The 57,908-nt window shown below is 39.9% G+C and overlaps 4 protein-coding genes across 8 annotated transcripts; 2 read left to right on the forward strand and 2 right to left on the reverse strand.

The window, feature by feature from the left end:
* Positions 1–9,484: 9,484 nt before the first annotated feature.
* mrpl42 (mitochondrial ribosomal protein L42) lies at positions 9,485–12,268 on the reverse strand. 2 transcript variants are annotated; one of them, XM_058416611.1, is made up of 6 exons: positions 12,109–12,256; positions 11,826–11,918; positions 10,719–10,779; positions 10,412–10,496; positions 10,133–10,296; positions 9,485–9,645 (listed from the first exon to the last, which is right to left on the reverse strand). In XM_058416611.1, exons 2-6 carry the CDS (start codon positions 11,887–11,889, stop codon positions 9,600–9,602), a joined length of 420 nt encoding a protein of 139 aa, XP_058272594.1. In that variant the 5' UTR covers positions 11,890–11,918; positions 12,109–12,256; the 3' UTR covers positions 9,485–9,599. The 2 variants fall into 2 exon arrangements, with proteins under 2 accessions (XP_058272594.1, XP_058272593.1); XM_058416610.1 differs by lacking the exon at positions 11,826–11,918 and having other exon boundaries at positions 12,109–12,268.
* A 2,171-nt stretch (positions 12,269–14,439) lies between these two features.
* On the forward strand, positions 14,440–17,360 carry LOC131370251 (retina and anterior neural fold homeobox protein 2). Its single transcript, XM_058417476.1, has 4 exons — positions 14,440–15,256; positions 15,695–15,846; positions 16,093–16,218; positions 16,939–17,360. The coding sequence occupies exons 1-4, from the start codon at positions 15,034–15,036 to the stop codon at positions 17,131–17,133; spliced, it is 696 nt and encodes a 231-aa protein (XP_058273459.1). The 5' UTR covers positions 14,440–15,033; the 3' UTR covers positions 17,134–17,360.
* A 3,328-nt stretch (positions 17,361–20,688) lies between these two features.
* On the forward strand, positions 20,689–39,943 carry LOC131369994 (protein bicaudal D homolog 1-like). 3 transcript variants are annotated; one of them, XM_058416952.1, is made up of 9 exons: positions 20,689–21,226; positions 28,855–29,067; positions 29,389–29,541; positions 29,626–30,102; positions 31,492–32,634; positions 33,031–33,182; positions 33,431–33,644; positions 38,491–38,566; positions 38,802–39,943. In XM_058416952.1, the coding sequence occupies exons 1-8, from the start codon at positions 21,008–21,010 to the stop codon at positions 38,536–38,538; spliced, it is 2,619 nt and encodes an 872-aa protein (XP_058272935.1). In that variant the 5' UTR covers positions 20,689–21,007; the 3' UTR covers positions 38,539–38,566; positions 38,802–39,943. The 3 variants fall into 3 exon arrangements, with proteins under 3 accessions (XP_058272935.1, XP_058272934.1, XP_058272933.1); XM_058416951.1 differs by lacking the exons at positions 38,491–38,566; positions 38,802–39,943 and adding an exon at positions 33,754–38,477; XM_058416950.1 differs by lacking the exons at positions 38,491–38,566; positions 38,802–39,943 and having other exon boundaries at positions 33,431–38,477.
* Positions 39,944–47,468: 7,525 nt separating this feature from the next.
* pik3cg (phosphatidylinositol-4,5-bisphosphate 3-kinase, catalytic subunit gamma) lies at positions 47,469–54,999 on the reverse strand. Of its 2 annotated transcripts, XM_058416947.1 has the most exons (11): positions 54,816–54,998; positions 52,126–54,131; positions 51,872–51,937; positions 51,554–51,779; positions 51,369–51,472; positions 51,023–51,169; positions 50,849–50,939; positions 50,632–50,762; positions 50,252–50,363; positions 48,854–49,011; positions 47,469–48,295 (listed from the first exon to the last, which is right to left on the reverse strand). In XM_058416947.1, exons 2-11 carry the CDS (start codon positions 54,121–54,123, stop codon positions 48,014–48,016), a joined length of 3,315 nt encoding a protein of 1,104 aa, XP_058272930.1. In that variant the 5' UTR covers positions 54,124–54,131; positions 54,816–54,998; the 3' UTR covers positions 47,469–48,013. The 2 variants fall into 2 exon arrangements, with proteins under 2 accessions (XP_058272930.1, XP_058272932.1); XM_058416949.1 differs by lacking the exon at positions 51,872–51,937 and having other exon boundaries at positions 54,816–54,999.
* Positions 55,000–57,908: the final 2,909 nt, after the last annotated feature.

A 57,908-nucleotide genomic window follows, 5' to 3' on the forward strand; every position in this document is an offset into this window, starting at 1 on the left:
AGATGCAGGAAGAGTGAGCTGTAGACATTTCTTATTAGTGTTTCAGAGTAAATTACAGTTTCATATTTCCCATTGCAAATGGATATGAATACTATACAAATGTAATTTTATTCATTTTAATTTTATGTAATCAAATAAAGTCCAATAAAACTTCAGGTCTCTGTTTTCAAAATGAATATTACCTTCAATATCAAAGGCGTTCCTTTTTTTTTTTTTTTACAAGTAGAGACTTTTTCAGTCTTGCTCAGGACATCAGGGTCCTGTCAGGGCTCAGGACATCAGGGTCCTGTCAGGGCTCAGGACATCAGGGTCCTGTCAGGGCTCAGGACATCAGGGTCCTGTCAGGGCTCAGGACATCAGGGTCCTGTCAGGGCTCAGGACATCAGGGTCCTGTCAGAGCTCAGGACGTCAGGGTCCTGTCAGGGCTCAGGACATCAGGGTCCTGTCAGGGCTCAGGACATCAGGGTCCTGTCAGAGCTCAGGACGTCAGGGTCCTGTCAGGGCTCAGGACGTCAGGGTCCTGTCAGGGCTCAGGACGTCAGGGTCCTGTCAGGGCTCAGGACATCAGGGTCCTGTCAGGGCTCAGGACATCAGGGTCCTGTCAGGGCTCAGGACGTCAGGGTCCTGTCAGGGCTCAGGACATCAGGGTCCTGTCAGGGCTCAGGACATCAGGGTCCTGTCAGTAACAATTTCATGATAAATAACAGAATCCATGTGAATGAACCAAATCTGACAATAATAAGTAAGGGGGAAAAAAGCATTCTGGTATAATGAAAACAGACCACAAGAAAATTTGAATATAAACGGCAGCAAACTAAATTAGTAGTATTCAAATCAATTCAATTCAATTTAATTTATTTGTATAGCCCCTTTTACAATGAACATTGTCTCAAAGCAGCTTTACAAATGAAGAGAAACGGAGAAAAGGGAAGGGGGAAAAATGAAAAAAAAAAACCCTAAATAACTAGAAATAAGAATAAATTATTAAATTAAATTATTAAACTATTTTATTTTATCCCTAATGAGAAGCCTGGTGGTGAGGAAAAACTCCCTGAGATGATATGAGGAAGAAACCTTGAGAGGAACCAGGCTCAGAAGGGAACCTCATCCTCATTTGGGTGACACTGGACAGAAAATAATGTAACTGTAACTGATTAATGTCCTTTCTATAACAGCAATCAATGGCCCATGAGGAACTATTAGGTCAGTGTAGTTTCTAAGGTCATTATAGACACTAATTCCTTGCTGTCACAAGCTGACAGATGAAATGGCAGATCTGTGACGGTGTGAAAGTCCCCAAGTGGCTCTGTCCATGGCTGTCTCCTGGTCCACACAGATCCATCCCCAGCATCAGTGGGCACCACCAAGTAATGAGACTCTGACCAGGGGTAGGGCAGAGGTCACAATGGAAACTGGCAAACACTGGGAGCTCAGGAGTGGGGTGTATAGCTCAACAGAGAAAGACAGAGAGAGAAAGAGAAAGATATTAAGAATGATTCTAATCATGTGATGTTTAAAGACACTGTAGATTATGTATAAAGTGCAGGCAGGGACTCCGGCAAGACTAGCTATGACTAGAAGGGAGAGCCAGAAGGTCACAGACATGAAGGCTTCCAGGGACAAGCGTCCAACCACTTCACAGTCAGCAAACCTGATGGTGGTAAGATGACAGCATCCAAATATCCCAGTACACCAAACACTCTATGCCCATGAACCTTCCAGATCTGCTCCTTTACCTAAGAAAACTATACATTAAAAGCTTGACTAAACAAATGTGTCTTCAGCCTAGACTTAAACACTGAGACTGTGTCTGAATCCCCAACACTAATTGGAAGGCTGTTCCATAACTGTGGGGCTTTGAAAGAGAAAGCTCCGCCCCCTGCTGTAGTCTTTGCTACTTGAGGTACTACCAAGTAACCTGCACCCTTTGATCGGAGTAGGCGTGGCGGATCATAAAAGACTAAAAGATCGCTCAAGTACTGCGGCACGAGACCATTTAGCGCTTTATAGGTCATTAACAGAATTTTATAATCAATGCGAAATTTGACTGGGAGCCAATGCAGTGTGGATAAGATAGGAGTGATGTGTTCATATCTTCTGCTTCTAGTTAGGACTCTAGCTGCTGCATTCTGGACTAACTGGAGCTTATTCATGCTCCTACTGGAACATCCAGACAGTAAGGCTTTACAATAATCCAACCTAGAGCTAACAAAAGCATGAACTATTTTTTCTGCATCATGAAGTGACATCATATTTCTTATCTTAGCGATATTTCTGAGATGGAAGAAGGCTACCCGAGTGATATTACCTACATGAGCTTCAAACGAAAGACCAGAGTCAATAATCACACCAAGATCTTTTATTGCTGGACAAGATGAAACAGAAAGACATCTACAGTTACTTTGTAATCAGAAAGCTCACTTCTAGCTGCATGTGGTCCTAGTACTAGCACCTCTGTCTTGTCCGAGTTAAGCAGGAGGAAGTTAGTGACCATCCAGTGTCTAATGTCCTTTACATATTCTTTAATCTTAATAAGCTGGTGTCTCTCATCTGACTTCGCTGAAACATATAGCTGTGTGTCGTTGGCATAACAGTGGAAGCTAATACCATGTTTATGAATAATTGCACCAAGGGGTAGTATATATATGGGAAAAGCAGTGGGCCTAAGACAGAACCTTGTTTAACACTGAACATAACCTTGGTATGCATAGAGAAGTCACCATCTACATCTACAAACTGATAACGGTCAGTCAAATAAGACCTGAGCCAGGAGAGTAGTATTACAAATGGAAGCAAGGAAGGAAAGCCTCATAAGCTACAGAACATCTCTTAGTTCTGCTAGATGATAACCAAAAACAATCCTAGATTCTAATTTTATTCTGTAACAAAACAGAAATATGTCGTAGTGATGACAGAAAAAATCAGGCAAATTCAAAGTATTAATTGAAAACCGGCCAATTATTTTAGATAACAATTTCACTCTATAATATCAGTGAATTGAATGTTTTACTCATAACAGCCCAAACTAAATTCACTCATTTCCATATCCAAATCCTCAACCTCTATACTGTCATTTCAGGCACGTTTGGAGGGAATTAAAGTATTTTTTTAGCAGTTATGTTTAATGATGTTTAGCATGATGTGTTTTACAGTCATGTTAAGTCTTCAATTTTATGGCCACTGTTTTGTAAACACTTTTTCAGTCTAAGGCTTACTGAAGCATGTTAGGAGAGGTTGATTGTCCACCTCTAACAGCTGAATAACAACATTGAATCAAGTATGTCTCTAAAATGTGATCTTACAGCCAGCTCTATTCCTCATAACTTACTCTTTTTTGTTAGAAATATGTGGCTTTAGAGTAAGAGATGTAAACTGACATTTTATTTGGTGCTTATTAAAATTTAACTGTAGAATACACACCACATCTTTAAGTATTAGTGGCTGGTTGATCTCTCGTATATCAACAAGCTTAAGCTTTTGTTAGGATTTTATGGAATAACAGTTATAGTCTTTTCACTGCCAATCAAAGCAACACTAGCCCATCAGGAGCTTGTGTATGTGCAGCTACTATTATACTAGAGTCTTACATTGTTCTCTCTAATGAGTTATCTTTTAAAACATGCTATATCTTGATCTTGAGTGCAGCAGAACATCAGTCACATTACTGAGTTTAATCAGTCCTAACATTATAACACTGGGAGATTTCTGTACAATACAGATAATATGCTATATTTGAGGCAGTAGAGTGGCATGTTTTATGAACAAGACACATTTCATATGAGTTACCGGAGATACAGTATGTGTGTATGTGAGTGCTATTATTTTCTCCCTTACTCTGATCTCTGGGGATTTTGTCTATTATTAAATGAATATTCCCCTGGAGGTCTGTTAATATTAATTAGTAGAAACAGTTGACTAGACTTATTTCAGTATTCTTACTTACACTAGATGCTTTAGATAGCAGATCTCAGGGATGTCACCCATTCACTGGGTCACAGAGGCTCTGCCTAAGACTTTCTCCTTCCAAAACTCTACAGCTCTTGTTTAACTCTCATCAGTTTCATTTTGCCCTGTTTCCATACAGGTGCACTATCTACAAAGGATGTTAAAGCTTGACATTCTGGTGTGATAAACTAATTGTGACCTCTGGTGTTGAATCAGTGCTATTACATTAAACTTAGAATTAAGAAAAACACACTGTTAAATTTAAACAGGCAGGTTATAGTGATATCTGCACCTAAACTTATTGGGGGTTTATTTTAAGTTTTTAGACAAACTTATGATTAAAAAATAATGTAATTCTGTTCTGCAGTTGTTGTCCTACAAATTTCTATAAATTATATATCTATATATATCTATATATATACACTATATTGCCAAAAGTATTCGCTCACCCATCCAAATAATCAGAATCAGGTGTTCCAATCACTTCCATGGCCACAGGTGTATAAAATCAAGCACCTAGGCATGCAGACTGTTTTTACAAACATTTGTGAAAGAATGGGTCGCTCTCAGGAGCTCAGTGAATTCCAGCGTGGAACTGTGATAGGATGCCACCTGTGCAACAAATCCAGTCGTGAAATTTCCTCGCTCCTAAATATTCCACAGTCAACTGTCAGCTGTATTATAAGAACGTGGAAGTGTTTGGGAATGACAGCAACTCAACCACGAAGTGGTAGGCCACGTAAACTGACGGAGCGGGGTCAGCGGATGCTGAGGCGCATAGTGCGAAGAGGTCGCCAACTTTCTGCAGAGTCAATCGCTACAGACCTCCAAACTTCATGTGGCCTTCAGATTAGCTCAAGAACAGTGCGCAGAGAGCTTCATGGAATGGGTTTCCATGGCCGAGCAGCTGCATCCAAGCCATACATCACCAAGTGCAATGCAAAGCGTCGGATGCAGTGGTGTAAAGCACGCCGCCACTGGACTCTAGAGCAGCGGAGACGTGTTCTCTGGAGTGACGAATCGCGCTTCTCCATCTGGCAATCTGATGGACGAGTCTGAGTTTGGCGGTTGCCAGGAGAAGGGTACTTGTCTGACTGCATTGTGCCAAGTGTAAAGTTTGGTGGAGGGGGGATTATGGTGTGGGGTTGTTTTTCAGGAGCTGGGCTTGGCCCCTTAGTTCCAGTGAAAGGAACTCTGAATGCTTCAGCATACCAAGACATTTTGGACAATTCCATGCTCCCAACTTTGTGGGAACAGTTTGGAGCTGGCCCCTTCCTCTTCCAACATGACTGTGCACCAGTGACCAAAGCAAGGTCCATAAAGACATGGATGACAGGCAGGTGAGCGAATACTTTTGGCAATATAGTGTATATAGATATAGATATAGATATACACTATATTGCCAAAAGTATTCGCTCACCTGCCTTGACTCGCATATGAACTTAAGTGACATCCCATTCCTAATCCATAGGGTTCAATATGACGTCGGTCCACCCTTTGCAGCTATAACAGCTTCGACTCTTCTGGGAAGGCTGTCCACAAGGTTTAGGAGTGTGTTTATGGGAATGTTTGACCATTCTTCCAGAAGCGCATTTGTGAGGTCACACACTGATGTTGGACGAGAAGGCCTGGCTCTCAGTCTCCGCTCTAATTCATCCCAAAGGTGTTCTATTGGGTTGAGGTCAGGACTCTGTGCAGGCCAGTCAAGTTCATCCACACCAGACTCTGTCATCCATGTCTTTATGGACCTTGCTTTGTGCACTGGTGCACAGTCATGTTGGAAGAGGAAGGGGCCAGCTCCAAACTGTTCCCACAAAGTTGGGAGCATGGAATTGTCCAAAATGTCTTGGTATGCTGGAGCATTCAGAGTTCCTTTCACTGGAACTAAGGGGCCAAGCACAGCTCCTGAAAAACAACCCCACACCATAATCCCCCCTCCACCAAACTTTACACTTGGCACAATGCAGTCAGACAAGTACCGTTCTCCTGGCAACCGCCAAACCCAGGCTCGTCCATCAGATTGCCAGATGGAGAAGCGCGATTCGTCACTCCAGAGAACGCGTCTCCACTGCTCTAGAGTCCAGTGGCGGCGTGCTTTACACCACTGCATCCGACGCTTTGCATTGCACTTGGTGATGTATGGCTTGGATGCAGCTGCTCGGCCATGGAAACCCATTCCATGAAGCTCTCTGCGCACTGTTCTTGAGCTAATCTGAAGGCCACATGAAGTTTGGAGGTCTGTAGCAATTGACTCTGCAGAAAGTTGGCGACCTCTTCGCACTATGCGCCTCAGCATCCGCTGACCCCGCTCCGTCAGTTTACGTGGCCTACCACTCCGTGGCTGAGTTGCTGTCATTCCCAAACACTTCCACGTTCTTATAATACAGCTGACAGTTGACTGTGGAATATTTAGGAGCGAGGAAATTTCACGACTGGATTTGTTGCACAGGTGGCATCCTATCACAGTTCCACGCTGGAATTCACTGAGCTCCTGAGAGCGACCCATTCTTTCACAAATGTTTGTAAAAACAGTCTGCATGCCTAGGTGCTTGATTTTATACACCTGTGGCCATGGAAGTGATTGGAACACCTGATTCTGATTATTTGGATGGGTGAGCGAATACTTTTGGCAATATAGTGTATATGTCTCTCTCTCTCTCTCTCTCTCTCTCTCTCTCTCTATATATATATATATATATATATATATATATACATACACAGGGGTTGGACAATGAAACTGAAACGCCTGGTTTTAGGCCACAATAATTCATTAGTATGGTGTAGGACCTCCTTTTGCGGCCAATACAGCATCAATTCGTCTTGGGAATGACAGATACAAGTCCTGCACAGTGGCCAGAGGGATTTTGAGCCATTCTTCTTGCAGAATAGTGGCCAGGTCACTACGTGATGCTGGTGGAGGAAAACGTTTCCTGACTCGCTCCTCCAAAACACCCCAAAGTGGCTCAATAATATTTAGATCTGGTGACTGTGCAGGCCATGGGAGATGTTCAACTTCACTTTCATGTTCATCAAACCACTCTGTCACCAGTCTTGCTGTGTGTATTGGTGCATTATCATCCTGATACACGGCACCGCCTTCAGGATACAATGTTTGAACCATTGGGTGCACATGGTCCTCCAGAATGGTTCGGTAGTCCTTGGCAGTGACGCGCCCATCTAGCACAAGTATTGGGCCTAGGGAATGCCATGAGATTGCAGCCCAAACCATCACTGATCCACCCCCATGCTTCACTCTGGGCATGCAACAGTCTGGGTGGTACGCTTCTTTGGGGCTTCTCCACACCGTAACTCTCCCAGATGTGGGAAAGACAGTGAAGGTGGACTCATCAGAGAACAATACATGTTTCACATTGTCCACAGCCCAAGATTTTCGCTGCTGGCACCATTGAAACCGATGTTTGGCATTGGCACGAGTGACCAAAGGTTTGGCTATAGCAGCCCGGCCATGTACATTGACCCTGTGGAGCTCCTGACGGACAGTTTTGGTGGAAACAGGAGAGTTGAGGTGCACATTTAATTCTGCAGTGAGTTGGGCAGCTGTGGTTTTATGTTTTTTGGATACAATCCGGGTTAGCACCTGGACATCCCTGTCAGACAGCTTCCTCTTGCGTCCACAGTTACTCCTGTTGGATGTGGTTCGTCCTTCTTGGTGGTATGCTGACATTACCCTGGATACCGTGGCTCTTGATACATCACAAAGACTTGCTGTCTTAGTCACAGATGCGCCAGCGAGACGTGCACCAACAATTTGTCCTCTTTTGAACTCTGATATGTCTCCCATAATGTTGTGTGCATTGCAATATTTTAAGCAAAACTGTGCTATTACTCTGCTAATTAAACCTTCACACTCTGCTCTTACTGGTGGAATGTGCAATCAATGAAGATTGGCCACCAGGCTGGTCAAATTTAGCCATGAAACCTCCAACACTAAATTGGCCAGTGTTTCAGTTTGATTGTCCAACCCCTGTAAATATATATATATATATTATCAATAATATACAGATGAGAATCAGAATCAGGAGTAGAACAATCATTTTATTTTTACAGTGAAGAGTGAAGTACATACAAAACTACTGAATCTAAGGCTTTATTAACATCTATGACTTCAACATTTTAGTTTTCAAGCAATTTTGCATACATGATAAGTTTTGCCCCTCAAATGGTTGATCAAATATTACAAATTAAGATTTTCTGCACATAAATGCCTCATTCACTGTAGACAATCCCCCACACCACCAGTCACAGAAGCAGAAGCAGCAGCTCCAAATGTTGTGGCCCGTCCAATCCCAGTTCCTCCACCGGTTTGATCCCAGGCTTAATCTCCTATTCCAGTTCAACCATTCCAAGACAAGCACGAAAACCACTCTCTCATACAGACATGGGCATGACTGGCAGCAAAGACACACCTAAGACTGCAAACATGGATTAGATTCAATAACAGATTTCTTAAAAAAATAAATAAAAGTGCTTAAGGAACTTACATCCTTGGGATTACAGGGCTCTTCTTTGGACAGTCTCCACTGAATAAGTTTATATTGATGGCAAATATTGATGAGTTAAGAGCTGTGCAAATGCCCAAATAATCCATCCTTTTGAAATGCCATTGATGGATAACATGGCAAAAGTGTGAGGGACATTCTTCTCAGGATTTGCTGACAGATTTAGTAAATTATGTGTATTTTGTATATAGCACGATATAAGTAAGACACCACAGGCAGAACATGGGATCGTTGTGGATAGTAGCACTTAGAGATCACAGAGATGGACTGCAATTAACACGATCAGTGCATGCTTCACACTGCAGGAAGATTGAGCCATCTTGTGAAACCAACAGCACTGGGAAGCTGTTATACTGTATTATAGCCTCAAACAGAAGAGTCTGAATAACTAAATAAGGGACAGAAAAATAGAGCTTTCACTGCACCTTCATATCTGGGTAATTTTTTTGTTCCTTGGTACTAAGTGTTCTGTCCTAAATGCTGTTATTTCCATCAAACTTTGTTTTTGTGAGCAGAGCACTGGTATTTTGAAATGTACCTTTCAATGTGAATTTGTGTGTTTTCATTCATATATACTGTGAGAAAAAAATGGTACATGTCAAACAATGTTTTCTGCTTCTGCTACAAGGTGACCAGTCTGTTTAAGAATCACCTCAATAGCCCAAACAATTGGCTCCTCTTCATTGACAGGAGCCTCATGAAGTGGCAGCTGAAACTGTGTACTTCAATGAGGATTTACATCAGCATCAGGACATTGCTGGATGCCTGTACAATTATTATTATTTTTATTAATTAAAATTTAGATTCTCAAAATTCTAGATTTTTGAGGTACCAGTAATTAGAAAATAAAACCTTCTACACAGCAACAAAAATCGTGTTACATAGTTCATTGAGTTATTACAAAACAAGTTTAATGTAATGTAGCTCTTTTCATGCTGGTAGCTTGGTCTTTGTTTTGTTTAAAAGATTTGTAATACAAATAAATACAATAATACAATTCTGTGTAAAAAGTAATTTTACAGAAATAAATGCCATGTTACACCATTCTTTTGTTACGCAATTTGTTAATATGTTTATTTGTTCACAGAAAATGCAAATTAAGATTTATTATCAGTCACATTTATACAAACATTGCTATCTGTCTTTCGGGGGATTTCTGTTCCTGCGCCGTGTGTGATACCTGCAAATAACAAAGAGAGAAGAAAATAAATTAAATAAACTACAATTTTATTTACCAGTTTATTGTAAGCAGGATAAACCCTGAAATATCAGCAATTCAGTCAGAATGAATTCATTTGGAAAACATATGCCTACTACAGAGCCAGCTGTTCAGCAGAGTTTGAACCTGCAACAACCACAGCCATTCTTTCTTCCTCTCCCCTTCTGTTTGCACTTCATTTCACCATTCTGTCTCACAGCATCTTGTTATCAGGGCAGACCCTCCCCAGGAGTCTCAGTGGGAGATTATGCTGCATTCAACTTACCACATGATCACAAATCAGTGATCACTATGGGTGATTTCCATAAACTCACTATGATTTAGAGCCTCAGATATTTGGCCACATTTGACTTTAAAGTCAAAATCCATCTCTGTTGGTCAGCTTTTCATCAGTACACCAGGAAATGTAATAAGAAATAAGAATACATGAGAATAATATAGAACTTACTGTCCGACCGGGTACCAGCGGTGCTTTGTGGTGTAGAACATCTTGGCAAGCTCCTCCACACCTGGGCTCTTTCTGTTGTCTACAATGTCCTTATTAAGCTGAGACTTCAATACTAGATCATGTGTTTCTGTAGAATCGAGTGTAGTCTCTGGTCTGGGGATGGGCTGGAGAGCAAACGATAAATATTATTTTCTCTGAAACAAGGACATAACAGAAAATGTACAAAATGTATGTAATCTAAATAAACCAGTTCATACACCCCTTGTGTGTGATGCCCACCTGTGTCAGATCATAGGGAAAGTCTGGAGCAGGGTGGAAGCACACTATGGTGTCACCGTCACGTGTCACACCAATCTCCACAACCCTGGTTAGGAAGGAGTAGAACATGGATGTAAACAAACCATTATAACCATTACTAATGTAGAGTGTGCCAGCATGCCACTACAGACATATCAACAACTGTAACAGAAAACAACAATATAACAAAAATGCTAAAACACTGGGGCTGTAACATGTCCAGACACATCTACAATCTACAGTTCAGACATCAGAAATGATATTAGAGAAACAAATGTAAACTCTTTACCGGTTCTCATCAGAAGCAGACGTCTGGTTTCTTAATGCTGGGTGACATGACAAGGCGCTAGCTACAGGAGGAAAACATCTGAATTAATATAAAATGCTGAACACAATACAAATAATAATCACTATACAGGGTTTATATTCACACACAACACACCATTTCATATAAGGAGGTGAACATCCTCTTTAAAGCTCAGTTCTATCAAATAAATCACATTAAACTGCTGAAAATGTATTCACAACGCATCCACACAGCATTCACACAGCATTCACACCACATCCACACAGCATTCGCACAGCATCCACACCACATCCGCTCAGCATTCCCACCGCATTCGCACAGCATTCATTCAGCATTCGCACAGCATCCACACAGCATTCACACCACATCCGCACAGCATTCCCACCGCATTCACACCACATTCCAAACTGCATTTGCACAGCATTCACACAGCATCCAAACTGCATTCGCACAGCATCCAAACTGCATTCGCACAGCAATGGAGAGTTGTTTTTAAACCCTGGGTGCTGCTGTGGCAGTTTTTGGAAATAATACCCCACAGATCTGCAAAACTTATTTAGTACTGCCCTTCAGAAGCTAAATAAATTATTTACATGTCTCTCAGAACACAAATGAATAACAATTTACACAGATCATCCTGTTTCTGATGAATCCCACAGCTCTTAACACATCATGTGGCCTTTGTGAGCATCAGTGAATCTTCACACCTGATGTAATAGTTGTGTACGAGTCCCTCAGTGTGAAAAGATGCATTTAACATGATATATGACATAGCTGCTGATCGAAGAGGGGCAAATACAGAAGATGCTGAAAGGGACATGCAGGACCTGGAGGATTGTTCTGAAGAGCTGTGGGCAGAGTCACTGCTCAAGACAAACAAGGGACTCATGAAGAACTCTCACAGATAAATAAATAAATACAGTCGCTGATCATCCAGGAAACACACACAGGATTAGGAACTGAGGGGATGTAAACTTCTGAACTTGTGTACATTTAGTTATTTTGTCTTGTGGACTTCTGTGTAAACATCTGAAGAAGAAGAAGAAGAAGAAGAAGAAGAAGAAGAGATCTGTATATTAAGGGCCTTACTCAGGGGCCCAATAGGAGCAGCTTGGAGGTGATGGGGTTTTAACACAGACCTTCCAGGCAACATCACAGAGCCTTAAGTTATTCAGGGCAGAACTAAATAAATAAAAACATTCAGCAATTTATAAACTCTCTTGTTTCTTTTTAAATTATTAACATTTTTCATTATCATTTTTCAGCAAGACTGATTTAAACCCATAAGGTCGAGAGATCTCTGCATCCTGACCTCTCATTTCTCTACAAGTCTAATTAACACCAGGAATAAAGCTGTAATTTAGACTCTTACCTCTGACTTGAAATAAGTGTTTGTTAGAGTTACAGAAAGCGCGTGTGATCCTGATCGGTACCCGGGTTATCTGTGTCCAGGACGCCATGCTGCCTCCCTGAGAACACCAACACATACAACGAGAACGGATCTGAGGTCAGTTTCCGCTGCGATGAAAATAGATGTCGGTGTGAAAAAGTGGCGCATGAAGATTAAACTCGCATGCGCAACAACTTGCGCGTGCGCTGTTGCTGCATTCGATTGCCTCTCGTCTAGTGTTGCCGAAACTGTCCAAGGTTACACTCTTCTCCTGTTTCACCTTCAGTGCGCATGCGTACTGATCGTTTTCCTGTTACTGCTAAGTGCTCAGTGTCTATTGTGTGTGTGTGTGTGTGTGCTGTTATTATTTACTTTCCGTCACGATAAGATAACTTTCACGTTATTTGTTAGATAGTTTGCAATTAACTATCTTTAACATGCTTTAAAGTAGTGATTGTTAAAAGTGAAGCTTTGCTAAACACAGAGTCTTTCCCCTTTTCTGTATAGTGAAATGGCGCATTACTCCACACGCTGCACACTAGTGACATCTTGTGGTCAAAGGCTGAATAGACGCTTTGCGTACTCTGAAAACCATAAAAACAATAAAAATAGTGTTTCATGTGTATTATTTGTCAGTGTTAATATACACACAGTGTGTGAATAAATTCATGAATTTATGAAAGAATTTATAAACGGGACAGATCAAACTGTACTGTAGCAATTAATGAATCTTAATTGCCTTAATTAATGAATGCTTTGATTAACATTTGCAGCCTTATTTACATAAAGTTTTGTTCTAGTCCAAATCCTCTGCTTGTAAACAGTGGAGTTGACATTTCTTAAGTGGGGAATGAAAGGTTTTTATTAAGGCACATGACTTGTACAACAGCACAGGGGCAGAGACTATCTCTTTTTTATATACTACTTCCCCTGTCTTTTAGAATATTCTCTCACAAGGGACTGTGGAGGCAGCTTTCTTGGCTGGTTGAAAATTCAAGCACTGTCCCAATTCACAAGCGAATGAATGGCACTCGAATTCTGTGCAAGGGATTCTCAGATTTAAGCTCTGTTTCTGAAGTAGCAAAGTCCTCAAAACCCACAGAAGGAATTGCAACACAATTCATGAACACTAAAATCACTATCATCAATAATTTTAATATTTTAATTTAATATATTTTTTTCTCCTTTCTCTGTTTCTCTACGTTTGTATATGTCCATGTCCATTGTAAAAGGCACTCTACATATAAATTAAATTGAATTGAACAGGTAAGATCTTCTGTTTAAACAAATTGGGTCGGTATTCTCTCTTTTCGCTGCATTTTGTAGCTCGGTCATATACCGAAGAATTCCACAATTAATATCAGTTCATCTTTACAGTAGGTGAACAAGGCCAGGTCACAACAGAATAAGTCTTCAGGCTCTGACAAGGCCAATATAAAAACCCCAAACTCAAGCCTCTCCTCTACCTAACCTACCCAAGGAAAAACAATATAGAAATACAAATTACCTTTCCCCTGCCTGCCTCAAAAATCTAAAGAAACAAAAAGAAAACAAAAAAATAAATATCAGTGTATATACATTTATTACAAACAACAAATTCCAAATCATTAATCCAATCTCATACACAAAAGAGAGAAAAAACAAATGGTGTCAAAAGAAATAGCAAGGTTTATTGACTTCAACAAGGGTCTAAAACTGAGCATACAGCAAGAATGCCCCAGGCTTGGTGTGTCAACAGGCTGGGTAAAATCCTGTGACATAGTAATATCACTTTCTAGTCAAAAGCCTAGAATAACCTGTGTTGATTAATTGTATAATTGAACACGTTCAGTTAGCATGTCCAGTGTCCTGGGTTTGAGTTTCGCTCTCGCTCACTGTGTGTTCTCCCCGTGCTTGGTGGGTTTCCTCCCCCAGTCTAAAGACATGCTTCTAGGCTGATTGGAGTCTCTAAATTGCCCGTAGTGTGTGATTGCGTGAGTGTGTGAATGTGTGTGTGTGCCCTGCAGTGGGTTGGCACTCCATCCAGGGTGTATCCTGCCTTGATGCCCGATGACGCCTGAGATAGGCACAGGCTCCCTGTGACCCGAGTATAGATCGGATAAGCGGTACAGACAATGAAATGAAAAAATGCTGTTTAAGTTATTATTCCAGTCAGATAATTACGTGAATTAAATAATGGAGTCAGATATTTAAATTAAAATATACACTTTAACTGTGACCTGCTTCCATTACTATTTCAAATTAGATCAGGAATTGCTTTATAAAAGAAAAAACATTTACATTGACTCAGTTTATAAGATACCAAACCCGTCTTAACATTTGATATGGCGCTTGTCATATATTCATCTGCCAGAATCAGCAGAGAGCACAAGAGACACAGCAGAGTCGAGTTTAACAGACAGAGAGTCATACACAGGAGAAATCAGCACACATAAGCAGAACTCACACTGGACAAAGCAAAGGCAATCATCTGATCTGTGTGGGGATGTTTACTGAGGGGTTTAAATACACATACAGAAAAGTCCATTCATTTAACCAATCCTAAAGCACAAGGTGGGAGTGAGGCATGGAGGAACTATGATCTTCCAATGGACAGCCAGATGCAGGAAGATTGCACAATGCAGTGGGCTGAGCCTGAAAGACAAAACCTTGTGTAGGTGAATATACACAGAAATCATTATGCAGATGTAGATAATTGAGAGATCATTAAAGATAGTAAACCTGTGGCAGTGGTTATTTATGGGGTTTGTTAAAGAGTAAACCCCCTGCCCCTCCTTCTCCTCGGAAACCTAATGATGTTATGAAACAGTCCTAATGCTGTCAGTCTCTGATCGACATCAGAGCAAGAGGTGCTTCCTAAACTTGGTCACATGGTGCATTTAAAAACATCTGAGAAATTTGAGGAAAATGATAACTCTGGAAGATAAGACTGGACAGCACACTGAGAGGACATTACCAAAACAAATGGAGTCTAAAGGCATGCCAACATACCTGTCCCATTCGATTGAAGATATACTGAAAAGACCTTTGTGTTTGTCTGAGAGGAAAACGCAGAAGACTAAGGAGAGAGTTTCAGAATATAACTGGACATCCAGCGGAAAGGAAGGACTCAAATCTAGCCAATATGCAGGTGATCTTAGTTGATACTGAACACTGTATTTCCTCATACCTTTCCCGTTCTGTAACTTTGTTCATTTTTTAGTTTCTTTCTACATTTCCTCAGTCCTTGCCAGATGGTTAAAAAAACAGTAAACAATTTCTGTTTTATACAATTTATTTCTATTTATATATATTATATATTACATATTTCAATTACATACCATAATAACACTATAACTAAATATAACACAATAACTGCAGATATTAAAAGCGACATTATTCTTGCAGTATACTTGAATTACTCAGGACACTCACTGGACTTAGTTCTGGGGATTCATTAAATCTTAAATATTAAATCCATCTTAAATGATGGATTTAATATTTATAAGATGGAAGAGCTTTAAAATCTTGACTACAAATTAGCTTACAGATTTATTATTTTATATATAACTGCATTTTTCTTGCACAGTGTGTGAGCGGAGTCACAGGAGGGTACGAGCCACGTTCACAGTCGCTCAGCTCCAGGAACTGGAAAGAGTTTTTCAGGACACTCACTACCCAGATGTTCATACCCGAGACTGGCTAGCCACACAAACCCATTTGTCCGAGGGGAGAGTTCAAGTAAGTCCAGACTGCAGCAAGGCATAAATATATCTGAGAATTCAGCTAGGTTTAGATAAGAATAGAACCAAGAATTTGAATACTTACTTATTTGCTTACTTACAAGAAATAAGAGAAAAGAAAATGTCAAAATGTCACACAAAACTGTCTGTGTGTTAGTCCTAATGAACTACTTCCACAGTGATTGGAGTAGTGTTGTAGAACTTACAGAGTTTTGTAGGTTATAATTATGCACTTGTTGTGCAGATCTGGTTTCAGAACAGAAGAGCCAAGTGGAGACGGACAAAGGTGCAGGAGAGAAACCGGGTCCAGTTGGAGCACACCATAAACAAATGCACTTACCCTCTCAAACCTTCAGGATTTTTCACACCAGTAAGCAATTTCCTTCGTCTGGTTCTGTCTAAGCTGTTGTCACTGTGGAGATGTAAACATTGTATTTTTCCTTCCAAAGTTCATTTTTATTCAAGTGAAGCCACCCTTGGAGAAAATAACAAGCAGAGAGAATTTTCTTGTTATGGTCTAACAGGATTATAGACATTTTGAGATTTTGCACTTCTCCACGCTGAACATTTCAAATTTCCTTTATATGAAGCTTGCACATGTGGATGATCCACTTTAACAGGATTTAAATAGGCTACAAGCCCAGAGGTTGAAATGGTCAGTGCAAAATTCTGCTCTTGTGTCCCTTGTTAGCAGGTTTGAGGATGTGGTAGCTTAGTGGTTGGACCACTGATGAGAAGGTTGTGGGTTTGAATCCTAGGTCCACCATGTCACCAATGTTGGGCCCCTGAGCAAGGCCCTTAAGCATCATTTGCTCAATTTTATAAAATGAGATTATGAGTAAGTTGCCCTGGATAAAGGCATCTGCCAAATGCTGTAAATGTAAGATTTATAAATAAGCAAGTCCTAACCTTGTGGTTGAAGCAACTGCATGAATTTGCTAAGAGTTGTTAGGAATAATAAGTAGTTTCACAGTCTGTGTTTTTGAAGGGAATTCTGTACAAATCCACTATCATCATTTCTGCTGTATATTAACTGTTGTGTAATTTGCCTCATTTTTTATCTGTACTCTCCACACCATTTACACTGAAGAAGCCTTACCTGCCTGCATCATTCTACCCTCCGGTTCCTCCGTCTGAGATCTGCACCCAGGAGCTGCGCCCCTTTACTGGGTCTCATCAGTTCCATGGGCCACTGTACCAGCCGTGGTTCTCGAACTTTAGACCTCATCATGCCAACACACTCAGCAAGAGCATGTGTCTCACATCTCATTTAATGCTTTATTAAAATCTTATGCAAAGACTATATGAAGATTTGACATAGGGGCGTTATTATGTGCACAGTACTACTTTAACAATCACTGTGTGTGTGTGTGTGCGCGTCTTTCTTTCCGCTGTAAATGATTTGATTAATCAGATTAAACTTTTTACAAAGGCAATCTATATGGCATGATAGTATGCGATATGTATAATGTAATAAATTAACCGGTTAAATGTGCTGAGTTCATTTTCATTGTGTGTGTGTGTGTGTGTGTGTTTAGTATAGAATATATAGACATTTTGATTTGCCTAATACTTAATATAAACTTTTTTGTAGTGCACTGACATTCTTCTTCTTCTTCTTCAGTAGTCCTGATGTTCCACATGGGTTTTGTTGTTGACATTTCCAATTATCCCTGAATTAGTTTATTACCCCTGTTATAAAGTGGCTTATCTTAATATGTGTGGGTTCATGTAATGACAGGGTGATAGATTAGGGCACATACCACATACACTTTACAACAGAACTTATTTTAGAAAAGACTGTGCATGATGACAGTGAATTAAGCCTCAATAGTATTATATTACTATTAATGTAATGGTATTTAGAATTTTAAAAAATCACTACAGTGAACAACAATAAAGGCTCCTGGAAATCAGGAGAGAAACACTAGATCTTTGTAGCTGAATAAGAATCATGTTAAGCTGGTATACAGGTCTGCCCCTTGCCAAAAAACTTTCTTGGATAGTTTTTATTGGAAGCAGTGCTCCAATAAAGATATGCTCAGTACATGAAGCCTTATAAGCTACATGATTGTTTTAGTTTAACTGTTGCCTCTCCCTGATTCCTGTTAGTCAAAAAACAAGTAGATTTTCTTAAGGCTGTGTATTATTTCTCTGCCTAAATACAGAAACATTACAATGAAGACCTCTTTCACCTTTACTAAAATGTGCTAGGTATTTTTCAGCACTCATGTTCTCTCATACTGGCAAGACTCACACATGAGAAAACTATATAAATACATGAACAATAATACATGAAGAATGAGGGTCTGGAACATGTGTGCAAATAGATATCAAAGTAATCTATCAGAAAATCCTTTTTAATATAAGTTTTTAAACAATTATTTTCAAAAATATTGCCAAAATCTTCCAGGTTACCAAATCCTGGCACTAACTTCTGTTCAGAGATGTAATATTGGCAAGCTGTTGCACAAGATAGAAGGACAGCAGGCTTGAGAGGAAATACATTAAAAGAGATTGAGAGTCTAGACAGAAGCTAAAATTTATATGTTAATTAGTTAGCTGAAACTTCTCACAATCCTGAAAGGTTAAGTACAGCAACAGAAAGCTCATGTCCCTGGTTTTACAGCCAAACCTTTCTCCACAGGCCAATACTCAAGGGCCTTCCTAGGATGGCTTGTGGTTTTGCATCTGAAAATATTTTTCCAGATGGATGTGGGCAGACAAAGGAAAGTTGTTTATTGGATCAGAACCACTGGTCCACTACAGAGAACCAAAGAGAAGAGAGGAAGATGGTGCCAAAAGATATGTCAATGGGAACATAGCTCAAATTTTCATTATCTTTGGAGATAACAATATTTCTCCTTATTTATGATTGGTCTGGACCTACACATCATAATAATGATGATAACCTACCCCCAGACTGAGAAAATGAGCTGGGTCCCGGGGCTGGGGTGATGAGCTCACAAGCTGAAACTTCAGAATAAACAACCTCTGACATCTACAAAGCAGAAAGGTGATAGAGAAAAATGTACAAAACAAGCTTTAGAGAAACAGTCAGTGATATAGTACTGTTACTGAACATGATGGTGGTTACTGTTCATGACTTTATAAGAACTCTGTGATGAAGACCATGCAGCAATAAGTCCACCTTGTGCATGTACGTGTAGTGACAGTGGAGGACAGTGTGTCAAAATAGAAAAGGCCAAAGGGTGTTTGTGTCTTTACAACTGTGGTCTTACCTTGACATTACTATCCTATCCTATACTATTATAATCCTAAAAGTGTTCAACTTTTCACCTCAACCTTATCAGCATTTATAACTAACTGACACCGGCATGAACTCTATATTACCTCATGTTTATCGCTCCTTCTGGTAACAAAATTCATAGAGCAAGACTGACTGTGATTCAGATCTTTGTATTTGATCATTTCATTTCTATTTCCAAACTTCTAGCCTATTAAAGAACTATGAGAACATATGGCTTGCTATATTGTAAAGGGTTACATATTAAGTACTGCAGGAGTGTCAGTGACTAATACTGAGGCATTTCTGTATCATTTATCAATATTATCCACACCTCATGGCACATGGCAGTGATATCAGTTACATAGATACACAACACAGAGAGACTTTAACATACTTTTTTTTCAATATACTTAAATTACAGAATAGCCTGAGAAAGATATTATTTCATATGAATTACTGTCGTATTAAATATTACACAGTGTTTCCATGATTTAAGTACCGTGTGTGTCCCACTGGTATTACATTTGCAAACATATATGTAAAGTAACAATATTAAAACATTTTAAACACAGATCAAGCGTCCTTCACAACAAGCTGTAAGATAAATAACTTGAATAAAATCTAGCTACATTACTAGAAATTAATTACATTACTTTGTGTCATGGCACATTATCCTGCTGAAAGAGGCCACAGCCATCAGGGAATATTGTTTCCATGAAAGGGTGTACATGGTCTGTAACAATGTCTGTGACGATCGGATCACACGGGCCAGCCTTCTCTACCCATGTGCATGTAATGAGCCTTGACCGTCCATGACCCTGTCACTGGTTCACCACTGTTCCTTCCTTGGACCACCTTTAATAGCTACTGACCACTGCAGACCAGGAACACCCCACAAGAGCTGCAGTTTTGGAGATGCCCTGATCCAGTGGTCTAGCCATCAAAATTTGGCCCTTTTGGTCAAACTCGCTCAAATCCTTACACTTGTCCATTTTTCCTGCTTCTAACATCAACTTTGAGGACAAAATGTTGACTTGCTGCCTAATATATCCCACCCACTAACAGGTGCCATGATCATCAGTCTTATTCACTTCACCTCTCAGTGGTCATAATGTTATGGTTGATCAGTGTACATAAATATAGAATCATGGAATCACTTGCCTAGTGAAGTCTTAAATAGTCTAGGGCACATGCTCTTCTTTTCTACTGTTTTAATAGAATAAGCTTTTAATCAGATCATCAAAATGGATACAAGGTCTGTATTAGGATTGTTTTGTTTATTTTTTTTTAGGGAAAATACAAGCTCCTGAAGAATACGCCTTCACTCATAGCTCCAGACTGTTTTTGGTTTTAATCTGTTTCATATCAATCTCAGTGACAAATTCAGTAATCTGCACACGAGGTTCAGTGTAGGACCATGTGGGTATCGCTTCATTCATTCATTCATTCATTCATTCATTCATTTTGTTTATTTACTTATTTATTTATTTGTATTCTTATTATTTATATTCTTATTTTTTGTAATTCTTCTTTTATTGTTATTGTCCTCCACTCTCTCCTCTCTCCTCTCGTAAGATGCTCTGACGTCACTTCACGGCGGATGGGAGCCAAGGGAGGCTGCTTTGATGGCGTCTGAATCCCCATGAATAAGCAGAAAAAGAAGAGAAAGAAATAATGCCGCTACACAGACTGCACTTATCCAGGGGGTGTAAGAGCAGCTAAAGTCAGATCATTTCTTATGACAGCAATGCCGGAATGTCCTTACAGTTACAGTGCTTTAAATCTGTGATTGTGGTAAGAGCCGGCCCGGTGTTGATGCCTGATCTGGCGCGTCCTCCTCCCTGCTCCTCCCGGTAACACGGCGGCGGAGGAGGCGGGAGAGAGGAGAGAAAAGGTTGGGGCAAACGCGATGGCTGCGGGTGGAGAAGGGCGCGGGGAGACGGTGGAGCAGTACCGGTCCGAGGTGGAGCGGCTCACACACGAGCTCGCCGAGGCGAACCGGGAGAAGATCCGTGCGGCTGAATGCGGACTCGTGGTGCTGGAGGAGAACCAAACCCTGAAGCAGCAGTACGCAGACCTCGAAGCCGAGCAGGAGACCATGAGGCAGGAGTTGGAGCAGCTGCAGGAGGTAAAAACCCCACAGCACGATTAGGCTTTCATTCACTGCTTTTGCTTCTCTTAAAGCCCTTGAGAAACGTTATTGTTGTGACATGATTTCTCCACTCGTTGCAGCAGGACAGGCCCAACTGTGTTGTAGTAACTCATCACATCTCATGATGTATAGGATTAACTACAAAATCATTCTAGTTGGAAGCTCTTCTGCTGCCATACTCTATTACAGGATGCTGGTCTGCAGTTTTCCTGCACTTGGGCAAGTCCCTTACATCTGGTGTTAGGGTTTATCCTTTCATCATGTCTGGCAAGGACGTGTGTGTTGTGTAGATGTTGTACTGGATGCTTCGACTTAAGCTGCTGTTCCTAGACCATAAAATGACCTAGAGAAAAACTTTCGTAGACTCTCTGGCCAAAGTGGAAAGATGTTTTTTATAGATGGTTATTATGGTGGAATAAACATCTGGAATAACATACAAAAGGTTCAGCCTCAGTAGGTCACAGCCGTACAGCACTGATGGGCAGGGAATGACAACCCCTGGGGATAGGGTGCGAAATTATCATAAAAAGGAGAGGTGTGTGGCAACTGGCAGAGGTGTTGCAGGTGAGGGTGTGGTTATCACATTTATTTCAAATGTTTATTTTTAAAAAAAAAAACAGAATAAATTTCTACTATATAAAAGTAAGTGCTTGAAGAAGAATTGGAGTTACATTTATATTTATTATCATCCTGAATAGTGGAGCAGGTTGATCAGATTCTCCGAGGGTTTGTTCATGGACAGATTTATTTGTGTACAGCAAAAAGCAAATTATATTTCAGTGTTATGTCTACAAACATAATTGCTGGTTACAAGGTCTTTAGATTATCCTTAAAAATGCTCTCGGTTTTTGTAAGCTACACAACACTGGATAACCCTTTTAGACGTATTTGTTATTGAGGTTAACTCTATATTATCTGGCAAAATATTTCACCAATAAATACTGTGCCCTGCGTGCTAGATTTTGCAGTAGCTGTTTATTCTTTACCACAGGCTTTTATTTTGAAACATTGTGGGATTCACAAAGATAGCTTTGGTTGCACTGGATCATGTAGTGTAGGATATGTCATACCAGGAACCCTGAGCTTAATGGCAAGAATTTTTACACATACTGTATACTACACTCACATAAGCTGGAACATTCCAGTGCTGAAAACCTCAATGATTAGTGCAATAACAATAGATAGATAGATAGATAGATAGATAGATAGATAGATAGATAGATAAATAAATAAATAAATATATAAATAAATAAACAATTGCTCAGATCATTTTAAATCTATTTAATTAAACATTTGTGCAATACTATCTTTTTCTTTCTCACACATATAAATGAGTTATTGCCGCAAAGACATTGACACTGACACAGCTGACCTCCTGACATTGTTAAAAAATAAACTAATCTCTTTTATTCAGAATCTAAGGCTCAGGTTACACTTGGTCTTTTCATGTGCCGCAGGTCAGGATTGTATCTGGATCACTTCTGTTAATATTCAGGTTCATGTTAGTCAGTGTAGGAGTAAGCCGGTGAGAGGTGGTGGTGGTGGTGATGGTGATGGTGGTGGTGGTGGTGGTAAAGACTCTGTCTTGTGTCAGGACAGCATCATTAGAGCATAATTTATCATTTAAAAAAAGGATTCATGATAATGAGATGTCAGATGAGCTGAAACAACATTTCGACTCATGTTAACAAATCAAAGAAAAGTCTGCATTTGTTTGGGGTTGTGCAAAAGTAGTTTTCCTTGTTGAATTATGGCAGGATTTCTAGTAACAATTCTTCTGAAATCGATGATAACTGTGTAGTAAATCACTGTAGAAAGTTTGCAAAGACACACAATCTAAACTCACAGAGTGTACATCCAAACTAGTAAGAATGGGTTTCTTTGTGTGCCACAACATACAGAAATGGTCTACAGAAGTCTGCCTGAGTACCATTTATTAAAATAAAATAATTGAACATAATTTTGCTAGATAGCAGGGGAAACATGTTACTACTGGTTTACATCAGTTACCTGATTTAAACTGCTTCCTTAAATCATCACACACTTAACAAGAAACTTCCAGCTGGAATTTCACTACTTAATCTACTATTACTAGGTGACTTTCACCACTTTATGAGATTTATGTCATGATATTTTATCACAGAAACATGGAAAACATACACTCTTGTGTTTTCAGTGTGCCCAAATATAAAGTATTATATAAATAGACGCATGACATATTAGACAACAGTACAACTTGATCCCTTTTACAGTCCTAGGGTTAGATCATCATTATCTCAGTCACTATGCCAATTCAATCATCATGACTCATTATTACCACTAAAACTTTTATAACTTGAATAGTACATATGGTCTGATTTCACATCTACCAATTATAGCCTTAACTGAGACAAGAGTTACCCGAGAAGCTACACAAAACAGTAAGGTTCTGGTAATGAAAATAAGTTGACCAGAACTTTCAATTCTGTCAGTTGCCATAGATAGATGCAGTTACACTGTACATCTGAAATTTTATAACTTGCTGTTATTTATCAAAATGGACATCCCCAATTTTGTGCAATTGCATTTGGACAATAATACAGTCACCCCAATGTGTTTGTATGTTTCTTGTACAACGCTACAAATTGGCATATACACTCACCGTCCACTTTATTAGGAACATTTACATATTTATGCAGTTATCCAATCACATCAGAATGGGAAAATAAATCTGACGCTTTTGACTTTATCCATGGTTCTCTGGAGAAGAATTTCACACAGAATGGTGTGAAAACCAGAAAAAAAAAATCCTACGAGTGGAGGGTCAGCATCAACACGGCGTTTTCCACCCACTGAACTCTCTCTTCCTCAGTGTTTTTTATTTTAATTTTTCAGCAACAAACTCTAAAGGCTTTTGTGTGAGAGCTTTTGACTGTATCTGCATTCAGGTGATGTGTAAAGTGTAGAGATTCTTGCTTTACTTGCTAGCAATATTAGTGTTGTATCTCTGGCACAAAGCTAAAGAAGTAAACTTTGATCACCACACCCATACATGTAGCAAGGAAAATTTCTGAAGGATCTAGACTAGAATTAACAAATGTGAGCTATGAAGTGCTGGACATTTTTAATGTAATCCCAGGGGTTTAACCCAACAGCATTATTATATGCATTATTATGTTACATTTCTATTAACAGCCGTACTTAAACCATGTAATTCCAAGCATGGAAGATCTAAAGAATAGTTAATAGTTATGTAATACTTCCCCTGATTTCATTTGAAAAAATATTAGCAGACACATGTGGTTTATTTTTGTGTGTGGTGGAGAATCATTCAGTATGCACACAGTTAGTGAGGAGAAATATCACTGCAGATTCTCACACATGTAAGTAAATGAGCGAGCGCTCATATATAAAGCTTGTGAGAATGAAGGTATGTTAATTCACATGGGAGAATATTAGATACAGTGGATTGCTCATGTGATGCTGCACATTTTATCACACAATTCTGTTCATTCCTTATGATTTTAATGCTTTAAGGCTTGGATCAACTAAACAGAGAGCCAATCACTGTGTAATTCACACTAGATTCAATGTCATAGCCACTGTACAGCAAACCGCCACAGCGTATAGCACTTCTGTGAACTATGTATTACAGATGAATATGTGCCTGGCAGCTTTAACCCGTGGAAATGTATTGATTTGTGTGTGTCTGTGAGACCTGGAGCTCAGCTTACAGCAAGACAGGCTGGAGCTGCTCTAATGATCCACCACTTGGTGCAGCCCCTGAAATAACTCCCCAATGTCACAGTCAGGATTTTTCAAAATTGCTGTGCCATTAAAGGCTAGTGTATCCAAGCTCTGCGCATGCTTGTTTTAGCAAACACAATTTTCAAGGACAATTTTGCGCACCCGCTTTTATCTAATAATCTATTCATCTTATAGACTGGCTAGCTGTGCACATGGTCAGCGAGTACGCACTATATTAACCAGATCTAACGGTGAAATTAGCAAGCTGATTCAGAATATCAAAAACTCAAGGCATAGAAATGCTGAAAGGTTTTCATAGACACGGCTGTTGCATTTTAAAATTCATTTTAAAGACCTGTATCAACAGCAGAAACGTTCTCACTCTTGGTTAGTTTTCTGTTCTGGGAAGTGAAAGGTGAAATATTATCCTCTCTCTTCCTTCCTTTTACTGTTACTGATGTATTTCCTTAGAAGGGTGGAGGCTATTTGAGTGGCTGCTGGAAGCAGTGAGACGTACTTGACACTGTCCACAGAGGATTAAACAACACTGTGTTCAAAGCAGTTGGATACACTGGAACATGAATCTGCTTCAGGATTAAGAAATCATCCGTGTTTTTTCTCCTCTTGTCCTGTGATACAGCAGTGTGTTGATAATAAATCATGACCAGGAGGCCCAGACTAGTGTCTATCTATAAACCAACCCCAAAACTTTACTTTGCGTTATCATCATGCTGAGTCACTGTCATACAACACATGACATCATAAGAAATCATTTTAAGCACGTTCACCTACGAGAACAGTGTCCCATTGTACCCTGACTGTCTCGCCCTCGTGATACAGAGCAGTATTGTAGTCTGGAAGGTACAATTAAATCCACAATTAATGACTCCTTTATGAGGGTGTGTCAAATCAAGGCAAAAAAAACCCCACAAACAAACAAACAAACACTGCTCACTGTATCCATTTATTATTTTATTCAATGCCATTTCTAATTAGTGTGAATATACATTGGAGGTATTATGGCATCATGCAGTAGATTGTTATGTTTATGAATGATGAAAGGATCTGGTCGAATTGGACAGTTTAATGATCTTTGGGAAAATGTGATATCGGCAGCTTTAAGATCACAAAACACATGTTTTTGTATCTCATATGCTGTTTTGTATCCTATATGAACCTTAATAACCTACTGTCTGACATGAGAAGACAGAAACAAATCATCTTTCTCTTGACCATGGCACTGAACAGATAAAGCCTTTGCACATGTACACTTGGCTAATATAATGTTATTAAAATTTAAATTACAGTTATTAGCATGTTAGGTTTACTCACTTAGCTTTTGCCAGAATGCCAGACCTTAATAATGGGTTGTTTAAAAAATGACTAAATGCTAATGCTAGTAATTATCAGCTACAGCAATCTTGTAACCAGTTTCTAGTAATTTTTAAGGCATGAATGAATTAACATGTACACGACACACATTAGGTATGTCTGGCCAGACCCCCTATTCTTCCCCCTTCAGAGTCCATATTTTGATATTATTTTGATGTAAAAAGAAACGCACTGTACGGAAAAGGCAAAGAAGAAATAGTAAATCTAGCACTGAACAACAAATTGTAGTTAAAAATGAGAATCCTAAGACAGACATTTCCATATTATACATTTTTTACAAATGACACATTTTTGCCAAATTATAAATTGAACAGTGTTGTTCCCATATTATCACCATCACAGGAGGAAGAAAAGCTCCCCTGTAGGCAGAGGTTTCCATATGAAACTGGTTCTGTGGAGAAGTGGAAAACCTGAGTGTGTGCCAGTGATCTTAACATCTACTTAAGTTTTCCCATATGCTCCATTCGACCACTTTAAAAAGGGACATTATCTGTAATCACACTCTCTGGTCACCTAAATGAGGAGGAGGTTCTCTTTTGAGTTTTCTTCTGTCTCAGGGAGTTTTTCCTCATCACCTTTGAAACTTTATCATTTTTATTCTAAATATTTCTATTTCTGTAAAGCTTCTTTCAGACAATGTGCATTGAAATTGACCTTGTGATAATGGCCTAAAGTATAGAAACAGAGAAGGGGAAAAAAATAGAAAGTTTAAAGTAAAGTTACTTTATCTCTATTTTATTCTGAATGAGAAGCCTGCGGCGATGGTGGAGAGGAAAAACTTGCTGTGATGATATGAGGAAGAAACCTTGAGAGGAACCAGGCTCAGAAGGGAACCTCATCCTCATTTGGGTGACATATGCAGCCTATAAAAGGATTCTCTCTATGTCACCTTTGTCTTCTGGCTGTTCTCATCAACACGAGGCGGCCCTGCCTTTTACTCGGGTGCAGAAACACAGTTACATACATAATCTTCCACTTTACTGCAGTTTATTTCAGACCGCCAGGGTGAGGAGGAACTAGTGAGGGCCATGCTTCACAGTCTTCAAGAGGGTTTGAAACACAACTAAAACACTGTATCTTTAGTTGTAGCAGACAAAAGTGCCTAAAGGTAGACTGGTGTCTCAAATTATACAGCTTTTTTAGGGCATTGTTTCTTATACAACATTGTTGGTTATAGGATGTTTGTGTTAGAAGTCTGCAAATTGCACAGATTTGTACCAGTAATAAAAACATCAGTGTCTGTACCTCAGTCTCAGTGCTTCAGTATCTGTCACTGTGCTTTTGTCTTGTCTTTGGTTGAAGCTTTTTTAATGCTCTGAAATGCAGTGCATTGTGGGACCGACTAGTCGGCTGCTGTATCATGAGATGGGTTTGGCTTTCAATACACTGTGTCATGTGGAAGCCCCAGCTATTAGCCTCCATTTTCTAGAATTAATGAGTTTATAAGATTATTTACTCCATGTCTGCACCGCCCGTGCTGCTACACACCAAACAGTAGGGCTACATGTGTAGCGTTGAGTCAATCAATACAGAAAGCAGTAAATTATATACAATTACCATCAGCCTTTGTGTGTATCAACACAATCTACATGACAAATGTAATGAGTACAAGATTAGCAACAACAATCAAAGGGCTAGAGTGATTTACAAAGCAAACGTCAGTCCAATGTTATTTGTATAGCGCTTTTAAAAATGCACATTGTCTCAAAGCAGCTTTACAGAAATATAAAAATATTCGGAATACAGTGATAAAGTTTCAAATTAAATTTATTTTTATCCCCAATGAGCATGTCAGAGATGATGGTGAGGAGAAAAAAACACCATAAGACGATATGAGGAAGAAACCTTGAGAGAAAGCAGACTCCAAAGGAAACCTCATCCTCACCAGAGAGTGTGATGATGAAAAATAATGTCCTTTCTACAACTGTAAATTGTCTCAAATTATATATTTCTCAAATCGCCAGAGGGCAGGTGTAATGGGTGACCTTGTTCAAGCTGCACACATGATGTCAGAAGCAGAGGGTGATAACTTTACTATTAGTGTTCAACAAGGAAACAAGCAAAAAATAGGAAATCATCAGCTTCCATGACTAAGAGTAAAGTCATCACCTTTTGACTGATCTGATCAGCTCTCAGTGTAACATTATTCTACTGCATTAAGTTTTCCAGTGAAGATTTTAATTACCATTAAAACACATTATTAAAAGGTGGTTTTATGGCTGGAAGGTTCCACCTCGCTCTGTGTCACTGTGTTTACTGTGTTACTGCTATTTCACAGAAGTTTGTTTTCTGAATATTTGTACAGTAGTAGCAGATATTATAAGAGCCTGGGTTGCACTCTGATAAGGGTTGTGCTGATTTCTTCACTGAAAGACTTCTTCTTCACTGAACTGTCTTAACTCTTCTGTCTCTTCTCTTCTCTTCAGTCTGTTTCTCTCTAAGTTCTTGTGAATCATCTCTTCCTCTTTTTTCCCTGTTACACACAGGCCTTTAGCCAGGCGTACTCCACCCAGAGGAAGGTAGCAGAAGATGGTGAGACCAACGAGGAAGCGCTCCTACAGGAGTCGGCAACCAAGGAGGCGTATTACATAAGCCGTCTGCTGAATCAGCAGACTGAACTGAAGCACAGTCGCTCTCAGGCCTCCAACACGCAGGCGGAGAATGAAAGACTCAGCAGCATCTTGCAGGAACTTCGAGAGGTACTGCTTCAACAAAACGCTTCCCTGGGCTTCCCTGGGCTCGGTCCCATATTGTATCATCTGCGTTTTGATTTTTGTATCTGTTTTATTCCCCATATCACACCTGAATCAAATAATAAATGGCTGCAGAGTTCTTGAAAACCTGGTTCTGTTGTTATGAGAACTGAGAGCGAGTACATGTAGAAAGAAAGTATTTATATTCCACTCTGACAGTATTTTCAGTTTTACAGAGGAGAAGCGCCAGCCGATTCAGTCCTGAACGACAGCATTTGCTACAATTTCTTTCTCTACACAAAGCTATCTTCTTCTCCTCTTTTTTAGAGCAATGAGATGCTGGAGTTACAGAGGAGCAGGATGAGGGAAGAAGTGAGAGAGTATAAGTTTCGAGAGGCTCGGCTGCTGCAGGACTACACCGAGCTCGAGGAGGAGAACATCACTCTGCAGAAACTGGTGTCCACACTCAAACAGAACCAGGTATGTGAACAGACATTTTCACACACCTGTAATGCTGCAAAAGAAGTTTTAATTATATATGGAATCAAATCGTCTCCTTCAAAGGTGGAGTATGAGGGCCTGAAACATGAGATCAAGGTGTTAGAGGAGGAGACCGTCTTGCTGAATAGCCAGTTAGAGGATGCTTTGCGCCTGAAGGATATCTCAGAGAGTCAGCTGGAGGAGGCACTTAATGCTCTGAAGGGTGAACGTGAGCAAAAGAACAGCCTGCGTAAGGAGCTAGCCCATCACATCACCCTGTGTGACGGACCCTTCTCTTCAGCCTGTGCTCACCTGGTCGCCCTCAGCTCAGCGCCCCCGAGCGGCAGTGCCACCCCTACTACTGCCACTTCTCCTGGCAGTGAGGATGGTGGCAAATGCAATGGACTTCTGCTGCAGGGTTCAGCTGGAAAAGCACTGAACCGACTAAATGGGGAGTTCAGAGGAGCAGGACAGAGAAAACAGAGCGACTCCACGACCCCTGACCTCTTCAGTGAGCTTCACCTCAACGAGATTCAGAAACTTAAACAACAACTGCAGCAAGTGAGTTCGTTTGAATTAGTTTTATTTAAGCACCATTCCGTATTTAATTAATTAATTAAAATGAATATAAGACATTAAAATTTAATTAAAAGTAACCAGTTAGAGACAGCTTTATTATCCAGTGCAGGATCAGTATGTGACTGGACACACAGTAAATCTGACCACAAGCTGTTAGGTTAGGAGTGAAACTCAACATGCTGGATTGTTATAACTAACCTAAAATCTGATCATTATTTCTGTGGTGATCTGACCAGTCATGTGTATTTATGATGGCGATACATTTGAATCCTTTTGGAATAATATAGAACAGAGTCTTGCTTTTTCTTGTCTAGAACGTATTTAGTTAATAATTTTATTTTAATAAGGATTTTTGTATAATACAAGTAATCTCTTATACACTAAGACCAATTGTAACATTTTATTTGTATTTCTTTAAAATAAATGTAATAAATGTAGGCTGATTGGCATCTCTATATTGTCTAAAGTGTGAGAAAGGTTGTGTGATTGTGCCCTGTGATGGACTGGCACCATGGGTGTCCTGCTGCCTTAAAACCTGAGTCCAGTGGGATAGACTCCAGGTTTCTCAGTGTAGGATAAGAGGTACAGAAGATAAATGAATCTTCTGTACTTTACATTAAGAGTAGACTTACAAAGAAAACAGCTGTATCCTGTGTGTTAAAATACAATTTAAATAATAATTACCTCCACTAACACAAAATACTTTCACTTAAAAATACAAATTAAATAAGCAAAATGCAAGAAGCCAGTGAAAGAACATCCAGCTGTGGAATTGCATTCATTACTCACAATTTGGGTTCATTTAAATTGACCTCACCAAATTGAGTTAATGATGTCAAACCATGAGCCACCACCATGTTTTACATGTTTTATCAGGTTATCTTCATTATTATGTTGATTGGGTGAATTTGCTCAGAATAGATATAGACATAGATTTCTTTAATTAAAAAAAATTAAATACTTAAATATCAGGAACAGTTCAGGAAGTTTGTGGCTAGTGTAATGAGATGTTTTTCATATTAAGCAGTAATCTGATTTTCTAGCTAACCAACGATGCTTTTAGCAACAAGTCTAGCACACAGGGTTGAAAAAGGACAAACTAGACAGCACTGACAAACATGTGAAGTAATTCCCCTGGAAGCAGGAAACAAGAACAAGAAACAATCCATAGAAGGAAAGGATAACGAACAAAAGCACATCAAACGAGTGAAGTCAGCAATCCTAATGCTGACACTCCCACTAGAAAATCCAGCAGGGGTTTTGGCTTCAGGCAGTAATAAAGAAACACAACAACTCATAGTCACTGCCAGTTAAAATGGTTCTAAATGGTTTGTCCTTGTAAAGAACATGACGCCCTGTTTTGCTTTTCAGGTAGAGCAGGAGAAGACGTCTGCAGTGAATAGCCTTCATGAGTGTGAAACTCAGCTACAACACACACAGCGTGCCCTGGCCGAACAGTATGAGAGGGCGCAACACCTCCAACAGCGCATTTATGCATTACACCAGCAGGGAAGTGCCACAGAGACTGGTGATGAGGAAAAGGCAGAGGCAGAGGTGAAGGGCTCGTCATGGGCGTGTGATGACCTGGAGGGCATGGGTCTGGAACTACTGCAGTGTAAGTACAAACTAGCAGTGACAGATGTGGTAAGCCTTAATGACGATCTAAAGAACCTTCAGAAGAGGCATAAAGAGTGTGTGGAGCGGGCAGCACGGGAAGAAGAACTCGCCCAGGTCCAAATACAGGCTCTCGAAGCAAAGGTGGCTTGCCTAGAATGCCGCTGCCATGAGGACAGGGATAAGGAAGCAGCACTCCAGCGAGAGCTGAAGAAAGCTAATAATTCTGCCTTGGATTGCAACAGCACGCTGGCTGCAGCCTATGAAGAGCTGACCACCTTCAGCGAGGAACTGGCACAGCTTTACCATCATGTCTGCATGTGCAACAATGAAACACCCAACCGCGTAATGCTGGATTATTACCGTCAGGGTCGGAACCCCCCGCGTGCTACGTCCACAGGTCTTAAAGCGCAGGATGACCATCGTGTCCTCCTGACACCGAGGCTGGCGCGCCGCCTGGCGGCTATCAATGCTGCCACATCTTCCGCTTCGACACCAAGTGACTCACAGAGCCCCACAGAGTCACCCTCCAAAGATCCCCTCAACTCTGAGGATAGCCCAGTGCGCACAGTGCTGAGCTCATCTGCTGTCAGTGCCTCTTCATCATCATCGTCTTCATCCCCAGCACCCGATTCTCCTGCTAGCTCCGACACCCGCCGGGAACCGATCAACCTCCACCACCTGAATGCCATTATCCGTGATCAGATCAAGCATTTACAGAAGGCAGTGGACCGCTCTCTGCAGCTGTCTCGCCAGAGAGCAGCCGTCCGTGAGCTTGCACCACTCTTTGATAAGGAAAAAGAGGCTTGTATGGAAGAAATTCTCAAGCTTAAGTCTCTGCTGAGCACCAAGAGGGAGCAGATTGCCACCCTGCGCCTGGTGCTCAAAGCCAACAAACAGGTAAAATCATCAGCACCATTGATGACACCTGCTGTAAGGATTGCTCTGTGGGAGTACTAAAAAATGGGAAGCCTCTTACTCTTGACAAAATGATTTGGATTTAAAGGCATGCTCATAGGTCTCTCTTCCTAATTTGCCCACTAGACGGAGACTGAAATAAGCTTCCAGTTTTGATTAGTCTAACAGTCAATCCAGGTGAATTCATGAGAGTTTCATAAATGGGCCAATATTGTAGCTAAAATATTTCAACTATATTTCACCTTATTTTCAACTGCAAAAACATCTCAGGCTGTCTCAGGCGGTCTTTAAGAGCAGTTTGTAGTAATTGAGTAGTTAAGCAGCATAATTATAATATTCATTGATTATTAAAAAGATTGCAAAATCCTTATGTGACAGACTGCAGAAATGGCTCTGGCGAACCTGAAAAGCAAGTATGAGGCTGAGAAGAGCATGGTGACTGAGACGATGATGAAGCTCCGTAATGAGCTGAAGGCGCTAAGAGAGGACGCTGCCACGTTTTCCTCACTAAGAGCCATGTTTGCCACACGGTGAGCGCGTGAATGTGGAACAGCATGAATTAACACGTCTCAAACCGAGAGAGTGTTCACACGTTCACGGTTCACAGCACAACATTTACAGACAGAGACAGTCGGGCCAGTTAGATTTTAATATCATTAAAATGATGCTGTTAAATCTAGTGAGTGACATAATAATTTGAAATGAATTATAGTGACATTTTAATCTTTTGCTCTGTTAAATCCTGCCCCTTCTGCTCTCCTCTCCTCTCTTTCTGCAGGTGTGATGAGTACTTAACTCAGTTGGATGAGATGCAGAGGCAGCTTGCAGCAGCTGAAGATGAGAAGAAGACGCTGAACTCCCTTCTCCGCATGGCAATTCAGCAAAAACTGGCACTAACGCAGCGCCTGGAGGACTTGGAGTTCGACCACGAGCAACGCCGCCCCAAACTGAGGACAGTCAAGACGGCCAAACTGAGGACCACACCACCCAAAGTAAGTGGAACAGCCACCTTGCCCCTTCCTGACAGCTCGTCTCCAGTAGCTGAGGCAGTTGCAGAAACCTCCCCTACTGTATTCACTCCCTTGCTCTCCTCTGACCCAGGCAGTCCCCCCTCTCTGGAAGCCCCTTCCTCTCCTGCCTCATCCTTCTCCTCCACCTGGACTCCCCCAGTTACGCCCTACAGCCGGGGCCACACCCACTGGACGGTGGGAATGCGAGCGTTCGTGGTGGAGCCACACTCCTATGGTGTGGACGCTCATACCACCAGTATGTGCCGAACCACCAGCTTGGCCCGTCGCTATGCAATCGAGTCACTCTATTCATCGGGTTCGCGCCCCCCTTCTAACTATCGCTCGCCCATCCTGGGGTCTTATCGCTCCACCTGGAGCTCGCCCAGATCTCGTCCACTCTCCACAGTCCTAACGCACTCCACCCACACAACCAGATACACTTCCCCATCTTCCTCCTCTTATGGCCATTCATACCCAAGAAATTACACTTCTCAGCACCCCCGCTACTGAAGGCTGAGCAGCGGGTGGCACAAAGAGGAGGACAGACTGGTTTCCTATTTTTATAGTTTCCACTGCACTCTGCAACTTTGGTGACTGTTTTCTGCTCAGGGATTTTGTGGAGCACAAACGGCCCTGCCTTCCTCCGAGAGAGAGAGAGAGAATTATTCACTTCTCAGAACACTGTTCGCTGTTTCTGACCTCTCATGCAGTTCATTCTCCAGTGAACCTGGTGGGCCTTTGCAGTGCGAGCCTCCCAAACCACAAACCAGAGATTACATTTACTTTTAAGAGAGTGTTACTGGACTGTGTGTCAGCTGTGTTGGATTAAGGCATTGTTGTCTTGTTTCATTGTGAATATTTAATTATAACAAACCATACGATTTACAAGAGAAGAGGTTTGGAAGTGTCTTATTAATTACTAAACCAAGAATTATGCACTGTAAAATCCATCACTGTGTAACAACTGTATGATTTTTTTAATACTAATTTAGCTTCTTTGATGAGAACTAACACATTACTTTTAAAATCTTAACGTTTTAATATAAGTTTGGCCTTTCAGCTTCAGCAAAAGCAAGTTTAGTTTTAGCTTTGTTTTTGTTTTGTTTTTACAATGTCATTTTAGCTAGCTATCCTGAAACTGATTTTTTTTCTTTTCATTTCTGTTGGTGATCATTCACAGCCTCTGACCTGTTCAGAATCAGCGTCACATGCCATGTGGTTTGCCCATTCTCATTTAAAGGAATAATAAGCATTTAAACACTACCAGTTGCCATAATTCCATTTTCTAGGTGACGACTCTTGGGTTTCATTAGGTCTTAGTATTTCATGATGAAAAATCAATCAAACAGAAAGAGCACTGTGGCTGCACAGATTAGGTACGATAATAATGTTTGGAGCATTTCACTGAAGGAAGCAGGGACTTTTACAGAATGTAATCTTAATTAAGCGATATCTAGTATGTATAATATACATTACAAATCTCAGGGAATAGCATTACTGGTCTTGTAATGGAGGCATAAGGCAGTGTAAGTGGAGAAATAAGTGTGGAGTTTATTGATAGTATCCTGTGAATTGGGTTTGATTGTTGTCAGATTGTTTTGCCGTGCATTAAATATTTGTGTTAATTTAGTAAAGTATGGCGCACAGTATTGTCTCCAAATGTTTTGCTAAGCAGAATTTACCATTACGGCATCTCCATATGCAGCTGCATTCAAAGTGCATTATCAGCATCCCTCTGTAACATCCAGCTAATATTTTTTATCCCACCAAAGACTCTGAAGGCATATGAAGGCACTGGCCTTTATATCAGCTACACTTTTGATTATGCAATTTACATCAGCTTTGTCCCACTGTCTGCACTCACAGGGAGACTGAAGCATTTGACAAGATCCCAATTTCCACCTCGACATTCCCAGCTTGACATTCTCCACTAATTAACATATCATGTGGATTTGTGTAATGTAATACATTTGTGCTGATGATAACACACATCACATGGCCCTCACAATACACAGTAGCACAGAAGATCATTGGTCCCTGCAGATAATATACACTTAGGGTTGCTATTATACAGGAAAGCCGATGTAGTTTACAGATTTTGTTGTATACTGCTCGGTTCCTGCAGTTTTTTTAAGCTAGAAGGTTAGAAGTCTTGTAATATTGTACAAGTTTGTGATAATGCTACTGTGAGGTGGTTTGTGGAGCTGATGGTCAGTTAGGGAGGAATGGTGGCCTAGATTTAAAAGAACTTTTCAGTGATTTTCTCGAAAGGGTCTTTGTGCTCAGGTGTTAATTGTCAGGACAGAGAAACCTTTCAGACCTCCTCTGTGTGGCACCCCTTTCTTTTTTGTACCCTCCATACATAAACACACACACACACACACACCACACACACACACACACACACAGACTCTACTAATACCTTGTCTGTCCCTGCCCCATCATCCCCTCAATGCGATTCCATTCCACTAAAATTCAAGTCATTGACCTCAAACATGTCAAATGCTTCAGTGCTTCAACTGTAATGCTGCAGACACCAGCTTGTGTCTTCTTCAACCTCGAATGAATATCATACACTGGGACTTTAGTCCCAAGTCAAAATCATTACTGTAATTTGAATTTTTCTACTGGGTATCATGTGGCCTACAGCATTACTACTACTAGAGTCAGAGAGGCAGACTGTTATTACTGAACATTAGCATGTGTCAGGACAACACCAATCTCTCCAGTGCATTGTACAGTGAACATGGTGTGTATTTTCTTCATATTTATTGTAAATAACTCATAAAAGACCTACAGTAATTAAGTCTTTGTGTGCGTCATCTCATGTTGTGTGTACAGTGGAGTCGGGAGGTTTTCACCGATCATGCGGTTTATAGCAAGTCGCTCAAACACGAGCTTGTCCTTTCATTTTCATAACTCAAGCCATGTTTGAGATTTATACATCGTGTTGCTGTGGATGTTTCTGTATTTATTTATGTCATATCTCTGGAACTGAATTGACTGTTTAATCCAGTCACGGTTTAAAACATAAACAGAATTATCCCAAAATGTGGTCTGATCTAAACTCAATAATATATCAGCACATTTGGAATGGATGATAGAGACTGAATTAAAGAGTAGTCTGAGACCCAAGCCTGATAAAAAAAAAAATCAGCAGGTAATGTAGTGTTTAATGGTAGCTAAAGCAAACACGAGTATGTACAGGATCTGTGGGCCTGGTTTTAACAAGAGACAGCTCAGGCAGGATATCCAGTGCTGTGCAGTGAAACATGTGAATGTTAGGGGTGTAACGATGCATCATGGCATGATGTGTGTTAAGCGGTTTAATTCACATCACTGAAATCAGCATTCCATTGATCATACATCTAATTGCACTGTTTGAACACCAGAGGTCCCAAACAGCAGAACTGAGATAGAGCTCAGAGTCACATGATCGCATTCTTCATAGAGAACCAGGAACCATCTGTACAATGTAGTGACCAATAGCTCCGCATCACAACAACTGAGGTGATTTGGTTATACAGTCGTGTTATAAGCATTAAAAAGAGCTCTTCATTAACTTTCAAGCAATGTGCAAGGAATTCACTTTACCCGATGTTGGAGCTCTATTTCTGGTCAAATTACACCTCAAGAGCTGCTATGGTGATTATTACATTTTAGTCCAACTTTTACCCAAAAGTTTTAAACGTTTATTCAATTAAATTTTTGGGAGAAGATAATTGATTTATCTTTATCAAACATTTTTTATAATATTAAACCTCAATTTAAGTTATTTCATTTTATTCGGACAGAAATGCACATCATTTTGCATTGTTTATGATTCCGAAATAAATTCATTTTTTTCTGTCATGATCATTGTTCATTACAATTTTATTCAAAATATTCTGAGAATCAAGTTGAATCAAATCAGATCATGACCAAAGTGTATCGTTACACCCCTAATAAACACTTGCTAAAGTAAACTATGTTCATTATTACTATACAGTTAAAAAAAAATGACGGTTTGCTCAAACTCATATTATTAATCTGAACATGGGCTAAAATCAGACTTGAAGGTCAGTTGCTTGGGGCCCAGAGTTTTGCAGTGACCACAGATACTCCTCTTTTGAGGCCGATGAAACTGTAAAATCTCACAGTACATAACTCGTCCAGTGGGTAATATAGAGTGGGACACTCCTTAAAGGACATCCTGTGGTACTTGCACAAATTTATTTTGAATTGTTGAAGAGAAATGCCCTGTTTGGAAGCCAGAAGAGGGAGAGAAAACAAGAATAGCAAAAGAGGAAACAGAGCTGGGGGCAAATGGTCTAGAAAATCAAATAACAAAATAATTAAGGATGATAAGTGGAGGCTAAGCCATAACGTAACACTCGACCAACATTATTTAGGCATCTGAGAAGTTTCAAGACAGTAATGTGTGCTAAAAAATACATTCAGGTATTCTAATTCTGTATGAAGGCATCCGGTAAGATTTCAGGAATACTAATATCAACAGAATCAATCGTGGCTAAATCAGGCAATGGGTCACACTGTAGCAGGAGCACATTTAGATCATCTTACTACCTCTTTATCCCACTTGGGCCACAACACTCAAAATACTGTGAATACGCCCTTCTGTCACATGCTTTTAGATTTAGTAGCTGACTTTGCCCTGGGCCTGGTAAGTACAAATTATAATGTGTGTGTGTGTGTTTGTGGGTGGGTGTGTGTGTGCTGTTTGGGTACCAATTTTAGTTTTGACCTTGTAGGGACAAAACAGATTTGTGTGTGTGTGTCTGCATACACACACCTGAGTAGTGAGTCTAATCGTGTCAGTCTTTTCCAGATTGTCAGCAGCCTCCTGCCTCACTGTCGCCAGCCTCCTCACAACTAAGACTCAACCAGGCTTCACCACACAGCAAGTAATTACACATAACACTCTGCCTTTGCTTTCACCTGGAGTCTGTTAATGAGTCTTACATTACAAAATAAATTCTTAATTAGTGTGATGTACCCTTTTTTAACCAGTTTATCATAAAGGGTTTTTTGGATCCGCCTAATTCTGCAGCATTGTATAATGAATGAACAGTTTTAACATAACAAACAGTTGCTTTCTGTGCCTCATGAGATTGGATGGCTTATGGTTTTATTTTGCAGGTGTAGTGCAGAAGCAAACCTCCAGAAGTTCATTGTATCTTGTCTTCCACTGAGGACCTTCAGTCTTCTAATCTGCCTTTTACTCCCACGCTTTCTGATGCAGCAAACCAAATATATACCCAAAGGAGTGCCGCAGTCCTCAATGCCTTCCTATATGAGACAACTTATTATCTTCATCTATCATTCTAGATATTTTTAACCAGTCTCATGCAAAACATGTTTTTATCCTCCTCTTAATAGTATCACATGTCACTTCAGTGCAGTGAACTACCTCTTTTTTAAAAATATTTAATTCTTCGAATATGGATGTTAGATATTACACCAGGAATGTTGCATGTTCATGACATTACGTTATTACGATTTCTCCATTTTTATGCATTCATACTCTACGGTTAATGTTGCACTTTATTTCGTAGCGCACACTTGGAGTCTGCGCTTGTCCGTCTCGCCACAGTCTCTCAGATCTAAAAGCACAAGCGATCAACAAAGCATTCCAGTGCTGACAACGATTTTACCTATGCTACACAAGGACCATGCTACATTACTGACCCCTACATTACTGACCCCTACATTACTGACCCTATGAACTATCATGTAATATTTGATAGGAATAAAGAACCCATAATGTCTTAATAAAAGGTCTATTTACAGTGATCTAATGTAAGGGCAATGATATGCATGTGAAAGTTCAGTGTATTAAGTGTTTCTGTACCTAATCTGCTCTTTGTCTATAACCGCTGAGACTCATAACAAACTGCCAGATCGAGAAAACACTCACAAGCCCATGCATTACATCAGCTGACTAAAATAAGCCAGTTTTCACTGAAGTGCATTCAGTTTCATAGTCTTTCCCCATCAGACTCCTTTATACTCCACATCTATTCACTATATTGTACGATTCTCTATATTGCTCCATGTCATGTATTGCATCCCATTAATTTAAGAAACTTCCAAAATGGTGGACTACTTTGACTCATGCTGGTTATTTGCACAATTTTCTGTCTGTGACTGAACTGTGCCTTCGACACAGTCAACAAGAAGAAAAGAAGAGCAGGCACACAGCAGTTCAGAAAAATATTTATTCATAATTCTTTACTAATTTTGAATATAAACATTCTAACTAATGCCCCTGTTAAAATGAATAAAATAAAATAAACAACAACCAACCAGTACCTAAGTGTCTATTAGTTATTTTTCTATTTTTATGGCAAAATTATAAGAAAATAATCACTTATGTCTGATTCACCTAATTAACTGGAAAAGAAATATCTTTCAATTTAAATTCAATTTAAATTGTCAAAGAATACAATAAAACATTTTAACTTGTTGCAGGCTTTGGGAGATCTTGTTCTACTGGCAGATCGTCAGTCTTTCTTTTCTTTTCAGAGGTTTCCACAGACTGGAAGCTTTAGCATGTTGCCAGGATTGTGGTTTGAATTACCAGTATTTTTCCATCTGAGGAATGATTTTACTGGTTCTACTGAACACATGATGGCACTTTCGTGTAAAATTCAAACACTACAATAAATCCATCACTAGAGATTATAAACTCAGTGTCTAATCCCTAATCAGAACATCTGGTCATTTATGCAGTTTTCCAATGACTCTTAAAATCGCTCTGTACAATCACGATGAACAGAAAAGCATCTCAGTGTAACAAAACCTTCAGGTAGATGAGCAACAAGAGCAGAAGTCCACATCAGGTTCCACTCCTGACAGCCAAGAACAGGAATGTGATGCTATAATGGGAACAGACTCACCCAAACTGGACAGTTGAAGATTAGAAAAAATGATCACCCAGAGGAAACCCCTGAAACACGGGGGAGAACATGCAAACTCAACACCTACAGGGCGGAGACAGGAATCAAACCCCCAACATCTGAGGCAAACATGTTCACCACTACACTACTGTGTCTCCCAACTCCTGAAACATTTTATATCCTAATTATTATTTTACACCTTGGAATCATATAAAATCATTCAGATCATTCATCAATCATTCATTCAATTAAAACACTATTAAAACTAATAGCAAATATAGTACATTTTTTCATGAATGGTTCTGTGTGGGAAAATGTATTATATTTACTATTAGTTTTACTGGTGTTTTAATTCACAAATTCATTCATACATTCATTTATCTCTAGTAAACACTTTTTCTTGTTCAGGTGTACACTGTCTATCAGTGTCTATCACTAGAAAACACACCCTGTTAGAGACTCCACCCATTACAGGACACACTCACACTCTCATTCACACCTTGGGGCAATTTAGCACGACCAATCCAGTGAGTATATAGTAAAAGCTACAGTTTCTGCCAAAATGTGGATGTTAAAATGTCAATCAGAAGTCAGGAGAGGTTCAGTGTTATTTTAGTGATGATCTCAAGAGGAAGCCTTCATTATTATCACATACACATTGAAACTCTTTCTTCATATATCTTGATTTTGGAGGTTGGGGTCAGAGCACAGTGTCGGCCATGATGCAGCACCCTGGAGTACGGAGGGTTGAGGAACCTGCTCAGGGGCCCAGCAGTGGCAGCTTAGCAGTGGTGGGGCTTGAACCTCTGAGCAACAACCCAGAGCCTTAATCACTGTCCATATACTCTGCAGTGAGCTGTTCATTTGGGTGGACAATATTGAATGGTTACTGCGACAAAAATAACAGAAACTCAGTAAAAATATTTCAAGGACCTAATAAGGAGCAGGGCCACCATTACTGTCAAACAAATCCTACATGGGTTTGTGGTGGAATTCTGGGCCACTTTTTCAAAGAAGCTCATCTTCCAGAGTTTTGTATAAAAGAGGATATCCACTTCAGAGTCAGCACTCCAGAACCTTCCAAACTTTCTTAACCCTAACCCTAACCCTTTCCATTATATCCCAAGTTTTGACGATGTTTCAATTTAGTGAAGTCATCATTTCAGCTGTGTACATGGGGATTTTACAGACATATAGAACATGGGAACATCAGGGAATCATTGTGTGCACATCACTGTGTGCACATTCAGGTCCATCAGGTCCTGTAGAAACAGCCTCATATTTGTTATACATCTAATATACAACCATGCATAGCAATCACTGGACCTAATTTCCATCAGTTCTATGAAATGATGGATTTCCCACCATGCACAGTATTTGGCAGGAGACACTGTGGCTTTGGTTTCCATCAAGAAAACCGTTCAAGTGTGGGAAATATGATGATATATTATTATATTACTCATGGGTCATGGTTTTCTACTTTATAAAACCAGTTATGTGTACAGTACATGCACACTGGTCTACACAGGCATACCCATATTTGGGCACTCATAATTTGCTGTCTTTGGAAGTTACTTGTCTTGTGGTGCTTTGAAATCTGACCTAAAATGATAACCATCAGTCATTTTTTTTTTTATAGCTGATGTGTGGAATTAGTGTGCAATCAACATATTATACACTATATGGCCAAATGTTTGTGGATCATCAAACACAGATGTGCTTCTTAAACATCTCATTCCAGATTTATTCCTCTTGTGCTGCTATAATGCGCTCCACTCTCTGGGAAGGTTTCATCACTATGTTGGAGTGTGTCTGTGGGGATTAGTGATCATTCAGCTAAAAGAGCATTAGTGAGATCAGACACTGTTGTAATGTTGTAAGATTGAGGAGCTCTGGGGTTCAGTCGGTGTTCCAGCTGATTCTAAAGGTGTTCAGTGGGGTTGAGTCAGAGTCAGGGCTCTGTACAGGACACTCCAGTTCATGGAGCTCAGGGGCTTTGTGTACAGAGATGTTATGCTGGAACAGGGTTCGAGTCTCTTACTTCCAGTGAAGGGAAAATGTAATGCTACAGCATACAAAGACTTGTGTTTTAGGAGAAAATACACTATATTGCCAAAAGTATTCGCTCACCCATCCAAATAATCAGAATCAGGTGTTCCAATCACTTCCATGGCCACAGGTGTATAAAATCAAGCACCTAGGCATGCAGACTGTTTTTACAAACATTTGTGAAAGAATGGGTCGCTCTCAGGAGCTCAGTGAATTCCAGCGTGGAACTGTGATAGGATGCCACCTGTGCAACAAATCCAGTCGTGAAATTTCCTCGCTCCTAAATATTCCACAGTCAACTGTCAGCTGTATTATAAGAACGTGGAAGTGTTTGGGAACGACAGCAACTCAGCCACGAAGTGGTAGGCCACATAAACTGACGGAGCGGGGTCAGCGGATGCTGAGGTGCGTAGTGCGAAGAGGTCGCCAACTTTCTGCAGAGTCAATCGCTACAGACCTCCAAACTTCATGTGGCCTTCAGATTAGCTCAAGAACAGTGTGCAGAGAGCTTCATGGAATGGGTTTCCATGGCCGAGCAGCTGCATCCAAGCCATACATCACCAAGTGCAATGCAAAGCGTCGGATGCAGTGGTGTAAAGCACGCCGCCACTGGACTCTAGAGCAGTGGAGACGCGTTCTCTGGAGTGACGAATCGCGCTTCTCCATCTGGCAATCTGATGGACGAGTCTGGGTTTGGCGGTTGCCAGGAGAACGGTACTTGTCTGACTGCATTGTGCCAAGTGTAAAGTTTGGTGGAGGGGGAATTATGGTGTGGGGTTGTTTTTCAGGAGCTGGGCTTGGCCCCTTAGTTCCAGTGAAAGGAACTCTGAATGCTTCAGCATACCAAGACATTTTGGACAATTCCATGCTCCCAACTTTGTGGGAACAGTTTGGAGCTGGCCCCTTCCTCTTCCAACATGACTGTGCACCAGTGCACAAAGCAAGGTCCATAAAGACATGGATGACAGAGTCTGGTGTGGATGAACTTGACTGGCCTGCACAGAGTCCTGACCTCAACCCGATAGAACACCTTTGGGATGAATTAGAGCGGAGACTGAGAGCCAGGCCTTCTCGTCCAACATCAGTGTGTGACCTCACAAATGCGCTTCTGGAAGAATGGTCAAAAATTCCCATAAACACACTCCTAAACCTTGTGGACAGCCTTCCCAGAAGAGTTGAAGCTGTTATAGCTGCAAAGGGTGGACTGACGTCATATTGAACCCTATGGATTAGGAATGGGATGTCACTTAAGTTCATATGCGAGTCAAGGCAGGTGAGCAAATACTTTTGGCAATATAGTGTATGCATATGGGTCTGGTCATCAGGTGACCACATACTTACGGTCATATAGTGTATAAATCACCAAGTTTTTTTCCCTTATTGCATTCCTGTTATTTCATCCATCCCTGTATATAAGAGGTCAATGTTGTATATTGAAATTCTTTTTCTTTTACACATCATAATTTACTATAAACAATTATTTAGTGTTTTTGTGACAATCACCAATTTACTAGTTCACAACTGGCAATACCATGACAATGCATTAAACACCCACACAACAAAACCCATCACAAACCATTAGCCTTCCCACTACACCCATTAAAACCCATAGATTTCCTCTACAGTCTTCTGGTTTTGGAGCTGTTATTCTCGTGTGTGTGAAAAGTATTTAGTGAACAGCCGAAAGCTTGTGACTTTAGCATATAACATGGATTATGGGTGTAGATCTTTAAAAGAAATTTGTTAATTAAGGATTAAAAAAAATAAACCAAATGTAATGTGTATTGTAAGTTATGTATGTAATTGGATGACCACCAGGGGCAGTGGAGAGCTCCACACTACCAGGTGTTTACACATCAGCACTTGTGGTCAGGAGGATGGACATAGAACGATGATCTGTGTAATCATAACTGAGCGCATTTCACAAGTATTATTGTGCAAGACTTTTGGTTACACACGCTGAACCCTCTTGGCTTTCCTGCATTCCAGCAGGGGCAGAGGAAGAACAGGACAATGGAACCTTCATCATTATAGCTCCTAAACTAAACTATAGAATTCACTTCCTCAAAGCCTCGGAGATCTCGCCTCTGTTTCCAGTTATGAACCTGAGCTAAAGTTTCATGTGCTGATGTTTGTGGTCCTCAGTAACTCTCAATAATTCCCATGTCTATGTTTTGGCACAGAATTATTCACCTTCTTCATTGTGTTATGATTATTTGTCCTTTATTTATTCATTTTATTGGAAATCTATTAATTGTGGTTAGCGTTTACTGTATTTCTGTTTCATGTTCTTTTCTTTTTTGGTCAAAGTTCTCACTTCCTTCATGGATTCTGTAAAGAATATTTGAGTTTCAAATCAGTAAAAATCAGTCAGCAGTTCCTTGCATGCAATTCTGACACAACGTCCAGCAAAACCAGCAGAAAATTCTTGTTTTCTGTTACCATCAGTTGTCACAAGGGTGTATATATGAATTAATGTTTAATTCTATCATTACCGGTTGCCAGATATTATCAACTAGACTATTAATACTGTTCATAAAGAATCAAGCATGTGATATATTTCCATCAGAAGCCGTGTATTAACTGTTATATTTCTACAGAAATGAATTCTCCCTGCAGTTTTTACCGGACTAAAAGACGTTATGGTGGAATTTATCAAAATAATTAAACAGGAAGAAATGTTATGTGAATGAATATGTCCCACTGGAACAAGCAGACATACTTTCGTTGATAATTTGACTGGAACACAAACACGCTGTCCCTGAAACCATAAGATTTGCATAGACAAAAACTGGTCATTCTTCCCTGGCCAAGTGTTTGTGGTCCACATAACCATCAGGTGACGATAACATAAAGGCACTTTGTACAGGTTTTCTATAGAGCATGTTTCTCTCTTTCACTCTCTCTCTCTCTCTACACACACACACACACACACACACAGTTTGCTGAGAGCATCTGCTGTTTTGGCATTTTTAATTTTAATGTTTTTTCAGTGGCTGTACCTCTGATGTTTCGTTAACAACAAAACTAATAAACAACAATTATTCATTAGTGATGTTTTACTCAGAAAATAATCATCATGCATTACATTATTAATATATTATTATATATAAAAACATAATTAACTTTGCTCTAATTTGTTTCACAATTTGTTTTCTGTTCAGAAACTTGGTGTTATTGTTATTAATAAAAAATAAAAGCCAGAAAAACTTTATTTATTTATCAAATCAGCTGCCATAGACAAAGACACCTACAGATATTGCAGCATATTTATTCATTTTAACAAATTAGCATTGAGCACTTAAACACGTAGATCTTATACTTCCTGATTTTTCCATGTGCTCATTTTCTAGCCCAGTACTAATAACAAAGTTTTCACCTTGTGAGTCTGACCTCATGTCTGTAGCCTATAAAAATCCCCTGATGTGTCAAGTTCTTCCTTTTTCACATTCTGGTCATGCAGAGGAGTGAACAAGCAGACACAAAAATATCTTGGTCTAAAGTGACATAACACTGATGCCAAATCTGCACCAGCAGCAACAAATATGCGGTGGAATTTACCCTGTAGACTTGAGAGACCCTAAATGTCTGATGTCAGAAAGGATGCAAGTGATGAACAAATGTACGGCTTTCTAATTTCTGTGGAAGATTCCTCCATATCCACATGCACAAAGAGACGTAGCAAATCAAAGCAATCTCGGTATAAAATGTGTACACAGTCGAGGCTGTGCAATTCCAGGGTGTGTCTACTTCCCTATCTAGAATATTGGCTTCTCAATCACACATCACAAGACTCCATGCCCTTAGTACTTCTTACTGAGAAAAGGGAACTAGTCATGATGGATGGGTTTGAAACAACATGAAAGTGTGTGAGAAGTGCTGTAACGTTTCCAGTGGACAAACAATACTACTGTGATGTAAAAACATCAAGCGCCAAACTCCAGGTATGCAAGCAGGTTCTGGACACAGGCAGATGCCCACTGGGCCACTGCAATCAGAGAACAGTCCCCTGAGTCCTGAGGCTAACTCTCATTATCTAATTCATAGCAGACACTGTCTCATATTTGACTAAAATGTGCTTCAAGGACAAGACAGAAACAGAAACTGCTGCCACTGCTATAGAGGACACTGAGGCACATCCTGATAAAACTATGTAGTAATGTTGAAGCTCCTTTTTGGCCAAAGAGTCTATGGATATGACAGCACCTCTCTACATCATCTGCTGTCCCAGCTATAGGGTCAGTGTGGCACAGGAGACACCACTGCATTAAAACAGGAACCTAGTGTAATGCCATGTTCACAAGAGGTTAATCTCACTCGAATGAGCAAGACTGTACACTTGATATAAACAAGTATAGAAATATTTGTGGCTCCTGTGCAAACCAATAGTAACACAGTGGAACCCAGACTCGGTGCTTGGTAGCTTGCAAAACTTGCCAGTTAACAAATATAAGATACGGACATAAAGTGGTTTCAACAGGGTTTCTGCAGACCTAGAGCATCACCGGGTCAATGTCGAGCTAAATTCAGCTACTGACTAAGATAATGATGCCTCTATCTTTTATCATACTGACCAATCTGTTCCTGCAGATGATGATATAGCAGAACCAGTCCTGTGTCCTCTCAGTGGCTATGTGAAAGTGAATTAAAGATCAGCCATTCTGTGTGGTTTGGACTTTGCTGCCTGGACACTGCTTAGCCTGTCGTTTATCACTAAGAGGAACAGCACTTTTGTTACATGACAACATGGAGTATGACTTTCACCCGCAGGCAGAAACAGTATCTATCCAATCCTAAGAAAACAGAATTAGTGATTTCATCTTCAGTAATGGGATTGATGAATGGCCAGACAATAAAAGTGTATTGACAGTTTATTATATGCTCCACAACATGGTCTTTTTAGTTCTCAGCTAGAAAATGGTTCCATAAGAAAAACTGCAGTGTCTTTTCTCCATAGATTCACAACCATACTGTTGTGTATTGCACATCCAATTTGAAAGCTGTGTGTCTATCCACACTAACCAAGTGTAACATTCACTGCATTTGGCTCTGAGAATGTTGAGTCCTGAGGTGAGAATCTTCCTTCATCTGCAATGCAAATCTGCATTATCTCATGTAAAAGCTCAGGGTTTAAAAATGCGACCCACTCATTCAGCTTATTTTAATGTCACATAATCCTTGTATTAAATGAACATTGTATAGACTTGTTTTTTTTTTTTTGCGTAAAATGTAAGATACAAACTTGGGATGATGGATGGGATAACTTCAGAGTTAACAGTCCGAGTAGTAAAAGCAATTGAAATAAACTCACATAAAAACTAAACCTTGATATAAAAATTTAATTTGCTGATAAAATACTCTTTGGGAAAACACTGCTACACTGGCCTTTTCACAGTTCTCAGCTTAAGCTGATCGTTTTTCCACACCTTGTTTAATCCCGAGCACTAAGTGTAGAAACCAGTTGAACTGCACTGTCCAGCCCTTGTCCCGGCAGATTTCGATCTGATCCAGAAAGTGTCTCTGAGCCACGTCTTCTGTACAGCCCACAGTCAGAGCCTCTCGAATGTACTCTATGTCCTCCTTGCTGGTCAGCTGGGGCATGCCAGTCATCAGCATCATCGAGAACAAGATGATGAGCAAGTTGGTGTGATGTCGCAGAGCCAGGTAGGCCTTCACGCAAATATTCTAGGTTTAAGAGAAAATAAGTATATCAGTACACTTTTTACACCACCCCCCGTTGCGTTCTCAAAACTGGACTTAGACTGTACCGCATTTATTCTAATACATTATTGTTTCTATAGTAACAGCTCATACACAGGGACTTGACAGTCACTCCACATTATCTTAGATTAATAATAAACTGATAGAAAAATGGTGACATTTTTGTTAGGATATGCTTATGCAATGTTTATGGAAAGAGTTTCACATTAGTGCTTAGGTACAGTGTCGGTTTGTAAAAATGCTTGGGAAAATTTCCTGGCAAAAGAAAGTCTTCAGACAGCTAGAGCAAGCGAGAGGCAGAGAAGCAGATGTGAGCTGTCCAATAACTGCTTTCAGATATGCGATAACATGCAACAAAAGTTTCCTAACATTACATCTTGACCAAAAACAGAGCATTTTATGCATTAATGTATTAAACATCGTAATCAGTGTTAAATGACACACAACAGACAAAGCAGCACGATCTGCTGTGTGATATTCCTTAATTATTCAATCATAGATAATAAAAATAGGCTTCTTCACCTGGAACATGAAGAAATTGGGGCTGGTCTTCTTTCCCGTTGTGCCCATTACATAGAGAAAGTCAGGCGTCAAAACAAAAGGGACCCTCTCCTTGGTTATTCCCAGAAAGCTCTTGTAGTTTCCAAGGATGTGTCCAAAGTCAATGTGGAATAGATTACCTAAGCACAGCAGATTATTCATTTATCAAGCGCTACATGCAACACAATCAACTTTCAGATCACCTTTTTTCCTTACCTCATGATCTTTAATGGTATATTTCATTAAATTATCAATAATTATGAAGAACCTAATGACCAAAACAAACATAAATGCTAAAGACCATGCAAAGACACTAAGTAGAAACATACCTAACAAAAGAATCCTCAACTACTTCACTATCTATAACACTAAATAAATAAATATAAGGAACCCTTTTGTCTAATAGCGTACACATTACACCAAAGCACTGTAGGATGTGATTGGTCAGAAAGTGTTGATTAATTTTCTGTAACAGCAGCTCTGACACCACTCCAGGCTTCAAGGCAAACTGTAGAGTATACAGTATTATAACTCGTTCTGATACGTCATTTTACAACATGATATGTAACTATTCACTTATGAAAATACATTAATTCAAGTCTTTAATTCAGGTCTCGTGAATTTTATTTTACTTTACTTTATTTTATTATTTTTATTTATATATTTTAAATATAATTTAATTTCATGTTCTTTTATTTTACTTTTATTTTTTATTTCAGAATAAAAATGACACAGTTTAAAAGTAAATTTACATTTAATATTTCCATGGTATGTCCTCAGGTGTCTTTTTATGAACACTGGCCTTACGCTTTGCACCAAATAATTATAAATACTTCTTGCTGTCCTGCTGTGATGTTCCTTTTTGTGTGATTTAGTTTTATTGACAATAAATCTGTTCATTTAGATTTGAAACCATTGTAGAGAAGTTGTAAATGTTTAACTCTAAAGTGTTAAGAATTATCATTATTATTATTATTATTATTATTATTATTATTATTATTATTGAATGATATGACCCATAAGTCATTCAATCAACCGCTATTCAACATTATTAAATATTAAAATAATTGTTTTAATACATTAAATTTACTCTGATTATATGAAATAATATAGTGAATATTATTTATAGGAATTATTTACAGGAAATTATATAGGAATATAATTAATATTCCTGTGGTATATGGGAATAAATCACTCTAGCATGCTTTCTCCATCACTTTTTTGCAGATTAAACTTATTTAAAACCTTCTTTACTTGAAGTTTGTTTAATCAGAAAAGTGTCGACTTGAAACAGGAAGCATGAGCCAGTCCACTCCAACCACTGAAACTCTCATCTGCTGTGTGTCATTAAATACAAACATTTTATTTGTGCTTTTTTACCAGATTCGGTGACCATGATGTTGTCGTTATGGCGATCGCCTATCCCCAGGACGTAGGTTGCTACACAGTAACCTCCACAGGAATAGACAAAGCGCTCCACTGCCTGCTGGTACTGGAGGGAGGACAGAAACCTCAATGTCTTTTTTTATTACACACATTTGCAATTATGCAAAGATAACCATGCAAACAGGGAAGGCGAACAATACACATTCAGTAAGAGTGCTGGGTAATACTCGTCATTTCCTGTCAGCAGCTGAATTCCTTCTGAAATAAAAGGCTGTACCTCAGACAAAGCCTTTTTTGAACCAGGAAATAGACCTGCAGACGTTTCCTTCCCCGCTGATGCAAACAATCATACCCTCTAACAGAAAACAACATACCTTGTCCTCATTCACACATTTGTCTCGCAGCCACTGGTTCAGGATTTCATCTTTAAAAGCTCCAGTATTCCCCACAGTGCTTTGCTGGATGTTGGCAATGGTGGTAGCATCCTTCACGATCTCGATCATTCCTATGGTCAGGAATTCAACATTAATCCAAACTTACTGGGGTAAACATTCAGAGTCCACAAGTATTAACAGAATTTTACTGACTTACCGATTTTATTTCCAGTAGAAATACAACCATAGGGCAATAAGGACAGATCTAGAGATTCAGTCTCCCATATAGACTCCATGATCAACAGAATCTGCATTGTGATAAAGATTTAAAAGTATTGGTATTGTTTCTAATGACAGCACAGAAGACTTGTTTTCATTATTTAATCGTCACCTGTAGAATTAACATGTCCTGTCGAAGGTCATCTCCATCCTTGAAGATGATCCCAATCGTATCGCTCGACAAAGTGGTGGGGTCCGCTCGCTTAAACTGCAGCCACAGGGGTTTCTTTTTGGATGCCATTACTTTGCATTGCTCAATCTGTGAACAGAAACAGTTTCATAACAGACTGTCTAACTGAACAAGTCTGAAACAGTCTTATGTCAAATATCATATGTCTGTTTTAGCTTCTTGAAATGTAGCAAAACCTGTCCAACAAGCAACCAGGGTCACACGAGTAACAAGAAACTTCTATGCCACCAATACTAAAACAGAAGGTCTGTTGTGCTCCACCACCTACCACCAGTGACCCAGCTCGCAGACCGGGATCATACGGTACTTTAAAGCTCTCAGGCAAACCCTGCATTTGCAGACTCTCCAGTTTCTGGCGCAACTGAAAAACAACTAGAGGACAGCAAGATGATTAGATGGCTAGTCCTTCAGGAGTTGGAACTGAAATACAAACTCATCAGGATGGGCAATCACCTTGTGGAGAAACATCATACTTCTCAGCAGATATGGCTTTGACCTCACGGGTGACCTTCTGTAGTGCCTCAGTAATTTCCACCTGCTTCCTGAAGTCCTGCAGCATGGCGTCTCCACAGCCACGGAGGTAGGCCTCTAAAATAACTGCATAGCGCTGTTGGTAGTGCATGGACTGAGCTATCTCACTCCGCAAGAACCAGAAGAGGAAATGGCCAATTCGCTTGCTCTGTGAAGAAGATGGAATGAAAGTTCACACCATTAAAATTAAAAACAGACTATTTCTGTACAACATCACCATGACGGTACAGAGAAACTCACCCTGAGAGCACGCTTAAGGAGAAACCTGGCAAGCGCACTATCATGATAGGGTTCAAACTTAACAGCCTGGGGGGGGGGGCAAATGAACAAATTAATGAAACATTTTGCTTTTTTTAGATTTGTTAGTTGAGTGAGACATACAGGAATAAATAATAAATATGACTGAGGAAATATAACACAGATAAAGGATAACTGTGGCAAATAGGCATGCCACTCATTATTTTTGTTAATGGAGGTTTTTTCACAAGGCTTACCTGAACCAGCTGTAAAAGGTAGCGAAGGACATCGTCATCACCAAGAGTCTCCAACTTCCTGACAGCCATAGTGCGCACATTTGCATCAGAGAAGTGGCAGTCCAATAGCTGCATCGCTAACCCCACATCCAGAGGGCTCCGGTCCCATGCTGTGCTTTTATCTAAAAGATGATGTGTGGCCATGACAGCTTCCTGTTTTCCCCACTTCACAGAGCCGAGAAACTTGGGGTAGGCTGAAGGATGCCGCACACACTCCTGTCTGAAATGCCAGAGCAGCTCCTTATCTTCCACACTGAGTGGATGCAGAGGATCGGTAGCCACGATTTGATCAAACTGTTTCCGTAAATGGTTCGGCATCTCTCGTTTCCCTCTCTCCCCTTCCATTTCCGATGCGTCTCGGGAATCCCTGCTCTTAGGCAAAGCCACTGGGTAGCAATACTTGTCCAGTAGCACTGCAATTGCCATGGAACTGGTTTTGTCTGGATTGGTGGCAGAAGTGAGTTTATCTGCATTCACACTGCTGTTATCCTCACTTTTCTCAGGCATCTTCCACATGTGCAGGATGAACTCGCCCTGTCTGAGTAAAGACCGATGGTCCACCACTAACAGGTTTACGTAGTAGAGCAGGCGGCTCTTGTTCTTGCTTTCGAGCGAAGAGCTGTCTCTTGAGGTCTGTGTTTGTGCTTTACCACACAACACCTGCAGGTTCAGCCGAGCACCTTTGGGTAAATCCTTGATCTTAATGTTGAAATCGAGCCAGCTATTCCACAGCACCTCTTCAGTGAAGGGCTTTGAGGGTGTCCTCTCCTGCGCTAGCAGCTGCTGCCCATGGAAAATGCTGGCCTCCACGAAGACCATCAGTTCTGAATTACAAGGCAGGACTGGTATATCAATCCCCAGGATTTTGACTCTGAACTTGCGGTTACAGTCCCAGAGGGAGACGGTGAACACCTTCTCATGGTCCTTCTCATTAATAGTCAATTGCTCATGTGTGCCCGCTACACCAGTGCAGTCATCCACCTGTGACCAATCCTCCTTTTGGACCACATCTTGTTCAGGGTTTGGAGGGGATTCAAGCACCAAATGGATCTCTTCTCCACTTTTGAGGCACTGTCTGATCCAGTGGAAGTTTTTGATGGGATAGTCTCCGAACAGATATTCTTCTCTTCCACAAACCCTCAGAACAAAATCTGATTCGTTGACGTCCTCTGGGATGCCGAGCAGAGCCCTCTTGTTGACGGTCTTTATGAAAAAACTCTGAAGGATATGAAACGGTGTGTCATCAATCGATACCTTTATCGTCTGACTCGAGGTGTCTCTGTGTATCACCAGGAGAATGTGGTTGTTAGTGATTTTACTCAGCAGGTAATCAGGTAAGGCTTTGGTGGCTATCCAGGGGTCCATCGAGTAAAGTTTGGGATCTCGGTCAGCCAGTTCAATTTTTCTGGTGGTAAGTAACTTCCTCCTTGTGAACTCCAGCTCATCGTCATGAACATTACTGACATCTGTCACGTCATAACCGATAAGATGATTTAGAAATTTCTGGTACTGGATGGATTCTTCAGAAGGCTGAGGCCTCAGAACCAGGTAGATTTTTCCAACCTCCTTTTTAAGAGCTTTCCAGTAGCGAATGCAGTCCAGGGTCTGAAACACCTGGTGCTTGTCATAGATCTCACACCAGCTCCCTTTCTTTTGGTAGAGCAGGATGCAGTGGTCAGGTGAATACTTCTGGTAGAATTCAGGGCACACGTTGGTTGTGACAGCCTTCAGCCACAGCTGGGTTTTGACCTGCTCTACCGTCCAGTTCCCGATCACATCCAGCTGCAGCGTGTCAGGGTTTTTGGTGGTTTTGTTAGTCGTAGGAAGCACAAACTCTAAGGATAAATGATCCATTGCTGTGGATGAGTTGGATGTAAATGCTTTCATTTTTCTTCTCCTCCTCCGGATTTCACCTCTAAGAACTACTGGAGATTCATCATCACTAACGTGCTGCTCCATAACCGAGGCTAAAACCGTGTCAGAGCAAAACATTCGTCAGTGCTTTGGTTTTTATACTTCTATACAGTCTCTAGGAAAAAAAGGGTTAATTAGATGTTTCCTAGCCAAGATGACTACAGCAAAGCAGGAACGGTCATTAATGCAGATTTACTGAAGAAAGTTGTGACTTTATTTAAAGACATATAGATTACTGAGTGAGCTTCCAAATGACCAGGGAAATAACTTTAACTCCAAAAAGGACAAAAGCTGAGCTGTGAAGAGCTGAAACCCCCTCAGACTCACAGCTGAACAGAGATGATGTATATTTAAGTTCAACGCAAAGGAAGTCACACAACAGGAAGTGTTTAATGTTAGTCCACAATAAATCAGCTGTGAAGCTCAGAAATGTCTTTATTCCAATCACATCTGTTTCTATTGTGTAGTAAAAACAACAAGAAGACAAGACTGACGTTTTATTAGAGGGTTACTGAGTGATCTGTGTTATATCTGATATCTGAGAAACAGCACTAATGCGGAAGTTTTGTTTTCAGTCAAATCGCCTGAGAAAGACGGAACCGCTTCTTCTGCAGAGAGAGAGAGATTCACATGTGTGTGTGTGTGTGTGTGTGTGTGTGTGTGTGTGTGTGCATGGTTCAAAGTAACGGACCCTGCTCCTGTGTGTGTGTGTGTGTGTGTGTGATGTGAAAACTCACCGTTCAGCACACACAGGGCCAGCTGTACCCCCGACGGCGGACAGACGGATCCCGAGACATTGATGCGAGAGAAGTGGAATTTCTCCTCGTTAGAAACAGCGTGTCTTTACTGAAGTTTCCACATGCACCCTGTGAGCTGTCACACACACTCTCACACACACACACACACACACACACACACACCAGACGCACTTTCAGCACACACCCACGGGGCGCGTGACGTCAGCGGTGGCAGCGAGTTAGCGCGCGCTCTCTCTGGTTACCGGAAATTTCCGAGCTGTGTGTTTCTGTAGGTGTTTTACACAGTTACATGATGTTACACCTACAATAATCTGCTTACTGAACTTCATTCTTTTCTCATTTTGATTATAATGTCAAATTCCGCCATTTTGATGAATACTGCTAATCACAGGAGTTCATATCTGCTGAATTATTAAAAACACACACACACACAAATAAAACTCACTCACTCAGTCTGAAAGGGGATTTAGATTTTTCTTGTTTTTTTTTTTACTTTTAAATTGCTCTTTTTATTACTGTTTGTTGTAATGTTTATTTTATAAAAACATTAAAAGACATATTTGACTTTTTTCTATTGCCCTTTGGCGCCCCCTAGTGGCCGGTTGTGTTGAACCATTTTGCTTTTCATTACTTTTTTATTAAACAGAAAATCAGCTCAATTAAATTAATATAGTATAAATAATTTAACAATCTAATGATTAGATATAATAAATTAAATATAGTATTATAATAATACTTATATACTATACTTAAGTTATGATTTTTAAAACAATGTTTTTGGAAAACATCACCTAAGCAAGTGGCCATAGTCAAAAATATCTAATATTTTCTACCATAAGATCAAACTAAAAATCTAATAAACCATGAACAAGAAAAAGTGAAAAAAAATCTAAAATATTCTCAAATAAAAAAACAAACAGATAGAACAGATCCAAATAAAGACCAAAGACCATCATTGCTTTTAGGATTGTTTCAGGATTTCCCAATTTTCTGGAAAATAAATAGCAAAAAAAAAAAAAAAAAAAAAAAAAAAAAAAAAAATATATATATATATATATATATATATATATATATATATATATATATATATATATATATATTCATATTCACAATTTACAATTTTGTCTTGTTAAAGTAAAGGAAACTGATTCCTACAAATTGGGACTCATTTCAAGCTTAAAACAAACTTGTCGTGGCAGATTTAGTTTATTTCAACATTTACAACTAGAAATATTTTACAGCAAGAATATAATTTATTTGAGTCTTATATTTGGTTTATTCTAATTTTATTATAAGAAACACTAGATTATATTTTACATGTTTAACTCTCAAATATTTAATCTTAGACATTTGTAAATCATAATGAATGTGTCAAGGTACAAGCAACAAGACTTACACCACGTGTGGTCACCTTTATTTCAATACATACGTATTATTAGGCAGACTCTTTATGATAAGACACAGCATGTAGCCAGTTTGTTAGCTTTCTCAGCTTTCTCTACCGGATATACAGCTGCAGTGTTGTACTGACTACACAATACAAGTTACAAGTGTGGTCAGTGTATCTGTAGAAACATTAGTTGCTAAGTGATGGACTGCTAATGAATAAGTCTATCCTCACGCTCCATTGTTGTGCTAAAGTATTAGGTTTAATTAGACAGAATTCAGAACTGGATACAGGATTCCTAAGCTTTGGGCTACGTTGCTTATTTATCTGTCAACTATTCTGAAATGTAAACTACAAAAATCTAAAATGTTTACATTGATTTGATCTACTTTTCCTGTTATTTGACAGCGACAACAACAAAATCAGCACTCCTTGTACATTTTCAAGAAAGCATGTTCATCCACTCAGTTCATGGTGACTGTAAAAAAAAAATCCCTTAAATTTATTGTTTAATAGTTTAGGAGTTGAATTCAACACCACAGCGCTATTCATTCATTCATCTTTAGCAAACTCTTCCTCTTTGTCAGGGTCAGTCTAGAGAGAGTATGTGTTATTATTGTATCCCGTGTAACTCTACACACCACCGGCACAGTGAAACGAGAGACGCTCTGCCATATCATACCATAAAAAAGAGAAAGAGCAAAGACACTTTCTTTCCCTTTTTACCTTTCCTTCTTGTTCAGTAAATATAGGGACATCTGGTGCTCAAGCTATTTAAAATCTGGAGATGATGTCTGGTGGATGGATGGAGATTAGAACATGCTCATGTTCTTCTACAAGCAGCACACTGAGAGAACGCAGCACCCTGTCCTGTCACCAACTGGCTAAAGATTACGTGATGTTCATCTACTTAACCTTTGTGTAGACACCTGGATAGTGGAAGGTGTGTGTGTGTGTGTGTGTGCGCTCATTTTACATGACTCAGCATTCTCACTGTAAACCTAATGTTATGTCGTCCTGTGAAGAACTGATGTCCCATCCAGGGTGTATATTCACCTCACACCCCGTGTTCCTCAGAGTGATTAGTGGCTCCACATCCACTGGACACTGGCCATAAGGATGTCTTTAAGCGACTCAGGATCATGAGAGGATTAGCAAAAAAGCCAAACAGAGCCTCAACTTTTACTGTACTATACAGTGGCAAGAAGAAGTATGTGAAACCTTTGGAATTAGCTGCATTTGTGTATAAATTTGTCTTAAAATCTGGGTTGTGTTTGATCAACAAACACAATCTGTTTCAACTAATACCGCACAGATTACTATATTGTTCTTGTGCATATTGAGTATACCATTCAAATATTCATAGTACATGTCGGAAAAAGAATGTGAAACCTTACGTGAAAGCTAATCAGAGATGGAAACATGGCATCCAATTAATGAGATGAGAATGGAGGTGTGGGATTGAGCTACTTTCACTTATATAAAACATTGAAACATTTTGAGTTTGTTATTCACAGGAAGCATCATTTAACATGAACCATGCCTTGAGATCTCAGAAGACCTACTATCAAATAATTTTTTGACTTGCAGAAAGCTGGAAGGGGTTACAGAGTTATCTCAAAGAGCTTAGGTATTCATCTGACTGCTGTTAGTGAAAGTGTCTATAAATAGAGACGATTTATGTG

This window comes from Hemibagrus wyckioides, linkage group LG19, assembly GCF_019097595.1.
Source record: "Hemibagrus wyckioides isolate EC202008001 linkage group LG19, SWU_Hwy_1.0, whole genome shotgun sequence".
In the NCBI taxonomy this organism is placed as follows: Eukaryota; Metazoa; Chordata; class Actinopteri; order Siluriformes; family Bagridae; genus Hemibagrus; species Hemibagrus wyckioides.

What these genes read in the sequence shown, in the direction of transcription:
- pik3cg (XM_058416947.1), bottom strand. Translation starts at nt 54,123, where the DNA reads ATGGAGCAGCACGTTAGTGATGATGAATCTCCAGTAGTTCTTAGAGGT. An exon ending in CATCATGGTCACCGAATCTG is followed by an intron (nt 49,012 to 50,251) that starts GTAAAAAAGCAC and finishes TGCTGTGCTTAG; the next exon opens with GTAATCTATTCCACATTGAC. An exon ending in CCAATTTCTTCATGTTCCAG is followed by an intron (nt 48,296 to 48,853) that starts GTGAAGAAGCCT and finishes TCTTAAACCTAG; the next exon opens with AATATTTGCGTGAAGGCCTA.
- LOC131370251 (XM_058417476.1), top strand. Translation starts at nt 15,034, where the DNA reads ATGATAACTCTGGAAGATAAGACTGGACAGCACACTGAGAGGACATTA. An exon ending in CAAATCTAGCCAATATGCAG is followed by an intron (nt 15,257 to 15,694) that starts GTGATCTTAGTT and finishes TTTCTTGCACAG; the next exon opens with TGTGTGAGCGGAGTCACAGG. An exon ending in TGTCCGAGGGGAGAGTTCAA is followed by an intron (nt 15,847 to 16,092) that starts GTAAGTCCAGAC and finishes CTTGTTGTGCAG; the next exon opens with ATCTGGTTTCAGAACAGAAG.
- LOC131369994 (XM_058416950.1), top strand. Translation starts at nt 21,008, where the DNA reads ATGGCTGCGGGTGGAGAAGGGCGCGGGGAGACGGTGGAGCAGTACCGG. An exon ending in AGTTGGAGCAGCTGCAGGAG is followed by an intron (nt 21,227 to 28,854) that starts GTAAAAACCCCA and finishes TGTTACACACAG; the next exon opens with GCCTTTAGCCAGGCGTACTC. An exon ending in TCTTGCAGGAACTTCGAGAG is followed by an intron (nt 29,068 to 29,388) that starts GTACTGCTTCAA and finishes CCTCTTTTTTAG; the next exon opens with AGCAATGAGATGCTGGAGTT.
- mrpl42 (XM_058416610.1), bottom strand. Translation starts at nt 12,223, where the DNA reads ATGTGTTGGTGTTCTCAGGGAGGCAGCATGGCGTCCTGGACACAGATA. An exon ending in TCTGCTTCTGATGAGAACCG is followed by an intron (nt 10,497 to 10,718) that starts GTAAAGAGTTTA and finishes CTTCCTAACCAG; the next exon opens with GGTTGTGGAGATTGGTGTGA. An exon ending in CGCTGGTACCCGGTCGGACA is followed by an intron (nt 9,646 to 10,132) that starts GTAAGTTCTATA and finishes TGTTATTTGCAG; the next exon opens with GTATCACACACGGCGCAGGA.